At 39.2% G+C, this 71144-nt stretch overlaps 4 protein-coding genes and 2 long non-coding RNA genes across 10 annotated transcripts; all 6 read left to right on the top strand.

Annotated features, from left to right (window-relative positions):
- The first annotated feature begins 4717 nt into the window (after window positions 1-4717).
- LOC120440526 (B-cell receptor CD22-like) lies at window positions 4718-10340 on the top strand. Its single transcript, XM_039613200.1, has 9 exons — window positions 4718-4813; window positions 5880-6176; window positions 7530-7763; window positions 7852-7956; window positions 8144-8356; window positions 8457-8798; window positions 9490-9835; window positions 9922-9979; window positions 10101-10340. Exons 1-9 carry the CDS (start codon window positions 4759-4761, stop codon window positions 10338-10340), a joined length of 1890 nt encoding a protein of 629 aa, XP_039469134.1. The 5' UTR covers window positions 4718-4758.
- A 9770-nt stretch (window positions 10341-20110) lies between these two features.
- LOC120440592 lies at window positions 20111-24366 on the top strand. Its single transcript, XR_005613362.1, has 3 exons — window positions 20111-20529; window positions 22695-22789; window positions 24218-24366. It is a non-coding gene; the product is annotated as an uncharacterized LOC120440592 (long non-coding RNA).
- Window positions 24367-24460: 94 nt separating this feature from the next.
- LOC120440589 (sterile alpha motif domain-containing protein 3-like) lies at window positions 24461-27226 on the top strand. Its single transcript, XM_039613306.1, has 4 exons — window positions 24461-25279; window positions 25372-25527; window positions 26433-26521; window positions 26610-27226. Exons 1-3 carry the CDS (start codon window positions 24548-24550, stop codon window positions 26472-26474), a joined length of 930 nt encoding a protein of 309 aa, XP_039469240.1. The 5' UTR covers window positions 24461-24547; the 3' UTR covers window positions 26475-26521; window positions 26610-27226.
- An 8786-nt stretch (window positions 27227-36012) lies between these two features.
- Window positions 36013-45154, top strand: LOC120440586 (carcinoembryonic antigen-related cell adhesion molecule 1-like). The gene is made up of 11 exons (XM_039613297.1): window positions 36013-36149; window positions 36312-36617; window positions 36693-36926; window positions 37014-37118; window positions 37277-37510; window positions 37600-37941; window positions 40207-40552; window positions 40639-40693; window positions 40810-41200; window positions 41859-41931; window positions 45020-45154. The coding sequence occupies exons 1-9, from the start codon at window positions 36095-36097 to the stop codon at window positions 40912-40914; spliced, it is 1782 nt and encodes a 593-aa protein (XP_039469231.1). The 5' UTR covers window positions 36013-36094; the 3' UTR covers window positions 40915-41200; window positions 41859-41931; window positions 45020-45154.
- A 642-nt stretch (window positions 45155-45796) lies between these two features.
- On the top strand, window positions 45797-47942 carry LOC120440591. The gene is made up of 3 exons (XR_005613361.1): window positions 45797-45815; window positions 45898-46053; window positions 47913-47942. It is a non-coding gene; the product is annotated as an uncharacterized LOC120440591 (long non-coding RNA).
- A 2392-nt stretch (window positions 47943-50334) lies between these two features.
- LOC120440587 lies at window positions 50335-64400 on the top strand. Of its 5 annotated transcripts, none has more exons than XM_039613300.1 (12): window positions 50335-51982; window positions 53161-54326; window positions 54418-54475; window positions 55667-56232; window positions 56807-56887; window positions 56962-57195; window positions 57301-57405; window positions 57511-57729; window positions 58051-58380; window positions 59930-60275; window positions 60381-60438; window positions 60903-64400. In XM_039613300.1, the coding sequence occupies exons 4-12, from the start codon at window positions 55992-55994 to the stop codon at window positions 61020-61022; spliced, it is 1734 nt and encodes a 577-aa protein (XP_039469234.1). In that variant the 5' UTR covers window positions 50335-51982; window positions 53161-54326; window positions 54418-54475; window positions 55667-55991; the 3' UTR covers window positions 61023-64400. The 5 variants fall into 5 exon arrangements, with proteins under 5 accessions (XP_039469234.1, XP_039469236.1, XP_039469232.1 ...); XM_039613299.1 differs by lacking the exon at window positions 50335-51982 and adding an exon at window positions 52951-52971 and having other exon boundaries at window positions 53150-54326; XM_039613302.1 differs by lacking the exon at window positions 50335-51982 and having other exon boundaries at window positions 52297-54326; window positions 55667-55704.
- Window positions 64401-71144: the final 6744 nt, after the last annotated feature.

Here is a 71144-nt window from a genome sequence, read left to right as displayed (position 1 = left end):
ACGTACTGAGGACCTGAGGCCACACATACACCCAGCAGGAGGAGTAGGGAGGCACTACATGGAGCCACCATGGACAAAGAGCAAGAGCGCCAGAGAACAAGAGGCAACAGTCAGCCAACCAAAGGTCCCAGGGCCCAGACACCTGACAGACCCCATTGGACCACAACCCCCAAGGAACCAGTCCAACAAGCACACCAAGATATCTGACCATTGATCATGGAAGTAACAAGTACCCACATCCTAGGAAGGCAGCAATGACCGGTGGGGAATGTTAGGGAGGGATAATCCCTCGACCGTGCCCTACAGGGGCCAAGACTCTGTGAGGCCCACGCCCAGACCCAGCCACTCATTCACTCACACACACCCACAAATCAGCAAGACAAGCACTAAAAGACTCATACATCCATATCAAGCTGCCCTCTGAAGTCCAGGCGACCAGAGATCCCCTCAGCCGGCCTGATCCCCAATACAACAGTTTATTGGTGCCCCAGTTAGGTGCAGGAAACAGAGATAGGAGAAGACCATTCTTTGATATTACTAAGAATGGTGATAAAAAATATGCAGTGGAAAAATTCCTGAAGTTCATATATAGGATCATATATAAACAAACTTTCTGACTAGAAAACCTACAACAGTCATGATCTTGGCAGAAGCTGGATTTTTGTTTTTGGGTTTCATTCTGTGTCTCTCAGGTAGGAATGACTGTTTCTCCTAATGATGACTGACGACTGTAAAAATGGTACAAGTGTAATCCTGCAGTTTTTAAAGGATGTTAGAAACATGAGATTCACAGCTAAACAACAAGACTTTAAAGTTCTTGGCTTTGATGAGCTCTTCAAGTTTATTAAAGTGCAAGGTTATAATCTTTTCTGATACAGTATTATCATCATAGAACGATTAGCACAGAGTAGAAAGGTGTGTAAACATAAATCTGCACACTTCTGCAGACTTCGCATTTTCACCGTGGCCTTGGCTCACTTGCAGTGACTTCCTGTTTCTTCACAGATGTTATGAGTGGACACTGAGCAGAGGTGTGTACGTTTTATATATTGCTGAAATTGCACCTCATAGAACTCATAATTACTGATTTTCTGCAGACTTTAACATCTGTTCCTCTGAAAAAGTCTCTGAAGCACGATAAATTGAAATAATAGTTGGTATCCCATCACAGTGAAAGTGCAACTCTGTTGCTGTTCATATGTGCTTTGTTTCTATTGAGTTTTCTTCATTTCATAAACTGAAAGCAGAAGGATAATCTGCTATTGCTGGGCTGTGATGATGGTGGACCTCCAACTGACAGAGAGCAAAATAAGAAACTATAACCTGCTTTACATGCAAAATTTCTTCCAAGGATCCAGGTCACAGCTGGCTGTAGTCAGTAATTAGCCACCCTACAGCATGGTGAAGGACTGCTCACTTTTTCACTGTAAGCCAACTTTAGAGTGATGAGCTTTACTAGTTTTACTGGTTTCTGGAGAAACAATCATTGGTCAGTAGATGATTTCATTTCAGCTGATCACTAATGTCAGGCTTTACCTGTTCCAGAGCAAATAGTGCAGGCCTCAGATCAGTTCCTACTGAACTCCCTTCAACAGCTACAACATTAATATCAGTCTGAGCCCACAATCAAGGACTGCTGTTTGGCTTCAATTTCTCACAACCTGTTTATCACAGTATCTTATTTGATAGAGACTGTACATCAATGCTTACAACACATCAGATTCTTTTCAGTCTCATGTTAGCTTTATGACTGAATGGACTTAAACAGTCATGATGTTTACCACTGATAGAATTCTCTCTGAATTCAACTACAGAAAAAAACTGTAAAAATCTTCTATTTAAATTATTTATGTTGTTTAATGAACCAAAAAAATCAATCTAAAATTAGGGATAAAGGTCTAAATGGTTCAAAACTGTTTTAATAAACATTTGAACAACATTAAAAGAATCCCACAAACTGACATTATTTGAATGAGCCAAATATTTGAAGAAGTTCAAAATAAATGTATAAGAACTGTCTCATCTCCTCAGATGAACCCTGATCTCATGTATGAAATGATCTCAGCTCAGTGAGCAGAGCAGGATGTGCATCACTAAATAACTACATGTTTATTTAAAGGGACCTTTTCCTGTAAATGTTTTGTGTCTAAAATAACTTCAGTATCATAGCAGAGACACCACAGCTGTCTGTCAGTGTTTGTACTCTCTGTACTGGAACATAAAATACAGAAGAAATTAGCAGGAAAGCAGAAATACCTGAGCTTTTAAATGTAAAGATGTCTGATGATGGACTGTGACATCATTGTTGTGTAAAATAAAGAACATGCTTTGGGTTGAGTTACTTTCTGTGCGATTTGCAGCTTTGAATGTAAAACATTAGGACTGTTTAACTGAGAAGTTAAAGCTTTAAAGTCATCATGTCAGCAGGTTTAACATATATTAAGTTTTTTTTTTTTAAACCTTAAAATAATCCCTGACAGCTTCATGTGTCTCTGCTCTCTCTGTGAGCACTAACACATTTTTAATGATAATATAACATGTATTCATATCACATGTTTAATTGGGATACTGTGATAAACTAAAATAATAAAGCCCTTAATTGTGATGATAAATATAAAGTAATTCATTCAATGGTTCTATATTATATGAACTGCCTCATGCAGTACATTGATTCTACACTAGAGGGCTCTTCTTTGAAGGAAAATAGAAATGAGGAAGTGCTGGTGTTAAAGCTGGATGTAGTTTGTCTGCAGACACACTCACACACGTCAGTTCTCAGCCTTTCCTGTTAGACGGCTGTTGATTTTTTTAACATTTATTAATATTTTTGGTATTTTCTAATTTCTGATGAGAGCAGCAGCAGTAATCATGTCTTTAAATTCATCATACAATCTTCTTTCTGAGGAGGTTGAGGATTCTCTGCAGTATCTTCTATTGACGTATGACTGTGCTCTTCTGTACAGAGATCTCTGATGTTGTACCTGAAATCTGATGGAGACAATCTGTTTAGTCTACTGTACATCCGCTCCACTCTGCCCTTCACACACACAGTGACAGGCTTGAAGTGAAGTCTGCTGTCAGAGAAAATCTACCTGAAAAACTGATAAGTAGTGAGGAATGAAAGAGTGAATCCCAGTGAAGAAGAAACAAGCTTTATTAGTCACATACAGAGTACAACATGCAGTGAAATGTGTCATGTCCGAGCTGCGGACAGGCTGCAGACATAGGCGCGCCATTCCAGAGCTTGGTGTTTTTGCTTGGGGGGCCTAGTCAGGACCCTTACTGGATACCGGGAGGGAATCAAACTTGCGACTTCCACTCCAAAGATGTGAAGTCTTACCACTACACAATCCAGCTGCCCTGGATTTCAGGTTGTGAAAGGAGGTGTCGACCATATTCATTCACATTGGTCTGTGTTTTCTGTTTGTATTGCTGATTTTGACTTTGAGTGACCGTAAAGGAATGAACTTTGTTCACTGACAGTGTTTTTGGAAGTATTCCCAAACCCATGCAGTAATTTACATGACAGAATCTTGCATGTTTTCATTGCAGCCTTTTTATTGTACACTACAGGAACAAAAAGGCCAACCACCATGAAACCACAAAAAATTGGTAGTTAGCAATTAAATTTCCACTGAAATTTCATTTTGTGGGCACATTTGTGGGAGAGAACTAGGAAAGCAAGCACTGCCAGAGCCCTACAAAATGACCTCCAGCAGGCCTCTGATGTTAGTGTTATTAACCAAACAATCAGAAACAGACTTCATGAGGGTGGCCTGCAGGTCTGACATCCTATATTGGACCCTGTGTGACCCTATACTTTACACAGATGAGAGCCGGTTTACTCTGAACACATATGATGGATTTGAAAGGGTCTGAAGAAGTCATGGAGAAAGTTATTCTGCCTTTAACATTGTTCAGCGTGATCGTTTTTTAACTGGGTCAGTGATGGTCAAGGGAGGCATATCCATGGAGGGATGCACAGACCTCTCCTGGCTAGGCAACAAAACCCTGATTACCTACCTAAATCCAATAGAAAACCTCTGGGACATTATGTCTTGGTCCAACATTGCCAGATTGGACCTCAGACTGTCCAGGAGCTCAGATATGTTTCTATGCATGCCTGATGCTGCATAAAAGCAGAAAGGGAAAGTTACTGCAGTCAAATTTCATCAAAATGAATTAGTCTGCCACATCATTTTTTCACTCTGATTTTCAGGATGTCTTTTTAATTCAACCCTCTGAAGGTTGATGGTTCTCATTTCCATCCAACAATTTGGTATCCACCATGAATTTTTCCCCACTGAGATCAGATGAGGTGTTTTTTTTAAGCGTTACTTTCGTTGTTTGTTTGTTTTTTAATTGTGTATGTATGAAAACAATACTACTGATTACTGATGTCCTCAAAGCAAATAAAGCATCTGTTTCTTACCTTGCTTGACAGGAACTATTTATATAAAAGACAGAAACACACTAGGCTTTACACTTCTCCAGCCTCAGTCAGGCAAATGGAGAGAAATTTATGCTGTTAAAAAAAAATCCTCAAGTTAAATTTAAGCTTTTTCATTACTTAGTTCTTTACTAGAAGTCTGCTCTTTCTAAAAAAAACACCATGCAGGAGGAAGTTGGATGGTGTTAAAGCTGCAGTTTATATTTGGCTGAACTGACTTTAATACGTATCAGTTCGGGTTTTTAAGCTTTTCCTGTGTGAAGAACAAGTCGCTTAACTTTCTGACTAAAAGCTGAAATCTGACAGTCATGATCTTGGCAGAAGCTGGATTTTTGGTTTGGGGTTTCATTCAGTGTGTCTCAGGTAGGAATACATGTTTCTCCTCCCAATGATGACTGAATGTTTTAGACGTAGGAAAACTCTGAAAAGTTATTAAAGGATGTTAGAGAACATGAGATTCACTGTTAACCAGCAGGACTTAACGTTTCCACTTTAATGAGCTGTTGAAGTGAGCTAATGAATGTTAAAGCAGTTCTGAGAAAACTGAACAACAACTTACCAGAAAGCTGGAGTCTAAGATGAAGTCAATATACGAAGACATCAGAAACAGCCTCCTTTCAGCTCACTGTGTAAATATTTTGTTGGTATGACATCATTACTGGAATAGTCCACTCCGAGCCCTGATAGTTATTCTAGTAAAACAACCAGAAAACAGTTATGTCAACAAAAACTTTAAACTCTCTGACAGAGGTTTGACTGCTGAAACATGTCAGAGTTTTTTAGGTTAGATTAGTTTTAAGGTCACTCGATAGTTAATGTGATCCTTTACATTGATACAAAGAGCAGCTGCAGCTTGACAGCAGAGTAAGGTCTACATCATCACAGCTGTTCATGCTCACTAAGCATCAGTCTGGAGATTCTTTGTCACCACAGACGTGTTTCCATCATAAACCAGATACAGACAACAGTTTTAACACCGCTGCAGCTTTCTGCTCTTTGAACAATAACTTATGATTAAAGACAACCTATAATATATAAAGTACAGACAAAACATCATTATAGGAGAAATAATTGCACGAAATATTTCATGTAAAAAGACGCAACATGCACATACACAGAAAAGACAAAAGGAAAGAAGGAAGTTAAACTTTGCTACGATGTGTTAGACAGCTGAATGTGTCATTTTTGGCATCTTTTTCATCATTCACACTGAAAGAGAGAAGTTGACCCAGCAAGACAGCGCTAGAGCTGTTTGTATTGTTTGAGTGGTTTTACATTGATACTGCATGATTTAAGCAACACGTAAATTCATCTAAGTTTTTACAGTACAAATATATAACATTATTATTTAGTGATGAATAATAAAAAGAAAAAAAAACAGGCAATAACAGCAATAACAAATCTGTTACTAATAAACTTCCTATTAAAGGTGTTAATGGAGGAGAAACCAGGATCTGTGCTCTCAAAGGTTCATCAGTGGATCTGCACTGCTCACATCAACATCTGACTTCAAGCAGCAAATGGTTCACTATACACTTGAATGGATCAGTGAGTGAGCTTTCTGTGGATGGACAACGTGTAACGTACAACATGTCTGAAGAGAAAAACCCAACTTTAACCATCAATGATCTAAGAGAGAGTGATGCAAACACTTACTGCTGTATGAAGACTACAGACAGTCCAGGACTCTGCTCACTCAGTAATATTACTCTTCAAGTTGTTACAGGTACAGTGACCTTTATTTATTACTAGTGATGGGTCCAGCAACACTGACGCACCGGCGCATGTATCAAGCTCACAGAGCGAAGCTTGTATCGGTGCGTGCGTCGCTTTAAGAAAAAGTCACGTGATCGATACAGCTGCTGTATCGCTCATTGCCAACGCACCAAACTGTCTTTAAAAGGTACCGCGTCCGCATCTGTCAACGGAATGAGTCGCCACCAAAAAAAACACACAAAACTACTCTCGCAAAGACAAAAAAAAAGAAATATACATCTCTCCATAACAAAATGGAGCCCGAAAGAAAAAGAAATGTTTCTGCTGTGTAGGATCATTTTGATCTTTTAACTGCAAATAAGGTCACTGTTTGTCTGTCTTTGTTTCAGTGTAATTTATCAGAATAGGAAAAACAGCAATGTGACTTGCAGTGTAAATTATTTCATTTTATGCAGGTTAAAGGTCGCATCTGTTCTGCGGTGCTTTCTTACACAAACAAAAGCACCTCCTCAGTGTTTAGGCATTACAGAGCCAAACATGAAAATGAGGAGACAAACACACTGAGAATGAACACAGGTAGGCCTATATTGACACTGAACAGCTTTATCATCTTTTTTTTTTTTTTATTAATTTGTGTTTTATTATTTTGAAATCAAGAATCTAGGAAGACTGTTCTGGACCAGGCAGTCCTGAATTCTATTATAAAGGACTGCCAACCCCTTAGTATTGTGGAGAGTGTCGGAGAGAAACTTTCCAAGATCAGAGGATCCTTTAACGTACTGGGGGAATAGGAAGACATCTTATCAGAACCTTTTCCACCTGGCTTTACAGTTTTTGTGTACCCCAGCTTCATCTGTGCCTGTGAGTTTTCCAAAGCTGGGGAAATGGTGTCAAAAAAACGCAATAGACTGAATGCAAAAACATTGGATAAACTTATTTTTCTGAATAGAAATTTATAATAAACTCTGAGTCAATTACATTTAAATGGGTAATATTATATTCACAGTACTTTCATTTTAATTTTCACTTAATGTCATTGACAATGTATTTTAAAGATGTCTACAATATTTGCAATGTAAAAGATATAAAATGATTCCATGGAAAGTACAATACCTTACAGTGTATACAAGTATGACTAGGTCATTGAATCAGTGTCTGTTGTGAGTCTCAAGTAAGTTGCCTGAAATGATATTCAAGGTCCAGCAGGTGTCAGTACAGAGCAAAACAGCAACACTGTGTCGACACAGTATCGATACAGTTTGGGGAATGTGCTGAAACACTTCACGAGGCCTCATCTACCCATCACTACTTATTACATTACAAATGACATCATTGTATAAGTTGTTATCCATCATCCTCTCAGAGCTGCAGGTAAAGGTGATTCCTGCCACAGAGGGACAGACAGTAACACTGATGTGCAGCAGCAGCTGTCCTCTGACTGAAAAGCCTGCAGCCTACATCTGGTACAAGAACAGAGAGTTTCTCTATGAGGACTGGTCTCCCTGGTACCAAGAGCTGCTCAGCAGTGAGGAAGCAGTCACATACTCCTGTGCTGTCAAAGGCTACGAGCATCTCAGAGCCCCTGAAGTCTCTGTGGGTGAGTCATGATGTTTATTGTCCCTACAAAACAAACAAAATGGCTCATACAGTGAGTCATTTTAATCAATATTATTTCTTTATTTCAGGTTCCATCACAGAGACCTGCTTCAGTGTGACCTATGCTAAAGGGAGAATGTGTTCTTCTCAGCAGACATCAGTAGATGAGCCGTGCTCCATCACATATCCCAGAGGTGAAGTTTCAATAAGGAAACATCTTCCACCAAACCTCGAATATATTTGTTTAATGTCAATTTTCCTTTTATAAGATGACGCTAAATATGACCTTTGTTAATAAATATGTTAGTACACATCCTAAAAACAGAAATAAAATGTTATACATCATTGTGTGTTATGAAAACTTCATTTATCATCTTTCAGAGCTTTGTGTTCAAAGAACTTCCTACACATCAGATAATGTCACACTGACCTGTAACAACAGCTGTAATCTGACTGACCATCAAACTACATACACGTGGTACCAAAACCGAAGCAGAAACGACAAGAATGAAAATATTTCAATTCATATCTCTGCAAAAGACAAGTTCTCTTGTGCCGTAAAAGACCACGAGCATCTTCAGTCTGCAGAAGTCTGTGAGTAATTCATTTCATTTTTCTCTTTCAGTTAATTATGAATAAAATTGTCAGCACACAGATCATTCAAACAACTTGAAATCTTCCATCTATATTTCAGGTGTTCAGGATAAAAACTGCTGGAGAGTGAATTATGTCAGCAGGAGAATCTGTGCTCTGGAAGGATCTTCAGTCAACATCACAAGTGAATACTCACATCCTGATAACATGAAGCCAGAGTTTAAATGTTGGAGTAAAAAATGGAGAAAAGATAAAGTGGAAGTTGAAGAGCTGATTGAGGCTGCAGGTCGTGTGGAGTATCAGGACAACATGACGAACCAACACATCCTGACCATCAACAACCTGAAGAAGAATGACTCAGGAGGATACACATTCAGATTCCACAAAGATCATACAAGATGGACACAGTCTGATCTGCCTGGAGTCTTTTTGATTGTCACAGGTAAATCTAAACTCCTCACTCAGCAGACTTTACTCATTAATGTCTGAACAGAAGCAGAGGTGGAAGAAATATTCAGATCCTTTACTTCATCTAAAACACCACTATGTGAAAATACTCCACACAAATTCCTGCACTGAAAGATCGACTAAAAAAAGAAACAAAATATTATCTTTATTAAAAATGACAAAAAACTGTGGAAAAACTTGTAATTTGTAAAAGTACTTGTATTTGTTCAGGTCAGAAATAACTTGTAGACTAAAAAGTTTTCTGGCATATTACTTGTTACACCTTTTAAAAGTAATGCAGTATGCTACACTACTCGCTGCATTACTTTCTCGTTATTCTGTCAACACAAAGCTGAAAACACAAAGCAAAGATTAAAACCAGCACAAAGAAACTTTATAGCGATGCCCAAAGTGATCAAATTAATGTCTTTGTGTACAATCCTGAGAGGCTGTAGACTGCTCCACCTTCTTCCTAATCCTGCACACAAACTGAAATCAGCTGATTATGGCAGGAAGGAAAAGCTTGTTTGATATTTTTTTGATACAACAGGAGTAATGACATAATTGTATCTGTAATGTGATTAGTGAATTTAGTACAGTAACACATTACATTACTGAGTTACTGAAAAATGTTTTATGCTTACAACAATACGTTACACATAAGACTGTCAACGTTCCTCTTTCAGAGCTGAGAGTGAAGATGAGTCCTTCTGCAGTGATGACAGAGGGTCAGAGAGTCACACTGACCTGCAGTACCAGCTGTCCTCTGACTGACAACACAAACTACATTTGGTACTTGAACAGTCGACCTCTGACCCCGAGAGAGAACCAGAACAAACATCTGATCCTAGACCCAGTCAGCAGGGAGGATGCAGGAAGCTACTCCTGTGCTGTGAAAACCAACAAAGATATCAGCTCTGCTCCAAAGACTCTCACTGTCCAAAGTATCACAGGAACATGGACACCAGCAGCTGCAGGAGTTTCTGCTGCTCTGCTGCTTTTAATACTTCTCACTATCTGCTGGTGTGTTAGGTAAGCAACAACTGGTTCGGTTCAAAGCTATACATTCAGTCTTTGCGCTGAAATCACTTATTTTCCTGTTAATTGATTTTAACCAGGAAACAGAGAACTTCTGCTCAGTCTCCAACAACTGAAAGCTCTGACCAAATTGAACAGGTAAAGATTAGAGTTTGTGGATTATCTTATCTTTCCAGTGGTCATTTCATTTTTCCCAACATACAGTAAAAGGAGTCAAGTTTAAAGTGCAGAATAAATTAATGATGTTTGTTTCCATCAGCTCAGCCTTGGTCCTGTTAATGACATCTCAACACAACCAAAGGAGGAGGATGAAGTCCACTACAGCAGAGTCAACTTTAAAAATAAACATGTGGTTCCTCTTTGTTCCACCGTACAGTCAGATCAGCCCAGAGAACAGGAGTGTTCTCATTATGCTGCTGTCAGATTCAGCTCTGCCGGAGCATCTGGTGTCACTCCAGCAGACACAGACTCACAGACTTACTCTACTGTAAAGCTTTGAGAGAGATACTGTGTTCAACAGTCACATATCTAATACCCTGCTGTCATGGCAGAGTACAACCTGAAGAGCTCACCAGAAACTCAGCCAACCTAATCAGAGGAATAATGGTCAGTTTGTAGTGGTGCCTGATAATGAAAAAAGTCCTCAGCAAGGAACAAGTGCCTGTTAATGAATGCAGCACATAAACCTACATAACTGAATGCAGCAGGGTGTTACGTGTGTGTTTATCAGTTCGCCATCTTAACTATCTCTGGACGTCATTTTCCTTCTCTCTTTTTTGACACCACCCTCTACTGGTGCAGTTTGGTATCTAACATTACAGGACACAGCACAGTTGTTAACAGCTGTTACAATGAATGATGTGTGCATAGTGTGATATGGTTCATTGAGCATTACTGTGTCTCTCTTTGACATTCTAGTCCACATTTATTGTGCTTCAGCCTGCTGCGCTTTTATCTCCCTCTTCTGGCAGCGAGTGTAACTACAAAAACATCTGAAGGTTGATTATGAGTACAACTCCAACAAGCAGAGCCACACAAATTAGATTTAATCCTTCCTCCAAACTGAGTTTCATTTCTTTGAGTTCTTCTTCTGACTCTTACTCCAACCTGATATATGGTCTCCATCTTTGTCAGAGCTGCTTCTCTTCTCAGCTGTAACAGATTATTATTTGGGATAAAAAGCTTCACTTCAGGTGCTCTAGCACAAGAATGTTGCCACACACAACTGAGCTGTGGTTGGATTGTTTGAAGAAAATCCTCCTGTGTGTTTTCCAACACTTTCTTTATTGTGGGATGTCATTATTTTATAACTTTCTTTACCTTAAAAAAAATATAATTATCTCCTATGTATGAAATACATAAGAAACTAAAACGGTCGATCACTGTCTTACTCAGTTTGATCTGAGTTTGAGCAGTTCCAGTTCTTAATGTCTGCTGTACAAGTCTGAATGCACTGATCTTGTTCTCTGATTAAATATTTGTCTTAACAAGCAGCTGGACAGGCATACCTAATAAATTGGCCAGTGAGTGTTCCAGTGCTGTTGTGATGTATTATACAGTAGTTCGTGCTACGTTCTCATTAGGGCCCGAGCACAAAAGTGCGAAGGCCCTATTGTATCTGCTCTGTTTCTTATTATTATTATTATTATTATTATTATTATTATTATTATTATTATTATTATTATTATTATTATTTGGCAAATGAATCGGCCTTTTGAGGGCCTAAACATGCTCGAAAACTCATGAAATTTTGCAGACGCGTCAGGTCTGGTGAAAATTTACGTATTTTAATGTCCGTAGACATGTCCAGGGAAAATTGGCTCAGTAGCGCCACCTAGAAAATGAGAAACGCGAGCCCCCGAGATGGGTATGACCTACATGTATAAAACTCGGAACACATATCTAACTTTCGGAGACGCACATAAAAGTCTATTATGGCCATGTCCTAAACCCAACAGGAAGTCCGCCATTTGGAAGTGAAGGTGACATTTTGGCTCTAATTTTGCCATTTCCATGCCTCGAACTTTTGCGAACTCCTCATTGGAATTTCATCGTACAAGCTTCATATTTGGTCAGTGTCAACTACACACCTGGGCCATGTTAAATTGCGGAGCTTTTGAGTTTTCAGGTTACTGTGAGGCCGTGGCGCCACGGCGAATTTCGATGACTCGCCATGAAAATCTTATTGCCTCTCGTTCTGTCATACATTGTCCGACCTTGACCAAAGTGGACACATATGATAAGGCTCCACCCCTGAACATATTTCAACTGCCATATTTGACACCAGGGACAGCGCCACCTAGTGGGAACAGGAAATGTCATGTTTTACACTTTGGGGTACAGTATTGTAATGGGTGACATCTGCAGCCTCAAATTTCTCCAGGAAAGCCTTAAGGAGTTGGTCTTGGGTTACAGAGAAAACTGTGAGTTTTCGCTGAAGGGTGTGACCCCAGCAGCATGGCGAACATTGAGGTCTCGCCATGAAGAAACAAATTAGTGTAACTCAATGAAATCCAATGTGATCAGTACCAGATTTTACAGGGATGATGTCAGACCCGCCCTGAACAGATTGATATGCCCATTGTCAGGAATACGTAGAGCGCCACCTAGTGGCACCAGGAAATGTCATGTCTTTCATTTTGTTGTACTGATTTTCACAGGTTCATCGTGGCCACCTCAAAAGCGGTGAATATCACCATCAGTCCCTCTTGATGCTTCAGTGAGAAAATTGTGACTATAAACTGAACGGCGCACCCTGGTGGCAGCGCAGTTCACCATGAAAGATGAAGTGGCTTTTGAGGGGCTTGAAAAGTTTAAAAGTCTTGAAATTTGGCGCACACCTCTAATGTGATGAGGATTTCTTTTTATATGTTCATTTTCCTTGAACAGCGCAAAATGGCTCCACAGCGCCCCCTACAAAATTTCAAAACAACAGCCCCTGCTCTGTGTTTTATGTATGAGTTTGAAACCTGGCAAGCTTATTGGAGATATCAAGATGTACAAAAAGTCTCTTGGAGCAATATCCCAAATCCAACAGGAAGTCAGCCATTTTAAAATCAATGTGTAAATTTGGCGACATTTTCCCTCTTTTCAGGCCTCATACTTTGACGAACTCCTCCAAGGGATTTCATTAGATTTACGCGATCTCCTGTGTGTGGAATCTAAAGACCTTTGTGATGTTAAATTGCGAAGCTTTTACGTTCAGGGAAGCGGGGTGGTCATGGCGGCACGTGGAGTTTCAATCCTCGCCAAAAAGCAGTAACCTGCTGTCGCTCAAAAACACAATGTCCAATCTCTCCCAAAGGTCGCAGGCGTGATGAGACTCGAGCTCGGAAATGTTTGTTATGCCATTTGTCAGTAATGGTTAGAGCGCCACCTAGTGGGACGACTATAATAATGGTTGAATGAGATGAAATTTTAGCTGGTGGTTAAATGCATGAATTCCATCAATGTGACATCAGATCGGAAGCGCTGGTTTTAGGTGTTGGGCTTGGCTCGACGCGCCGGGGGTGCGAGGGCCCTCATATCGCTGCTTGCAGCTTTAATTTTGTTTGTTTTTGCATCGTCTGTTTTCTGATGAGTGTAGCTTCACATGTGTCACAGTCCTGGGTCAGTCACCCAGTGTTTTCACTTTTGTAATATTATTGATCTTTGTTTTCATTATGATTTCACTGCTAGTGTTTTGGTTTCTGTTTTGTACTTCTAGCTCTCCAGTTTTTCTTGTTTTACGATTTCTAGTTCTTGGGTCCTGTACTCCGTGTCCCCTCTGTGTAGCATCAAGTCCTTGCCCCTGTGCTGGTTGTGTTTCCTGTTTTATTTTGAAGGTCCGTGTCTCATGTCAATGTATTCTGTTTTGCTTCCTCCCTGTCTCGTCATGTTGACTTAGGTTCAGCTGTGTCTCCCTCCTGTGTGCCATTTCCTCGTTTCCTTCTGTATATATTTAGTCTGTGTCTTTTGCTCTTTGTTGGTCTGTCTGTGCATCATTCCACTGTGTTACTGCTGCTCTCAGTCTCCTCCCATTTCCAAGTTTGGCTAGTTCTGCTTTCAGGTTCTGGTAATTTTAATCTGAGATTTCCCAGTTTAGGGTTTTGTAAGTTTTTTATGTTTCCTCCTGTTCTGGCTTTGTTCAGCCCTCAATAAAGCCTCACTTTTAGTTATCATTCACCTGCGTCTCCGTTTGCCTCTGCACATTGTGACAACATATATTGTTTTGCTTTTCTCTATTTCAGAAGTTGCATTTTTGTAAAGTTTCACATAAATCCTTCACATTTAATTTTTATGTCTGAACTCCACATGAGGCACACTTTTTTACAAAGTGAGAAAGTTTTGATAAAAGTATTAAACCATTTGGTGTCGAAGTCTCAAAACAGCATTTCAAGGTCTTTACTCACCGGTCACAGAGTTGAACTCATTTACTTGCATGTTTCTTTTCTTATCTGTGTGGATATTACAGTGGAGGGGACAGGGGGTAAAGGTCAGATTGGCAAAGATAGAAGAAAAAAGCAGAGGAATACAAGAAGAAAAGGGACAGAAAGAGAGAAAAGAGGGGGTGGGGGAAAACGTTGATGGGTGAAGCAAACAGAAACATAAAGCATACTCAGACCATACACAGTACCTGAAAGACAAAACAGAGGGAGATACACAAACAAATATACATGTGTGTGTGTCAGTGAGAGAGAGTGAGAAAGCAGAGAGAGAATGTGAGTGTCTGTGTATGAGCGTTTGTCATGAAACGCAATTGAAAATGAAGGTAAGACAAAGCAACTGCACAGTTTCCAATGACAGCCATGCGTCTACCCCAGCCAAGGGAAGAGAGAGGCCCAGACATAGCTCTCACATCCAAGGGCAGAAGTAGTAATGGACCCGATGCCATGGGTAGCCGACCCTGTCAGAGGCCACCACCAGACCCCAAGCCCTGAGACCTGCCTGACACCCAGCAGAGCCCCCACCACATGGCGAAGAAGCTCATTCCACCTCGGACCACAACCTCCAAAGGAGCAGGTCAGCAACCATGCCTAACCAAAGGCACAAAAGCACAGCATCCATCACTCGCAGCGCAAAGTGTAGTCCAGCTGGTCCGCTCAAAGACCCAGCAGTTCACTCAAGCAACAATGAAGACAAAAAAGAACAAGACAGTTTGTATGGACAGTAAACATGGTTAGGCTTCTCTTGCAGACCCACAGGTGTCTGCACTGTGCTTTGATGCCAGAGAAAGTCCTGGACAGGAGGTTAAGAGTACCAGTGACTAACAGTCAGGACTGCTGTGTGCCAGCCGCTACTGGTACGAGTGATATCCATCATACACCATGGAGTGGAGTCTCCACTTGTCCCCACATTTTACGAAGGGGCTCACATAAATGTGCTGGAGCTCTGTGCAGCATTCTTAGCATTAGGGCATTATATGCCATATCTCTGGGGGCAGATTGTTTTAGTGAAAACAGACAGCTCTAAAGTAGTTGCACAGATCATTGTGTGGAGAAGCACGCCACACCTGGTAGAAACTCACTTGTTTTTTATTTTCCACAAAAAAGGTCTATTTGGCCTAAACAAACCTGCCAGTCACCACCCTCTTGTATGATGCTTTATGGGGGGGCTGCATCATAACGTCCCAGTCTCTGGACCACTAATTCCATTATCTCTAAACCACAATCTGTTCAATCCCCCTGAAAGAGGTTTGATTGTTGAATCCTGAATAACTTTTTTAGGTTAAACATGAGCAAGTCGTGTTTCTGTTAGCTGGCTTACATATACATCCATCACAAAGACATAAATGAAGGAAGGAAGTTAAGTTTTACTGTCCAGTGTGTTAAACAACTGAATATAAAACTTTTATTTCTGTCATCATTTGTATCCCATCACTCTCAACAAGAGAAGTTGACCCAGTTAGATGATGCTGTTAGATTGTCTTCCTAATGTTTTACAGTCAAGTTTACATATAAAAGCTTGGATATAGCAATAACGTTGTTATCATTGTTAACATTTTCAGAAGCAATGTCCCGGCTCCGTCTACTTGCGGCTCGAACCTTGTGTATGTTTGGTAGCACATATCTGTGTGGGAAGCTGTTTTCAGTGATGAAGATTAACAAAACAGCACAAAGGACTCGTCTCACTGATGAACACCTGCAGTCCATCCTGAGAATCTCTACAACGCAAGACCTCACACCAAACTTAAACAAACTTGTTGCCAAAAAAGATGCCAAGCAAAATGGCATAAGAGCAAAGAAAACTGAATGTTGTGATTTGTTGTTTTTTTAACTTTTACTGAAAAGCAGAAATTTTATTTATATTTCCAGTTTTTTTTGGCATCATGTTCATATTTTGAATTCACATCATTTTGACAGGAGATATTTTTATGAAAAGCATCATTTTTTAAGTTTATTTTTTATAAAATGGCATAATAGCAACAAAATCACATTGTTTTAATTTGTTGTTATTTTAGCATTTACTTAAAAACACAATTTTCATTTATTTTTTCTGAGGTTTTTGGCAGCATGTTCATATTTCTAACTTGCATAATTTTGACAGGATATATTTTTATGGAGAGCAAAATATTTAAAGTTAAAGTGTATTTTTTCTAAGTTTATTAATTCTGGAATAATATTCCGTCTGTTTTTATTCATATTTATGTTTTAAAAACATTGTTTTAGTGTGTTCAATAAATGTTTATCTTGTTTGGCCAGCGACCTAAAGAGTGCCTTGAGTTTGACACCCCTGCTATATGTCTACAGAAAGACATATAGGAACCAGATTGCAACTGGTTCCTATATGTTATAACACAGCGGGTGTGATTGTCCGCACCACAATTACTCTTTCAGGCCCAGTGTCCTTACAGTTTACATCTGTCCATTTTCCCAAGTCACAGGTAGAAAAGTAAATGGATTGAACACATTCCACCATTTTACATGTACTTAATGTGATCCCTCAGTGCAAGCACAACAAAAGTACACATTCGCTTTTGCTTAAGCAATTAAAAGCCACTGTAAGTCTACAGTGTATTTGAATAGCACTTATTCAACTGTATTTCAAGCAGAATAGCAATAGCAATTTTGTCATTTTATTTCAACAGTATTCAATAACTTTTACCCCAATACTACTTGGTCACTTAAATACTACATGTTGTCTTCATATTACATAATGTTCAACGAAGTCTAGATCCTGGTTACCATGAAAATTGAATGGGTCTGCAACAATTACCATCCTCCTATCTTTATCCTGGTCGCAGGGGGGCTGGGAAATAACCCTGAAGTGATAGGTTACGAGGCAGGGTACACCCTGGACAGCTCACCAGTCTATCGCATAGAAACAAACAACCATTTACACTTACATTCACGGGTAATTTAGAATCACCAGTTAACCCTAACTCTAATAACTGCATGACTTCTAACTGTGGGAGGAAACCAGAATACCCAGAGAGAAACCAATGTAAACTAGTCAGAATGTGGATTTGAACCCAGGACCTTCTTACTGTGAAGCAACAGCACTAACCACCATGCCAACAATCTAAAAAATACAGGAAAGCTATGATATTCTGTATTTAATGCAAAAAAATTTTGTTTTTGTCCTTGACAGGTTAATCCACAATAAAGAGCAATAGCATGCACGTGGTGTGTGTGTAGCTGTCTGCCTCTTATAACTCCAGTGATTTTTTTCATGATTTAATTACGTTCATAGAAACATGAAATTATTGTGTTCAAATTACAAGTTAGACTTTTTTAATGTAACAACCACCCAATTTACTTTTTTCAGTATACCAAAAAAAGTAGAGGTGGCTGCTCGACTTGACTGAGATGGATGCCTTCCTGAAACCCCGATCCAAAGAGCGCGAGACTGAAACCCGTGCAGTGTCACAGGATTTAACATTGCTATATTATTGACTTACTTCACTTGAACATTATGTGAACAATTTAATCTAGCCTCTCTGCATATCATGTAGTTTCTACACTATATAGTTACACTTAACTTTAAAGCATGAGGCAATTGTGTTAAAAACATGCAAGATGCTTACGTAAATCCAATAGCTGGCCAATCCCTTTTTTCAGTGTAAATGCAGAAAACAGTTTTATCACCAACACCTCCACAATTTAACACAACTGCACGCAGCTGAAAGAGCCACAACGCAGAGCAGATGAAATAAAAATAAAACAGTACACAGATTAAAGTGAGAAATGAGAGAACAGCTACAGGTTGTATTTCCATGTAAACATGTTACACACCGAATGAACAAAAAATACATCTAGGTCCTTTAACTAATATAACATAAACACACATCATGATTGTGTATCGCTCTTCCCTCAAACACAACTAAACAGGCTTGTGTTATTCTCTGCTTCTCTTGCTGTTACCCAGCTGTCATGACTTCAGGCTGACTGATTTTCGTACCGCTCAGGTAAGAATTCAAGCCGCTGCTGCCATCTACTGGCGACACTGAATTTTTAAGCTGTGTCCAGTTCAGTGAGAACTCTTGATTTTTCTTTTCTTTTGTGAACTGCAGTGGCCATGTTGTCTCAGTGTGTGAGTGATCATACTATAGAAATATAGTGCTAACTTAAATACTTTGATAATATGTAAGGACAGAAAGGTCAAAAAGATAATAGTAATATAATAATAAACATGTTTGAAAGCTTCTGTTAAAGGTGTCTTTGGAGAAGAAACCAGTAGTAAGTAGCTGCTTCTTTCTGTCAGTTTTTCTTCGGGCTGATTGTTTCGTTGACACCTTCTTGTTGGTAGATAGAGCCATTTCTTTAACTTAAACCCTCTTAGTAAAGGAAGTAATTCTGAAAACTGTTTTTGTTTGTTTTTTCTTACACTTACACTTTATTATTACTCGCCTCATGCACTCGCCCTTTTCTGGGATTTTTTTAAAGCATTACAAATATATCCAGGTAGAAAAATGGAGGGAAGATATATCTCCTTTCCACTAGTGGGCGACGACATGTTCTCTGCATCTTCTTGGGTTTTAGCAGGCAGTAGCTAAAGGAGGGTACAAAAACTAAAGGCCTGGACAGGAAATGGGAAATCTCCGTTTTGTTTTCTGCTTTTTCTGTGAGAAGATTCAGCTGTAAAAGAATCATCCAACCAACTTTATGACTAGAAGCTGAAATCCACAGCAGTCATAATCTTAGCAGCAGCTGGGTTTTAGGTGAGCATCACTGTGTTCTCTTTCAATCACATTTAAAATGTGATTTGAAACCTCTTCTTCACTCACTTTTGAATTTATTTTTATGAATCAGAAGAAACAGGACTTCCAGTCAGTCTCCAAGAAGGGAAACATCAGACAACAAACAGCAGATACAAACACAAACATCTCCTCATCTGTCCTGTTTCCCTTAATCTGAACGATCATTTATTTGCCATCAGGAATCAATCTTAAGCTTTTGTTTTTCAGCTTTTTTCTGTCTCACCTACACCTACCTGTAACCTTCTTTTAAAGCCTCCACCTGAGCCCTGTATTAACTGAGTTCTTTATTCTGTTACCTGGATTCACTTATTTTAACTTCAGTACTCAGGATAAAGTGTCACAGTTGAAGGCACAGGAAAAGGATAAAGTGTGCAAAGAAGATGATGATCTCCAAAGTTAAAGTTAAAACAGCTTGAGGTAAAAGCATTGAGGATATCCTCAGGGTAGAAAGGGCATTCAACTGAACAAACCCAAAATCTCACCCAAAAATGCAGTAAAAACATTGCAGTAATGCCTGCCTGCCTTAGTTGTCTGAGGTACATTTGTACTTCAGCACTTTTGAAAAGATAACTATCGTTCCATTTGAAGTGCTTAAAGAGATAATTTTGCATACTTATGAATTTGTACATGAGGCCTACAGGCAGAAATTTAGAAGTGAATCATTCAGTATCCAATGAATGATTAGGGGTGGGCGGTATAAACGGTATACGGTAGAAACTATATAAATTTGGCCAACGGTAGAGATTTTGACTATACTGCGCTACCCCGATAGCGCATGTTGATGGTGTCATGAAGCTGCGCCTGTTTTGGTCGAAAGCATTGCAGCGGCTAAAAACAACATCATCTGCAAATTATGCTGGGCGACAGTAATAGCAAAGAGACGAAGCACTTTTGGAACTTGGGGAAAGCCAAAAACGGCGCTTCCTCCACTTCCGTACCATTGATTCATTAATGCTGAATTCTCTGGTGGTGGTCAGAGGGCCCGGTGGCGCCAGTGTTCGGCAGCCTCGCCTCTGTCAGTGCGCCCCAGGGTGGCTGTGGCTACAATGTAGCTTGCCATCACCAGTGTGTGAATGGGTGGATGACTGGATGTGTAAAGCGCTTTGGGGTCCTTACACTCTAAAAAATATTCGTTGTGTTTGTCGGTAGAACTTAACAAAAAACCACTTTTCTGCTAAAAAAAGTAAGTTGTCTACATGTACACGTTTCAGTGAGTTGACTAATCAATGTTAAAAGTCAGTGCAACACAAAAATTAAAAAACAGCTCCTTAACTTAAATGTTTGAGTATATTGAATAAAATACTTTTGTCATCAATCAACAACAGAAAATATTAAGTTTGTGTAACATGTAAAAATGAGTTTCAACATCCTTCCTGTTTGAATTGAGACCGTTCAGACCGCAGAGGGCAACCCCGTAGCATATGTTCGTATCGTGCACAACAGTTTCTGGATTCTTGTGGCCTCGTGGGAGAAGAGGTGTGTTTGCCCTTGACTGTGTTCGGTGAATTAAGTAAGTACTGAATTTTAAATGGATGAATTAAAAGTTATATTTGTACACTTTAAAATGTCATCTTTAAAAAACTGAAATTTGATGGTTTTAATCGTAATTTAGCAGAGTAGAGTTGTTGTTGTTTTAAGTTTAGCTAGCCGTTTCTTTTAGCTAGCAAACGTTCCTCACAAATAAAAGAGTACAGATACAATTAAAATATGTGACTTGTCAGGGTACATTTGGTTAGCTGATAGACCATGCCGACAGCAGAGCATGTTCAATTTGAACCCGTATATGTTCAAATTAACCAGTCAGCAGCTGTCTGCATTTTTATCATGGTGTCAGAGTAAATTCGTGTTTCCACAAGATGGTCTCGGTGAGGTAACTAATTACTGACAGAGTAAAATGTGGTGAATTTATCCTTGACTAAAAGTATTTATATCAATTGTGCTGATGTTCTAAGCTCGACTGGGAACTCTGCCTGAGGTTAAAGTTGGTTGACCTAGCAAAAAACCCCCCAAAATAATATTTTGTGTTTGTGTGCATACGACTTGCATTTGCTTTCTGTAATTGTAAGCATAATGTAAAGTGTGGGATTGTGGCATGTCCACAGTGGTATTTAAATAGTTTAAAAGAAATTTCTCTTACACATTTGGATTTGACACCTTATTACAAGTTTAAACTGAAGTCTGTAGATGTACATTTTAAAATTCAATTTTGTTCAGTCTTTATGATTAATTTTTTTTCAGTGTTGCATTGTAGTGTTTTAGAGAAGGTTTATACTTAAAATAGCTTGTTAACTCAAAAGCTTCAATAATTCTTTGCATTACAAAAGCTTGCAGTAAATTTCAAAATGCATTGGACTTGCAAAAATTGCAAATTTGAAACATCAAGAAGGAGTGAGCTCTTAAAGCATTACAGGCTTAGACATAGCCATGGTGGACTGTTTATGCCTTGCCTATACTGGGATTGTTACTGCTCATTTAAAACATGGAGTAGCCTCCGAAGCCATTTATCAAGAAGCCATTCATCCTCTGATATAGTGACATTTTCAGAGGTCTTATCTTTCAAATGTCCATGTTGCTCTTTAAGGACATTTTCGACTGAAAGGGAATATTTTAAGCATATTGGGCACCATTTAAAAAAACTGGAAACTGTTGCTTGTGTTTTTGAAAACTGTAACTTCAGAACAAATGTTCATGGAACATATGCTTCTCATAGGAACCGAAAACACACTCCTCACTCATTGGATGACTTCAAGCCTGAGCTGATACAGGAGATGATCCTCTTGAGGAACATATTGAAAATCCATTGAGTGAAGATGAAGCAAATGCAGAGGATGAAGAAATTGGTGAATTGCCTAATTTAATTGAGAAACATTTAGCCCACCTACTACTAAAATTGGAAAGTATATACAATGTACCTCGCAGGTGTATTGATGAATTAGTTGAACAGTTACAATTCATTTCTTCCTCTGCTTCAGGTCCTATTCTAAAACAGATTTTACAGTTAAGCCTAAAAAAGCATAATTGTGCTGTTGATGATTTAGTGATTTCAGATATGGTGGCAGACCTCTGTCAGTGCAACCCAATCACATTGGCTTTTGGAAATAAAGGTCCTCTTTCTACCTCTTACAAAAGAAGCAAATATTTCAAGGAGCATTTTTGTTTGGTGGAACCCACTGAGTATTTGCTTAGTGTTGGGGACCGGAGAAGTTTCCAGTATGTACCTGTTTTAAAGTCCCTGAATGAAGTCTTGAAAAAAAAGGAGATCCAAGATTTCCTCACACAGGCCTCTGAAACAGATACTAGCTCTGAAACACAATACACCTCATTTCGTCATGGCACTAATTTTAAAAACAATAAATTGTTATCAGAAGAGAGTCCAGCCATTTCCCTCATTTTGTATGTGGATGAGTTTGAAGTGTGTAATCCACTTGGCACCTCAAGAAAAAGCACAAAATTACAGCAGTATATTGGTTTTAGCTAATGTACCACCATTGCTCAGGTCCTCACTGACATCAATCTACCTAGCCATTCTATGCAAATCTGATGATATAAAACAATTTGGTTACAGTGCTGTCTTTGAGCCACTGTTGAAAGATCTTGCATGCCTAGAAGAAGAAGGACTTTACATTCCCTCATTAGGCATATGTGTCAAAGGAACTGTGTTTTGTGTTGTTGCAGACAACCTTGGTGCACACTCTCTTGGAGGATTTGTGGAGAGTTTCTCAAGTGCGTATGTCTGCAGGTTTTGTCTTGGAGAACGGTCCCAAATCCAAGTAAGTGATGTTCGAAGTGGAGCATTTAGTCAAAGAACAGTACAAGAACACAGGGTACATGTTGACACTGTAAAAGGAGATAAAAATGAGTCTCACTGTTATGGAGTAAAAAAACTGTGCCCACTGACCGAAAACCTAAAACATTTTGATGTTTTATCTGGCTATCCACCGGATTTGCTACATGATCTCTTTGAAGGTATTGTACCTTTGGAATTAGCACTTTGCCTTAGTACCTTAATCAAGGGAAAGTGTTTTACTCTAGACGAACTCAACAAATCAATTAAACAGTTTCCATACAGATGGGCTGATAAAACTGCACCACAACCAGTTCCATTGAATTTTGCAACAAAAAAAACAGTTGGAGGGAATGCGCATGAAAACTGGGCTTTGCTTCGCCTCCTTCCCCTTATAGTTGGGGAAAGAATACCAGAGAGTGAGCCAGCATGGGTGCTGCTTCTCAACCTTAAGGATATAGTTGAACTTGTCCTTTCATCTGTTCATACAGATTCAACAATTTGTTTTCTTGACAGCAAGAGTTTTGAGCATCGGCAAAGATTTCAGGAAGTTTTCCCACAGGAAAGACTGATACCAAAACATCATTTCCTAGAGCACTATCCACAACTCATAAAAGCTTTTGGTCCACTTGTTTTTCTGTGGACTATGCGTTTTGAAGCCAAGCACAGCTTTTTTAAGCGTGTGGTGAGACATACCCACTGTTTTCGAAACATTCTGTTGTCTTTATCAGTGAAGCATCAATTAATGATTGCCTACCATCTACATGGAAATCAAACAGCCCAGCCCTCTTTACAGGCAACAAAACTATTAACTGTGAATTTGACTGTGCTAAGAGAAGACATTAGGAAAGCAGTGGAAAATAAGTTCCTGGGGAGTCAAATGTCCAGATGGCAAATACTGTGTCTTACAGTGGCACCAGTTACACCACTGGAATGATCCTGGCACATGGATCAACAGGTGGTCTGCCAGAATTTGTGGAACTGACTCAGATGGTTGTAGTTAATGGAAATGTTGGCTTCATTGTGAAATGCTTAAATGCATGGTATTCTGAACATTTCAGGAGCTTTGAGCTTGAAAACACAAGAAGTGTTAAAGTTATTGAGCCCAGTGATCTGTCTGATATCATCCCACTGGCAGCATACACTGTAGCAGGGAAGCGTATGGTGACCCTAAAGCACCACATCTATGTGCCGTAGAAGGCACAGTAGCCATTTCAATACAGTATTGTCAAAGCTGCTTTGTCTTCCTTATTTTAGTTTTTCACTATAGCTCAAATGGTATAATTTTGTGGATAGTAATGTTCAATCAATAATTAGACATTTAGTAGTACAACTACCTTGCTCTGCCTCAAGTCTGTTGCTCTGCCTGAAGTCTCAAATTCTGTTTCGTTTTTTTGTTTTCCTTTTTATGTAGGTATCTCAATGTCTCATCCTGCTAAACTTCGGATCATACTCAAAGACCATAACATTCGAAAATTGGACTTACCACATGGAATCCCTGGAACAGTGGAGGAACTTGAATCTATTGTGAAAGACACTTTTGAGGTTGATGGAAAGTTTACTTTGCACTATAAGGATGCTGACTTTGAGAAGAATATTTTCTCTGACATCAACAGGTGATATCAAGGACAAGGACACACTCAAGGTGGTTCAGATTATTGAACCCCCCACAGTTACTCTGACATTTAGTGATGTAGACAGTTCCTTTATATCTGCATCAGAGACCTTGGTCAATGCTTCAGCAATGTCAGAGACTTCCAGTGTGTCCTGTGGCACCAGTTGCTCATCTGGATCTCAGGATACAGTAATTCTTTCCTCACCTGAACATCTGAGTCAGCGTTTACAGCGCTGGCCTACCAGTTTTTCTGTTCCTCGCTTTGCTTATGACACTGAGCTTTTACTTGCTTCAGGAAATGAAGCTTTCAAAAAGGATGGAACTAAACTCAACTTTATTCCAGTTCTTCCAGATATCCTTGAGAAATTGGCTGAAACGATCTTTCAGTATGTTGCCTACCCAACATCTGCACAGTTAGCAGATGTAGCTGAAGCACTTGTTCGACAGCATCCATGCCTTAAAGAACCAGGATCCTATAATGGATGCTATGGATGGCAACAAAGACTAAAATATAAAATGGGCAATTACAGAAGTAAACTCAGAGGGCTTGGGTGCCCTGAGCTGGATGTGAACTCTCTCAAAAGAAAGCAAGCACATGAGAAGACACCTTCAAAGAATCTTAAAAAGCCAAGAAAGGCTGAGGTGAACTATTTGCCACCTAACCCACAAGGAGAAACAGAGGAAAGTTTGGAAAAGGAAAGATTGCAACTTCTTGATGAAGTGAAGAAGAGGAACAACTATCGGATCATCAGTGAAAAAATGGCCAAAACATTCTCGAGTCGCAGACAGGAAGTTGTTAATCTGGCACCACCTGTCAGTGACTTCAAAAGTAGATGGCCTGCACTTTTTGATGCAACACAGGTGATTTTATTAAATAATTTAGAGTATAACTTGTAATTGGGAAATTGTGTATTACATTATCATGTTGTACTGATTGTCTTTTTTTTTTTTAGATAAATGACGAGTTCCAAAGGATCACCACTGTTAACTTGGAAACAACATTCATGGCAAAACTGGACCAGTATTCCGCAAGAATAATGTCCCTGGCCTCTTCAAAAGCAGGTGCTGCAAAAATTAAGATCGAGCGCATCAGGAACATGCTGCAAGAGGTAAGAATCAAAAAAGTGAATATAACTGATAATCTTACACAACAAAAGTTAATTATCTAATTCATTATCTTAGGAGCATTGTTGGCTATCTTTTATTGAAGAGTGAATAAGTGAAAATCGGAGGTGGACAGAGTAAAAATTTGCTAAAATGCACATCACTCAAAACATGCTTTTTATTTTTTATTTTTGTTGTTTTTTGGGTTGTCCAAGTCAAGATTATAGTGATGTACTTGTAACTTAATGGTTAACTGAGCTTTGAGAGAAAAAATAAAACTTGCACCTCATAAGTGTGTTAAAAGGCCTTTAATATAACTTTTGGTCACATTATTGCAAACTGAGGTTGGTAAATTTAAATAGGTACTTTTCATGTAAGGTGACTTGGTAACTTGAGAATACATTAATGTAAGTATTGGTCATGTTGCAGATAACCTGAGGAGACTAACCTGAGTTAATAATTTGGAGTGTTACAAGTATCTTCATCAACTGCACAATGAATGTTTATGAGGAAGACAAGTTACACAAACACATTAAAGAGGGTGGATAGGAGCTTTTATTGCTTTATCACATCATTGCAAGACTCGTCCACAGGTACTTTTGCACATATTTTACATCTAACAATTATAGTTTAATCCTTAGAACACAACTCAACAAAAACAGTTTAAAATAGTCTCTACATTTAGGTTACATTTACTTTACTCACCTTATCCTACTGCTAGCAAAGGGTGCATTTAAAGCAGCATTTAAAACAGTTTAAATTGTAGTTACAAAGATGAAATCTTTAATTCTTTTAAAAACATATTTAAAATCAATATTTGGCACAATGCAAGTCACATAAATGTAACAGTTTTGACTTTTCACCTAATAAACTGTAAGTTTAAGTTTTGTTTTGCTTTTTTATTCTCCAGAGTTCGGTGGAAATAAAAGAGAGGTCGCAATCCGTTGCCTGATGGTGTATCTGAAAGAGAAAGAAGAGGATCTCTTCAGAGAACAGCTGGTAGGTGAATCTCGCATTCTTTTGTGTTTTATTTTTAAATGGCACATAAAATACTGACATGTTTCCATTTAACCTACTTACTTGCCAGGATGGTGAAGAACAGTTCCCAGAAGAAGTGGTAAAGATTGTAGTCACCAGACGTGCAGCAGTGTCTCTCCCAGCCATCGCTAAAATTGTGATTGAAGGAACAGCAGTCCTGGAAGACCTTGATGTGCCCAGAGCGTGTGCCTTAATGATGGGGCTTATATACGCTCTCAATCTGAGCTACCCAAAACAAGTAAAGAACACTCTAGAGGTATTCCAGAAGGTATTTCTGGAACTTGATGGGCTTAAAGCCAGTCCACGGGTAATGTCTCTTAAGTGCAAACTTCTGTTGTGAAACGAATGTGAATTGGAGTGTAGCATTCCGATGTGCCTCTTACGTTTTTGTATCCAGTCCTACATGAATGTAGTTTTGAGAGAAGTTCGTATTACATATAACCTTAGCTTTGGATTGTTCCATTGTTGAACATTAAAATCTTTTTTCATTTCCTTGATTCTGTGACAAGTTGACTAAGTTGATACCAATTTAAGTTAATGTTAATGTACATGAAGAACTTTTTTTTGCTTAGTCATTTATAATTAAAGGGCTGCGTAATGTTTCATTTATGTTGTATTGACACAGAAGTGTATTACTTTGAAAAAGTTTTGTAATAAAATAATAAATTGGAATAAGTGAAATGGCTTTGTGTGATTTTAGAAAAGTTACTATAGAAACCTAAACTAATTGGCATGGATAATTGTGAGTATGATATTTGTAAAAAAGTTAGTTGGTGTAACTCAACTAATGTAATTTCTCAACTTAATATTACCAGAAATTTTAAGGTTGTATAAACTTAAAATATTAGGTTGTATAAACGTAAAATATTAGGTTGTATAAACGTAAAATATTAGGTTGTATAAACTTAATTATGCTTTTGGAGGTCAAAGTAAATCATGTTGGTTTGTTAAACAAATTGAGTTAGCCAAACCTAAAAATTACTTGCTGGATTTACTTAATAATATGCAAAATTTGTAACTTAAAAAGCTGAGTGGAAATTGCTGCCTCAATTTTTTAAGTTGAGGCAACAAAATATTTTTTAGAGTGTAGGGACTAGTAAAAGCGCTATACAAATACAGGCCATTTATCATTTACCATCTCGCAGCTGCTCTATTCCCATGTTGTTGCAGTATATTAATGACTAGCCTCATATGGTGGATGAATTATCTCAGTTGTTTTCCTAACTGAAGTTTGGTCCGTTTACAGCATCCTGCCATGCAATTGCATTTGTCCCTAACCACCAGAAACCCTCACGTTAACTTTTATCGAGTGGGAAAAAGTTAGCGTTCATCCTTCAGCTTCACTGTGCTAATGTTATGCTAACGTAGCTGTTTTGCTAGCGATCACGTAGCACATCATTATATACCAGGGGTCGGCAACCCGCGGCTCCGGAGCCGCATGCGGCTCTTTAGTCCTTATTTTGCGGCTCCGGGTGGTTTGGGAAAATAGAAGAAGTATTTAGCTGAAGTGCATTTTATTTGTGTTTAGTTCTTTTTTTTTAACTTGTAGTTCTAAATTGGAAGATTATTGTGATTTTGAAATATAAAAATAAAATGATATCTTATTATTTTTTTCATCGCTCAAAATAAGCGTCACACTCGCGGAAGCCGGTCTACCCGCCGAAACGCCGTGCATGTATCGAGACTTTCAACCCCAGATAGGCCGATTATGGATCTTCGGATCCACATTATGTCGGCAGCTGTTCTCCACCATGAACTATGTTAAAAAACAAACACCGCTCCCGCCTCACAGATGACAGCTTACAGTCCTGCGTAAAGATGAAAGCCCCGATTTGCAGACGCTGTGAGCAGAGGTTTGGGACCAGAAGTCTCATTGTAAACATATCACTGCAGACCCGACGATGTTTGCATGGACATGCTTTTCAGCATCTCTTTATTGACCACTTTTCACACGCGGTTGCTGTACGCATACAGCCGGCTGTAGCTTTTCAGCTCACAGCCCGACAACACAACAGCAGAGAGAGCACAGACTTTAAGGCGGCGAGGCGCGATTGCGGGTTCCGCTCAGGTGCGTCCGACTCCCCTGCAGCGGCACTGCAGACCACGCCCCGCCACACACATTAACAAGGTAAAACAGATATTTAGGCAGAATTTTGCAAATATCCTTTTTTTTTTAACGGCATAGTGCTTTTTTTCCAATTACTTTTTAAAAGTCAGGTCAAGGCTCCAACAGCCCAAAGGCGATATAAGGGTGGCGGCTCACAACAGTTTTTGTTTGCTACACGGATCATTTTAGTTCAGCTGGGTGTCTTTCCTTTTGTTATATTTCTTTAAGAGTTTAAAATGTGTTAATTACATAAATAAAATGTAATTTTCTCTGTAGCACTTCATGGATTACATAAGCAACACACCTTAGTTGCTCTGTGGATTCTTTTAAAAAGCAGTTAAAAACTTTTCCGTTCAAACAAGCCTTTTGTTGATCTACGTATTTGATATTCTTTACATTATTTACATTTGATCTTTTACATTGTGTATAATGTCTATTGATTGTATTGTTTATTTTAATATTTGTGTACAGCGCTTTGTGACTGCCTGTCTGTGAAAAGTGCTTAATAAATAAACTTTACTTACTTACTTTAGTTGTTCACACAAAGCACAAAGGTAAAAAACAATATATACAGTGTTATCTTCATTTTAGATTTCAAAAAGTATTTGCGGCTCCCAGTGTTTTCTTTTGCGTGGAAACCGGGTCCAATTGGCTCTTTGGGTGTTAAAGGTTGCTGACCCCTGTTATATACGAACCAATGTTCCCTCTAAGTTGCGCACGTGCGCACTGCTGGCACGGTCTCTGCGCACAGAAAATCTGCGTTGCGCACAAAAAAAAAATCTAACCTGAATTGAAATTAGAATTAAAACTTTAACAATTCTGTTTTGCAGTGTTAGTCAGTAAGTGACTGGCTGCTCCCGTATGGGATTAGAACGATGCCACCTTATCCTATAGTCCAGCCAATAATGCGATTCACATTCGTATATACGCAGCCAATCAACGTTGTTGACAGGCTATGACAGCGTCCTTATGTGCCGACACCGGTATTTTAGCTAGCAAAGCGGCGTGGCTGATGTGGAGTGAAGCCAGGTTAATGACAACGTGTACCAACGTGTAATGGTTGCAACCACTGGAGATGTGAGCAGGACAGACGGAACAATTGACGGAAAAAGTGTGGACTTTATACCAGTTTTCAAATTGCGTTGATAGGCCACGTAAAACCAGAGTTATGATAAAAAATATATGCAATGTTTGGTTTTCTTCCTGAATACTGTCGTAGTTTATATTTACTGCAGTACGAAATGGTAAAAACTCCGTTTTATAAGAAAAAAGTCTGAAAGCACTCTCCGCCTGTGAGCAAAAGCAACCCCCCCCCTTCCGCCCGGCCACCCGCTCCCCCTTTCCTATTCGTCCAAAAAAGTACCGTGTCGACCAATCAAAAACTTATATGGCAACGTGGCATCTAGTTGTTAAGAAACGGGGGGAATTTTTAGGAGTGACGGCGGTGTTCTGAGATGTGAGAGATTTGAGACGTTTAGCGCAAATCTTGTGTAGTTAGTGTGTAGTGTAGTCAATAGTTTTGTAGTGTGTGTCAGAACAATGAGGCGACTGCTGAATGTTACAGGTGTTACAGGAGGATACATCTCCTGTTGTCAGGCCTGCAGGTATCAGGCTGTTGTTCTCCTTTATCTCATAGTGGACAGAAATTATTTTTTAGAGTGGCACAAATAATTTGTGTGGCATCAGATTTGATGCAGAACAGCTGATTGTTCTGTAAATAGTTCGAAATTTTTATTTAAAAATGCATTGGCTGCATTACAAAAAAAGTTGCAAAAAACTTTGTTGTTTGCCAAACTGAGTTACTTTTTTGAAGAAGTAACTATATAATTAATTGCCCAGCATTGGTCATTATATACTATATTTTGCAGACAGAGAGTTACAGGACTCTCTCCTAGACCACAGACTCATACTCATAATACAAGTCCAAGCTTTATAAAAAAAGAAAGAAAAAAAAAAGAAAGAAAGTTGTGTTTTCGAAATTGGAGTTCAAGTTATTTTTACTTCCAATAGTGTTCAGAATCAGAATCAGAAAGGGTTTTATTGCCAAATGTTGAGTAGGTTTACAACATTAGGAAATTGCTGCAGTACTTAGTGCAAACATACTGTTATACAACTCTTAAATAGACATAAAAATAAGAATTAAAAATGCTAAGAGGATAGATATGTACATGAGTGCAGGTGGTGATCAGTGCCAAACATGGAATGATGCAGTGAACACAGTGTAGGATCATGTGTTAGTGGTGGGAACAGTCATATGGTTATTGTTCATGAGTCCAACAGCAGAGGGGAAGAAACTGTTCTTGTGGCGAGAGGTTCTGGTGTGAATGGACCGGAGCCTCCTGCCTGAGGGGAGCAGGTCAAACAGACTGTGTCCAGGGTGAGAAGGGTCACCACTGATCCGAGCTGCACGCCCCAGTGTCCTGGAGGTGTACAGGTCCTGCAGAGATGGGAGTTTGCAGCCAATCACCTTCTCAGCAGAGCGCACAACACGCTGCAGTCTCAGTTTGTCCCTGATAGTGGCTCCAGCGTACCACACGGTGATGGAGGAGGTGAGGATGGACTCGATGATTGCGGTGTAGAATTGCATCATCGTCCGTGCTGGCAGGTTGAATTTCTTCAGCTGCCTCAGGAAGTACATCCTCTGCTGGGCTTTCTTTATGACGGAGGTGATGGTGGGCTCCCACTTCAGGTCCTGGGTGATGGTGGTACCCAGGAAGCGGAATGAGTCCACAGAGGTGATGAGGGTGTCAGTCAGGATGATGGGGGGGAGTGGGGCTGTGTGCTTCCTGAAGTCCACAATAATCTCCACTGTCTTCTGGGCATTCAGCACCAGGTTGTTGTGGCTGCACCAGGACACCAGACGTTCAACCTCCCTTCTGTAGGCAGACTCATCCCCGTCCGAGATGAGTCCAATAACGGTGGTGTCATCTGCAAACTTGATTAGCTTGACAGACTGGTGGGTGGAGGTGCAGCAGTTGGTGTACAGGGAGAAGAGCAGAGGAGAAAGAACACAGCCCTGAGGGGAGCCAGTGCTGATGGTCCGGGAGTCCGAGACATTCTTTCCCAGCCTCACATGCTGCTTCCTGTCCGTCAGGAAGTCAGTGATCCACCGGCAGATGGGATCACTGTAGTTAACATACTACACAGGCCTATGGCTAGATTTTTTTTACACTTTCATTGTAAATGGGCTAAAACAGTTAATTAAAAGTAGTCTAACATAAATGTAAATGCTGTAATTTGATTTGATTTTAATAAACCATGTAACGTGGATGGATTAGATGCTGGCGTGACTACAGTGCACACGTCTGATGTCGCTCACAGTGGTCCAAGGGATCGTTCAGGGAGTTTGTGTGTTCGCTCAGACACATGAAAAATTAGAGGGAACATTGATACGAACTAGTCCAACTTCAGTAACCCTACAAACGTCACTGCTGTTTAGTTTTCTGTCTTCATTTATGTTGGAAGTGATAGCAGAGCTGTATGTTTTATTTTTTTCAGAAATCTCTCAGTCAGAACATGCTATGCCATGTTTAGGTAGAAGCTAGCGAGCTAACTTCCTGCTAACTTCTAACGCCATTAAATTTAATAGATTCTGTTTTCATGGATGCCTGGATGTTAAACTTAATTGTTACACCTGGTAAAGCAGCAACGCTGATCATTTTATTACAGATGAAAGAATTTAGACAGTTTTTAACTCTCAGTGATCCCGCAGTGTTCGTTTGACTTTGAGACCTGCAGGAGACGGAGTTTGGACCCAGTTTTGGATTACTCCTCAAGGCTCCTGACTACGGCAGCCGTAATGCTCCGCCAATCCATCAAACTGTGCGCCTTCATAGCTTACCAAAGTCGTACTATAACATTTTTGACAGATTTCTGTGTGCCGTGCACTACATAAAATCGATTCAAGGTCAGTAAGCACAACCAGAATTCATATATAAGGCACACTGTCGATTTTTGAGAAAATTAAAGGATTTTAAGTGCGCCTTATAGTGTGTAAAATACGTTATACAGAAGAAAAGAATATATCGCGATATATATTATTACCGCACATGCTTCAAATTATACCTAGATATGGATTTTAGGCCTATCGCCCAGCCCTATTCTGAAGTCTATCACCATCTCCTTGGTAATGAAGCATCTACCATTCCTGTTTATGTTAAAAATACCTGTAAATAAAATCAGTTCAGTGAAAATTACTATTTGTTGTAATCAATTTATTAATAACATACAACATTTAAACTAGTGCAACGCATATATGTCCATCCTTTCCTTGTTCTCCTCTCCTCAGCCTCTTTTTGCTGCCTCATGTCCTCTCTGATGAGGTCTAGCTGCTCATCATTCCTGTCTCTTTTTCTCCCTGTTGTAGGTGGCCTAATGAAAGACATCTGTCCTATCACCTCATCCATGAGAGCAAACCAGGGCCAAGCAGCAGTGGGCTTCCCACTGACTCCCTCTCTTGACCCTGGATACTTGCAATCCTAAAGGCAGAGGAAATCAAAAATGACAGTAGACAAATAAAACAACACAACAACTCTTAGTAATTGCACATTTATTAACCTGTGTTCTGAATTGAATTATCTTCTTGATAACACACATACATTGTATTTTTTTTAAGTTTTCCCATTTCTTCTGGCCTGCAAAGGGGTGACTTTCCCCTGCAGGCCCATCTTCTCCAGAATTACCCTGATCACACACAAAAAATAAGAGAAGAGAGAAAGCCATGGCAACTATGTTAATCCCTAAATCCAAAAGTTTTTTACAGCAGAACACAAGAGGAATACCATCTGGACATCACATGTTCTGTACAGCATGAGGGTTAATAAAACTGTACTCATATGAATATGATGTGTACATTGATTTATTCTTATACCTCCATGCCACAGTGGCCAAATTCTTCAGCACAGGGAGGTGATCGTTTTCTCCTCATTTTAATAAATTGAGCCGTTTGGTCCTTGTTCTCTACAACATATCACAAAAAGGTTAATTCTCAAAAATCAAAATTAACTGTAATGAAGTAGCAATACATAGAAAACCCCAGGACCCATCATAGAAGCTAGTTTACAATTATTTTAATAAAAAAAAAAAGAAACATGTCTATGCAGATGCCCAAAGCTTAACAACACAACCGCTATAAAAATTAAACTTTTGTACCACCGGATTTTTATATACTTACATTTGAAAGTGTTTTCCTCTCCTGGTTCAACCACCATCGTTATCAGTAAAAAAAAATCTCCTGTATGGCCTGCAGTGAATCCTGGGATATTGTAGGACACGAAAGATACACCCGACCCATCGTTCAAATTCGGGGAAATGAAGGATGCATTTGTCGCCACATTTGGAGGAGTCTTCGAATTTGGACAGCCTTCGTCGTGTCGCTGTGACATCATTACCTCCAAATACAGCATTTGAAGCATCCTTCCCCTGAATTTGGACACAGCCATCAATTCCAGGCCAGAAACATAAAAGTAATAATAAAGTGCCTTAGACCTGCATTTTGTCTGAAGGCCACCAGATGGCGATATCTGGTTTCTGGTATCAGACAGTGGGTCATTTTGGGTCTTACTCAATACCAAAGGAAGTCTAACAGTGAAAATACTCATCTTAAGGCTTCTGAACTTCAGAGAGCAGTTACATTTTTTATTTTATTTTGTCTCTGGTAATTGAACTAACAGTCCTGTAAGAAGTTGTTTAATTTTAGATTTTGTTCATGGTAAAAATAACATTAAAGATGCTAAAAAAAAGAAAGAAAATGCTAATATCTTGTTATTATGTTTTTTCAAATAATTTCTGTCACCAGTATCTCTGAGCCTTTAAAAGATAAATGTGGTTCAGAGAGTCTTTGAAAAATCACCATGTAGCATAACATGATATTATATATATAGTCTCTCTCGCTCTCTCTCTCTTAATATATATATATATATATATATATATATATATAAGGTGATCGTGTATATATATATAAGGTCCCTTTTAACCATAGTGGTTAAAAGGGACGTTTTTCTGATCGGTTTGGTGGTTGGAAAATCTTCGTTTTTATAGCAGAGACACCACAGCTGGAGTGTTTGTCAGTGGTTTTCACACTCTTTAAAACCTCAAACGGGTCTTAGCTGGTTTCTTTTTTCATGTTTAACAGAATACCCATAAACCACCTCACGTCTCTGCTCTCACTCTTCAAACTCTTTTAACTTTCAAATGAAAATGGAACGACAGCCTTCTGCTTTTATTTCTATTCTTGTTAAGATACAAAAATTGATAACAAACCTTTAATGTTGTGAAATATGGGTTTACGGAATTATCAAATGACTGCATTTTGTTTTTATTTACATAACAAACAGAGTTCAGGGATTGTTTAATCTTGAAGCTTACATGTTATATTCTAGCTTTAGAGTTTCTAATCATATAATGGATCTTCAGATTATTTGTTGCTGAGGTTATCTGGATGTTTCATGCTGGGAAAAGTTTTTGACACTAAATTATCAGTGTATTATTAAAGACTATTAATAATTGTAATTATCTATTACAGAAAACAAGTTCCAGAAAAACTGAGTCTTTACATTTTGAATCCTGAAACCAGTGAATAGTTACGTGATTCACATTAATGAGATCCCTCGTTGTTTATTTGATCATCACTGGTGTGTGAAATGTAGAAAACTTGCATTATGTTCCAGTGAAAACCTGCAATATAACTACACAGAATACAGGGTGACATATGGATCGCTCCACTTCTGCTGTACAAGCTACACACACACACACACACACACACACACAATCACACACACACACACACACACACACACACACACACACACCTGTGGTCATTTGTTGAATTTTCACCATTTGTTTGATCGTGTTCCAACTTTTAAACTTTGGTCTTCACACGTGAAAGACAGGTAGTCAGGAAACCAGGTGAACAGATGCATCCAAAACAAACCAAAAAACACAACACATAGAAACAGTTATATGTTTTTATACATGTATTGCTTTTTTTAATCAAATTACTTTGGACCTGCAGCACACTTAATGATCACCGAGGCAGAGCCTGGAGATTCTTCATGACTGAAGTGTTTCCATCATAAACTAAATACAGACAACAGTTTTATCAACTCTCCACAGCTTAACACAACTGCACAACTCACTGACAGCTGACAACATAACGTCAGTAAAATAAAATACTGTTGGTCAAATCAGAGTGACAACAGTAAAATAATCAACTTAACGTGTTGACTCCTCCAAACAGAAAAAAAAAAGCCCGCGCTCTCAGAGAAAAAAAGAGGAAGGAAGGTTGGTAACCACCTTAATGTAACACAGCAGTCCGATTTCAGTCCACACTATCCTTCACTCTGTGCTGGATTGTAATTGAACATAGCAGGGTTTTTATTTATTATTAATATTTATTATTTTTGCTTGAAAGTTGGACGACAGCCATCATGTTGTTGACAGACTTTCAACTGATGTTTCTGGGACTTATTTTGTGCATCACAGGTATGAGTGATAAATTACGTACCCCTACATACTGACAGAGAAAAGTATAAAATTAATAAAATTAAATTAATTTCAGTTAATTTCTTACAGTACAGAATAAAATAAATGCTCTTGTTAGTAAAACAAAAAATATCTGTTCGCTAATGAAAGTTTGTGTTAAAGGTGTTAATGGAGGAGAAACCAGGATCTGTGCTTTCAAAGGTTCATCAGTGGATCTGCACTGCTCACATCAACATCTGACTTCAAGCAGAAAATGGTTCACTATAGACTGGGATGGTTACAAGTATGTTCAGAGTGAGCTCTCTGTGGATGGACAACGTGTAACGTACAACATGTCTGAAGAGAAAAACACAACTTTAACCATCAATGATCTAAGAGAGAGTGATGCAAACACTTACTGCTGTATGAAGACTACAGACAGTCCAGGACACTGCTGGCTCAACAGAATTAGTCTTCAAGTTGTTGCAGGTACAGTGACTTTTACTCATTTATTACTTTTCCAAATGACATCATTGTATAAGTTGTTATCCATCATCCTCTCAGAGCTGCAGGTAAAGGTGATTCCTGCCACAGAGGGACAGACAGTAACACTGATGTGCAGCAGCAGCTGTCCTCTGACTGAAAAGCCTGCAGCCTACATCTGGTACAAGAACAGAGAGTTTCTCTATGAGGACTGGTCTCCCTGGTACCAAGAGCTGCTCAGCAGTGAGGACGCAGTCACATACTCCTGTGCTGTCAAAGGCTACGAGGATCTCAGAGCCCCTGAAGTCTCTGTGGGTGAGTCATGATGTTCATTGTGCTACAAAACAAACACAATGGATCATACAGTGAATCATTTCAATCAATATCTTTCCTTTGTTTCAGGTTCCATCACAGAGACCTGCTTCAGTGTGACCTATGCTAAAGGGAGAATGTGTTCTTACAGGCAGACATCAGTAGATGAGCCGTGCTCCATCACATATCCCAGAGGTGAAGTTTCCAGAAAAACTGTCTGTTGTGAAATAAACCTCTTAAATTTTTTTAATTACTGTCTCCATTGATTTCTAACAAAATAAATAAAAACATAATAAGGAGATTGTTATATGTCATCGCGACTTATAGAAAATATATTTATTATCTCTTTAAAGAGGTTCACATATTGAGGACTCCAGGGGAAAAAGCGGAGCCTGTCACACTGACCTGTAACACCAGCTGTAATCTGACTGATCCTCAAACTGCCTACATGTGGTACAGAAATGGACAAAGTTATAGTGAGAAAAAACATTTAATTGTTGAATATTCGCTTAATTTTTGGAACTCTTGGGGAGCAAACATCTTTTGTGCAGTTAAAAGCAACAAGTATCTTCAGTCTGCAGAAGTCTGTGAGTAATACTGAACTATGTTTATTTTGTCAGTTATTATAATCATAAAGGTCATTCAAACAACTTTAAATCTTCCATCTATATTTCAGGTGTTCAGGATAAAAACTGCTGGAGAGTGAATTATGTCAGCAGGAGAATCTGTGCTCTGGAAGGATCTTCAGTGAACATCACAAGTGAATACTCACATCCTGATAACATGAAGCCAGAGTTTAAATGTTGGAGTAAAAAATGGAGAAAAGATAAAGTGGAAGTTGAAGAGCTGATTGAGGCTGCAGGTCGTGTGGAGTATCAGGACAGCATGAAGAACCAACACATCCTGACCATCAACAACCTGAAGAAGAATGACTCAGGAGGATACACATTCAGATTCAACAAAGATCATACAAGATGGACACAGTCTGATCTGCCTGGAGTCTTTTTGATTGTTACAGGTAAATCTAAACTCCTCACTCAGCAGACTTTACTCATTAATGTCTGAACAGGAGCAGAGGTGGAAGAAATATTCAGATCCTTTACTTCATTTTAAACAGCATTACCACTATGTGAAAATACTCCACACAAATTCCTGCATTTCAGGCTTTGAAGGTTTTGGGGGGAGTCCTTAGAAATTGTTTAAATCTAAATGGAAATTAATTCTAATTAATTAATTAATTAATTCTAACTCAAAGATACACAAAAAGAGAAACAAAAATGATTATCTTCACAGTATTTTATTCACATAAAATGCATAAATATTTTTATATCTGTGACGTTTTTTATATTTAGGTCATTCTAACTATTGTATACTGTTGGGTATTTTGGCCTGCACTGCAATATAACTTGAATATTTCAAATTATCAAAAAGAAACAATTCAAAATGACAAAAACTGCAGAAAACTTCTTATCTGTAAAGTACTTATAGTGTTAGACATAAGTTGTGGACTTAAAACGTTTTTTTTTTAAGATAATTTAGATTGAAGTTACACAAAACTGAAAGTACAAATATGTTGAATTTGTAGTGAAATACACTTCTTTAATAAATACATTTCTTCACTGAACAGGAGGACTAAAGCACCCGTTTGTAGTAAAGCTTTAGTCAAAGTCCATGTTCAGTGTGTGAGTCACAGAGGAGATTTACTCTGAGATTAAATGTTTTTGATCAGTGCTGGTATCGTTACTCAAAAAAAGAATATATGGCACATTACTTCTTTAATGTAATGCAGTATATCACGCAATTACTCACCAAAGAAAGGAATTTGTTACACTGCATTGCTTTCTCGTTACTCTGTAAATTAAAACTGAAAAACATTGTCAATTATCTGTCTTGATGCATGCTCAATCATCCAGGTGAGTAAATCCCAAAAGGTTGATTCTGTTCATCTGGATGTAGCGTTTTCATGGGAGAAATGTTGGTCTTTGATCAGTAGTTGTTGATCAATGGTCATGAGAATTTGCATATTAATGATCAAGGAACTGACCTAGTTTCAGTCATTATGCAAATTTGCTGTTTATAATGTTGGGGAAACCTGCAGTCAGCTGAGACTGAAGAAGTCACTTGGAGTGATGAAACGTTTCTCCCACTGAAAACGCTACGTCCAGATGAACAGAATCAACTTTTTGGCTTTGTCCATTATTTATTGGTTAACAGTATAAACCCCGGGTAAAAGTCCCACACGCCAACACAAATCCCTATTCTAATGAAGACACATATGATCTTTCTCATTACTATTTAGGTTTAAGGTTCAAGGTTCTTTATTTGTCACATGCATAGTTATACAAGTATAACACACAGTGAAATGTATCCTGACACGCTCCCCAACTTGTGCAAAAAGGGGTGGGGGCGAGGTGTGTGTAGAGGAAGAACATTATATATATAATATATACATTAGGTGAATGTGCAGTAGTAGCATGTATGCAGCAAGCAGGTGAATTCTGTACATAAAGTGAATTAAATAAGAATAGACAGTCTGACTATTTTACAGAATAGACAATATAAACATATTTAAAATTAAAGGAATTTGAAATGTACATTGTGCTGATGGGTTTAGAGTGTCTGGAAGAGAGTCCTGTCTCAGTCAATTATAGATGATTTAGTAATGAACACAAAGCTGAAAACACAAAGCAAAGGTGAAAACCAGCACAAAGAAACTTTAAAGTGATCCCGAGTAGAAACAGAGGCTGCAGCCTGTCTGCTAATCACTGCCTTTGTTACCTGTTGAAGTTCAGGCTGCTGGGCTGGGGTCAGCATTCACTCAGCTTTATCATCAATCTGGGTTGTTTACTAGCTTTGCATTAGCATGCTCTCTGTTCAGATGTTTGCAGACCCAAAGTTGTGTTAGCAACATAACGCAGTTGTTTTTTTGTTCTGGATGAAGTTTCCACTTTATCATCGTGCTCTTGTCTTTACGTACAATAAAGATAAAAGTAATGTGTTTGCTGAAATCCGGAGAAGCTGTAGACCGCTTTACCTTTTTCCTAATCCTGCACACAAACTAGAATCAGCTGACTGTAGCAGGAAGGAAAAGGTTGTTTGTTTGAAATTTTTCGTCTTTCCCTCCACCCGGTGTGCAGATGACAGGAAAAGTAATGACATAATTGTAACTGTAATGTGATTAGTGAATTTAGTACGGTGGCACATTACACTACTGAGTTACTCAAAGATGTTTTGTGCTTACAACAATACATTAAACACAACACTGCCAATGTTCCTCTTTCAGAGCTGAGAGTGAAGATGAGTCGTTCTGCAGTGGTGACAGAGGGTCAGAGAGTTACACTGACCTGCAGTACCAGCTGTCCTCTGACTGACAACACAAACTACATTTGGTACTTGAACAGTCGACCTCTGACCCCGAGAGAGAACCAGAACAAACATCTGATCCTAGACCCAGTCAGGGGGGAGGATGCAGGAAGCTACTCCTGTGCTGTGAAAACCAACAAAGATATCAGCTCTGCTCCAAAGACTCTCACTGTCCAAAGTATCACAGGAACATGGACACCAGCAGCTGCAGGAGTTTCTGCAGCTCTGCTGCTTTTAATACTTCTCACTGTCTGCTGGTGTGTTAGGTAAGCAACAACTGGTTCGGTTCAAAGCTATACATTCAGTCTTTGCGCTGAAATCACTTATTTTCCTGTTAATTGATTTTAACCAGGAAACAGAGAACTTCTGCTCAGTCAACAACTGAAAGGTCTGACCAAATTGAACAGGTAAAGATTAGAGTTTGTGGATTATCTTTCCAGTGGTCATTTCATTTTTCCCAACATACAGTAAAAGGAGTCAAGTTTAAAGTGCAGAATAAATTAATGCTGTTTGTCTCCATCAGCTCAGCCTTGGTCCTGTTAATGACATCTCAACACAACCAAAGGAGGAGGATGAAGTCCACTACACACTCAAAAAAATGAACTCAGCCTATCTCTGCTTTTACTAAAGTAGATTTTGTTGTTTGTTCTTAATAAACTCGATTTTGCAAAAATTCTTAAAGTGTTTGTGCAAATTTAATGAAATGTTGTTACTTTTTGTTGTTACACAAAGTCATTGAACTGTGTCAACGTAACATTGTTGAGTAAATTCACAGGTTTGTCCCTCTGCACATACTGCTGCGTGCAGAGCCCGCCTAAATAAGGGCCAATGCGCATGCGCACCACCCTCTTTCTCAAGCTTGCTTTTTCTTCGCCATGTGGACTGGTTCAGCCGCATTTTTTTCCAAAAATCAGGTAAGAAGTCATTTTTCTTGTAAAGCCCGTCTACATATATATGTTCACACGTCAGTTAATGTCGCAAGTGCTACTAAGAAAAGAGTACAGGCAGGGTTTTGCCCGGTAAAGGTTTGCTAACGTGGACTTGCTGCACGTGAGTTTCAAATGATTTTGGAGGGACTCCATTGCAATAGCAAAGCTCTGTTTTCAGCCCAAATGTAGTGTAGCGCTAGCATCGGTATGCGTCGGTACAGGCAGCGCATTCGGTCCGGCACGCACTTTCGCGCCGAGTTTATACTCGGACGCCTGACTGCGTTGCACTTTAGCCAACAACAGTGGAGAAGCGCCTCGCTAGCAGACAGGTTAGGGTGTATTTTCTGTCTAATATTTCAGCTTACGTTTTGATGTAGCTTGCAGAAAGCATTTAGTAAGCTGGTGTAAGATGAACTGCATTAATGTTGTACAATGTCCATGGGATTTCTCACTCGACTTTTAATGTCAGATTACACACACATTTACACAATATGCAGTGGTGATGATGTAGATCAATAAATTCATTGTTGTAGCATACAATATTAAAAATAAAACTGATTAATATGAAACATTAACAATGTGCAAATTATTTAGTTTTTTCAGGGACAGTGTAATGAAAATGTCTTTTGTGCTTCTCCCCCAGATACGTTGATGTGGCAGTGCAAATTGTGCAAAAAAGTGGTGTCATCACGAGCTCTGTTATTAAAACACTACAGGTTAGTTCATAGTAGACAGCAGTATCCATGTGCCTATTCTGATTGTGTCTGTGTTTTCAAAACATGGAATGCTCTACATAGCCACTTAAGCAGATCACATACCCAAAGAACTCTAGACAAGTCTGTGAGTTTGGCAACATTTAACTGCCATTTGTGTTCCTGCTGCAACATAGCTTCAGAGCAGGAGTATTTTCTCACATTAACAACCATCTAAAATGTAACGAGACTGTGCATTGCATGTTTGAGGGTTGTTCTTTCAAAACAAATATCTATGGTACATTCAAGTCTCATCGAAATAGGAAACACAATCCTTATACCTTAAAAGACTTTAAAATCGGTATTGCTAACACTATTGTAGGCCAAACATCAGCTGATGACAGTACAGACACTATTGTAGAAGAGGACATAAGTGCAAATATTGATCACGATACAACTACAAGTGAGACTGAAGATTTGGCAAATGTAATAGAACTTAATTTTGCATCTCTTTTACTTAAGTTGGAAAACTATTTTCATGTTCCCAGCATAGCAATTGACGAGTTGCTTTCAGAATTGCACTACCTGATAAGCTGTGCATCAGTGCCTTTGACAAATCAAGTAATTGTAGACATACTCAAGAATCATAACCTTTGTCTAGACCAGCCTGTTATTGAAGAACTGACAAAGGCAGTTTCTTTTAACCCTTTGTTAAAAGCCATAGAAAAGGACGGCACACTTGCCACTGCCTTCAAACGCAGACAGTATTACAGAAAACATTTTGAAGTAATTGATCCAATTGAATACATTCTCGACTCCCAAAGCAAGAGGACCTTTCAGTATATTCCTATTCTAAAATCATTACAGCAGATATTTAAACAAGAAAACATACTGAACAAATTTGTCACTAGCCACAATCAGAATCCTTTTGTAAATAAGGAAAAGTATACATCATATAAAGATGGTCTACATTTTCAAAATAATGAGTTTTTCTCAGGCGGTGAACTAAGAATCTCTATTTGTCTTTATGTTGATGATTTCGAAATTTGCAATCCATTGGGGACATCACGGAAAAAGCATAAACTTTGCTCAGTTTACTGGATTTTAGGTAACTTGCCACCAGGTAGTCATTCATCCCTCTCTTCTATTTATTTGGCTCTCTTGTGCAAAAGTGAGGACCTTAGGACCTTTGGCTATCCAAAAATATTTGAGCCACTTTTGCAAGACCTTGTCATTTTAGAGCAGCAGGGAGTGTTCATTGACAATTTAGGGGTCAACTTTAAAGGCACTGTCCAATATGTAGTGGCAGACAGCCTCGGAGCTCATGGATTGGCCGGTTTTGTGGAAAGTTTTTCTGGAGATTACTTTTGCAGGTTTTGTACTGCTACACGCTCAGAGATTGAATCAAAAGCTACAAATAGTGACTTTTCTCTGAGAACTGAGGAGCTCCATCGTGTACACATAGCAACTGCACGTGAGACAGGGGTAGCTTGTTGTGGTGTGAAAAGCTCGTGTGTCTTGGCAGACAGTCTGTCTTTCTTCAAGGTCACTGCAGGATTCCCCCCTGATCTTGCACATGACCTTTTTGAAGGTATTGTGCCTTTTGAGATAGCTGAGTGCCTTCGAATACTAATAGGCAAGAAGTACATCACTTTTGAAAATCTAAATAGACTTGTTCAGTCATTTCCTACAAAGGAGGGATCAGACTAATCGCCCTCAGAAATTGCCTCACAATTTTCTTAGTAAAAACTGTTGGTGGCAATGCACATGAAAATTGGTGTTTACTAAGACTTCTGCCACTTATTATTGGACAACACATACCTGAAAACGAACCAGCTTGGGAACTTCTACTAGATTTGAAGGATATTGTTGAGCTTGTTGTGTGTCCTGTTCATAACAGTGACTCAGTTGCATACCTGGAGAGTAAGATTTTAGACCACCATCAAAGGTACAAAGAAGTATGCCCAGATAGAAGACCATTGCCAAAACATCACTTTCTGGCTCATTATCCTCAATAATTCGCCATTTTGGTCCACTTGCCTTATTATGGACAATCAGATTCGAGGCAAAGCACACATTTTTAAAAAGTTGCTAGACACACAAACTGCTTCAAAAACATAACCCTGTCTTTGTCAACCAAACACCAGCTCATGATTGGCCATTACATGCATTCATCAGGCTGTAGCAAAGCCACTTTTGAGGTTTCACGAGTCTCGGCAGTCCCAGTAGAACTTCTCAAACGTGAAATTGCACATTGTCTTGCTGAAAAGTACCCTGACACAGCTGTAGTTAGCCTTGCCCAGAGTGTGTCTGTTGCGGGCATCTACTACAGGAAGGGCATGTTAATAGTACATGGATCACTGGGGGTCTGCCAGAGTTTGCTGAAATCCTGCAGATGTGTATTTTGGCAGATTCGTTGGTGTTTATAGTAAAAAACTGAGCTCGTGGTACACTGAACACTATAGATCCTTCAAAATTGACCCATCTCCAAAGGAAATTTCTCTTGTTGCACATGAGGATCTGGTGGATTGTTATCCACTTTGTGACTACCAAGTCGGAGCTTCTCGCATGGTTACATTAAAGAGATACATACACTGTTCAGGTAATTTTAATGTCCATGTTGCCGATTTAATTTTTGTGCTGTATAGCAGTTCTTCTCAAAGTTTGGTTCTTAAAAATAGTTGGACCAGAACTTAAATCTACTCGGATATGTTTCAAGCCTTGTAAAAATACTAGAAAAAAAATTGTGCTGCAAAATTCTGAATACCACTAAAAAATACCTGCTTCACCATTGTAACATGTACTGAAGTTTGGGAACCACCTGCTCATGTTCTTGCACTTATTTTTAGAGTAACAGTTGGAGATTGGGACATCAGAAATGACAGCCCCAACAAAGCTTCTGATAATCCTGGGGAGAACAACGCACTCAAGTTAACCCTTCCTTTGGGGATACCAAAGAATGTTAACGAGCTCAAAGCGGAGATTGAAAATCAGTGCGGAGTTTCTGAACAGTTCAGATTGCAGTACATGGACACAGATTTTAATCAGTTCCTTAACCTGACATCCACATTTGATCTAAAAGACATGGACAAAATAAAAGTGATTAAAACAGGTGTACCAGAAACATCCACTGGTAGTAATGAAAGCAGTGTGTCCTCATTTAACTTGGGTAGCCCCTGCTCTGGCCACAACCCTGATTATGACACAGATATACTGTCATCGCCAGAATCCAGGTCATCAAGCTCCTCGAGCTCAGCAAACTCCACGCTGCGATCAGAAGCCTGGCCACTGGACTTTCGCATACCTGAGTTTAGCTTCGATGTAGAGCTGCAATTGACAAAAGGCAACCAGGAATTCCAAGCCAATGGAACACTTTTAACCCTAAAACCAAAGCTCAAGTCTGACATTTTAGAGAGCTTGTCTTCAGAAATTATGAAGTACAAAGCTTACCCTTCAGACAGCAATCTTAGTGATGTTTGCCAAGCTTTGGTTGTAAAGCATCCATGCTTGAAAGAGAAGGGTTCAGAAACTGGATTTTCTGCATGGAAGATCAGTTTGAAGTATAAAATGTCAAACTATCGTGGAAAACTGAAGAACTTAGGGTGTAGTGAGTTGGTCATCAATTCTCTCAAAAGAAGAGGGAACAGTAATGTGCATCCCAACCAAGTCAAGAAACCCAGGAGAGCGGAGGTGAATTTCTGCCCTGATTATCCAGCTGGAGAAACCCGAGAGAGTCAGGAAGAAGAAAGGTTGGTGCTGCTTTCAGAGTTCAAGAAGAAGAACAACGATGAAACCATCAAAGCAAAAATGGCCCAAACCTTTCCTCACCGGAGGCAAGAAATTCTTCAGGACATGCCCTTCGTAGCTGACTTTAAAAGCCGATGGCCAGCTCTTTTTCTCCACGTGAGGTAACTGAATCAGTTGATCTGCAAATGCACTCCACATGCAATATTTTAAACCCATCATGCTAAACATTTGTTTATTTTACAGATAAATGCTGAATTCCAGCGCATCACTACGGTCCCGCTAACATCCACATTTATGGCACAGCTGGACAACAACACAACCAAACTGACCAAAGTCTTCAGAAACAAGGGAGGAACATCTGGACGCAAGATCACAGAAATCATGGCTGCAATTGATGAGGTTTGGAATTAATTTTTTTGAATGCTTCATTCCCTCTTTTAATACATATGATTTTGTTGTCTCCTTCTATTGTAAGGTAAAGTTTAATGTTGGTATTATGGGATTGTTTATTCTTTGTCCTTTTCATGATAGTGTTGTCACAGTAATAAAGTTTTAAGTTGATTTGGATACTTCATATAAAAAATTGCCAGAATTAAAAGCTGTTTTTACAGGACCGTAGCGTTTCCAAAACGGGATTTGCCGCGGCTCCCTGGGGAGAATTTTGGCATTTGCAGTAGAAAAGCTGAAGCTAGAATAAACTGCCATCAGGCACCTTTCAAACCAAGACGGGATAAAGGGAGGTCTCTGAGCGCCCGCCCCCCGCATGTGACGTACAGGGTCACGCATTCAGCGTCAATTGCAGCGACCATGGTAAACAGACAGTAGTTTTAGCTTGGAGCTCACCTGTTGTCTCTCCGCTCCACGCTCCGCTCTGCAGTGTGTTTACCACTCAATTGAACCGCTGGCTGTCTCTCACTGTCCCTAAACAGACCAGCGATCTGTCTTCTTAACGGCCAAAAGAACGTAGTATCATTGCGTCCGTCCAGTTGATCATAAACAAGCTGAGCAGCCCATGGTCTGCCTGTGTTATTTACTTCTGCTGTCAACCAAGGCAGCGCTGCTCTGGCTCCACCACGGGGACTTCCCTCTGTGACAAGAATGCTTGATGTGCGTTCAGCGAACAAAGGTGAGGGACTCAAGCGGCAATATTACTACGAGGCAAAACGTATCAGAATCGAGGTTATATCACTTTTCACCTTTGCGCCTTGCCGTATTTACGCGGCTCACAGATTCGGATTTATCACTCTAATGATGCGATGGTCTGTCTTATAAAATCAGCTCAAAAGTAAAGCTATTTCACCAACATGCTTTACCTTACAAACAGTTTTGAATCTGGTACTTGTTGGTGTTGTCTGTAATATTCAGATTGTGGTCCTGGATGTCCTCTGCTGTTGGTTGTTTTGTGCCGGGATCACACCGTGCGTTTTTTCGGCCGTCGCACACGGCTGCCCATGCCACACTCTTAGGACTCTAGAGACGTGACACACTGTGCAACACACGAGTTCAGTGACCCAAACTCAAGCAGAGACATGGAAAACATGCAGAACAGTGGGCCCTGAGGACCAGGGTTATGGGAAACCCTGGCTTAGTACTACAACTGTTTTTTCATTTGTCCTTGCAAAACCTCCTGTTCAAGTCCTCCAAACACACCCACGTCACCCCGCTTCTCTTCCAGCGTCACTGGCTGCTGGTTAACTTCAAGGTTCATTTCAAGATCCTGGTTCTGGTCCTTAGGGCCTTACATGGACAAGCACCATCATACAATGGAGATCTTCTCAGTCCCAACACCCCCAACAGATCCCTGAGGTCCAGTGATCAAAGCCTGGTAGTGCACAACAGTCTAAAGACCAAAAGTGACAGATCATTGCTGCTGTGGCCCCCAAACTCTGGAACTCTCCTCCTAAGCCTTAGATCAGTGGACTCAGTGGTTTACTTTAAAAAAAAAAAATCCTCTGTGCAGGCTGGCTTTGGTGTGACCTCTTGTTCATCCTCTTCCTCACTGGATTCTTCATGCTGCTGTTTTTGGTCGGGTTTCTGTTTTTTTTGGGATCCTGTGGTTACCTTTTTTTGCTCGTCACATTTTTTCAAATGATAATGTTCCTTCTTTCCTTAATTTTTTTTTATTTTAAATTTTGTTGTTCTTCTGTAGTGTGTCATGGACTTTTTTTCTCAAAGCATTATATACATTTATTTTGCTGAAGTTAACTGAAAATGTCTTTAAAGTTTAGCTAAGTCAAATTTGCTTTTATGTTTTACAGAACGACACAGTTGCAATGAGAAGAGTGTGTGCGCTGAAAGGACTTGCAGTCTACCTCAATGAAGATCCGAACAGCTTGATCAAAGAATATCAGGCAAGTAATCAAATAGAAACAATTTCCAGTAATAAAATTTAACTGACGGTAATTTTTCCTCACACACATTCACTAGATTATAACAAAAAGTTAAAATTAGAACATTATTGGAGATATAAAAGCACAAGCTTATGCGGAGTGACCCTTGCCATTACAGTTGGGGTGTAATGTGGGCTGAGTGTACTGTCTTTCTGCTTTGTTGTTCTGCCGTGTAATCTAGATGATAGACCAACACCTCTCATCTCGCTCTGAGCTGTCTACTGTTTTGCAGCTTAAAGGGATATTCCACCCCAAAGTGAAAATTGGTCTATTACCATATTACCCAGAGTAAGATAAGTGAGAAAAAATAATTTTGTAACCAGTGCAATAATTCTCCTGATCCCGCAGCAGTCTATTTGCTTTTGCCTAGCATTTAAAAAATGGAGTGAATGGGAACTATAAGCATTTTGGTTGCAAATGACTCTTTAATGGTACGAATTATTCCTGGTGAGCTCAATAATCATGTCGACTTTAAATGAAAAGTAATAAGTAACTTGAAGGATTTGGAGGAGTAGATTTAGACTTGGGAATACATTATGGTTACCACATACAACACTGTAAGCCGCCGGTGCATGGATATTCGAATATGTGTTTATTTATGGAAACCAGAGGCTTTTCAACCACTGTTGTTGTTGTATCCAAGTGCTATGCCATGGCGGGTTACAGGGTGCTTTGGCGTAACCGTAATGTAGGCCCAAGTCTAAATCGCCTCCTCCTGCAAATCCGTCGTGTTACTTTTTACTTTTCATTTGCAGTCGATTATGATTATTGAGCTCACCAGGAACAATGGGCATAAGATCAGAAATGTACTGTGCTGGTTACAAAATGCTTTTTTCTCACTTATCTAACTCTTGGCAATATGGTAATAGACAAATTTCCACTTTTTGTGGAATATCCCTTTAATTGATAAGAAACCCTGCAACTTGTATTATTATGTTTATTTATTTATTTATTTATTTTTTAGGATGTGGACTTCCATGAGGCCGAAAGTGAAATGGAGAAGACGCTCATTGGCATCTCGTCATCAAACCAGAAGGAGAGCATGACCTTGACCCGGCAGAAGACATTGGTATCATAATTGAGGGTGTCGCTGTGCTCAGAGATCTTCCTGATGTTGCCACTGCTGTTGTGTTGTTGTTCGCCTGATCTACACTTTAAACATGAGCTACCCATCCAACCTCAGGTACACTTTTGAGTTTTTTTCAGAAAGTACTGATGGGACTTGATGCTAAGAAGCTATCAAACAAAGTTCAAGTGCTCAGAAACAAACTCCTTGAATAAAGAGGAGGAAGCGGGAGGCCCTTATTGCTTAACTTAGTTTGAATGCTTTACGTTCAGGTATAGTTAAGTTGTTCATAAACACTTTTTTTCATTGTCAGTACTGTTTCTTGGGAACATTCACCAGTTTTAGAGAACAATAATGTTCATTTGCATTTTAGCAAAATACTGTTACTTAAAAAATTGGTGTTGCACTTCTTCTACTGCTACTTGACAACATACAGAAAATGACAGACATTTTAAAAAGTTTTAGCGGTTAGGCCGCTGTGATTTGATATTTCAAAGAATGTGACATTTGGCAGCTGTCTGCAACTTGGGATGTAACCATAACTTGAAAAACTGAGTAGCACTGTTTTACAGTACAGTTTTTGAACAAAACAGCCAATTTTCACTGTTTTAAATGAGTTTAGTTTGCTCTTTCATGCTTATCAGTGTTTGAAAATAATTCCTGAAACGTCTTGTAAAATGTAGGATTTTTTTTGATAATTTGGATGCTTTCTGGACCAGTTGAAAGACAAGTTGGTTAGCACTTCACTGATCTTTGAAGTAAAATATTGTTTTATGCACAAAGTATTTAGTTAAAGTTGTAACAAGTTGTCTGCATTGAGCTACGGCTCTACAGTCTTTTCGGTCTGTCAACAAGTATTTAATATGCACTGAATGTGCTTAGTAAAGACAGGACTTTGTTGGATCATTTTTTTAATCATTTTAGTTTGACGACAAGTTGGTTAGCACTTTATACTGATCTACATTTTCTGCACAAAATATTCACTTGGAAGTTGTAACAAGTTGCATTGATTGCACTTTGTGTTAAGCTGTTGTGCTTGGAAAAAAGTATTTTATATGCACTGAATGTGCTTATTAAAGGCAGGATTGTGTTTGATAATTTGGGTGCTGTCTTCATTTCTTCCTAAAAGATCTCCCTAAGATTTACTTAAAAATGTTATGTCAAGTGGTTCCACATAACTGCTTTTAAGTAACTTTTAAGAAACTTTGCTATTTTGTATGGAAGTAACCAGTGTAAATGATTTATATGTAATTGTATTGAATAGAAATTACTTAACATTTTTATGTAATTCAAAAGCAGCAAAGTTATGTAGCAGCTACATAACAGTTTTACAAAGATACTACCTAACCAGGTTATGTCCTTCTAAAGCAGAAAAGTTATGTACCAGCTAAGTAACAGTATTACAAAGATATTGCCTAAACAAGTTATGTAGGCTTAAAGCAACAAAGATAAGTATCAGCTAAGCATTGCAATTAAGTTACATTTAGCCAATACACTTACGTAAATCTAACTTAACAGTATTGAGTTCAAACTAAGTAACAACATTTCTTAAAAGTTACTTAAAGCAGTTGTGTGGAACCACTTGACATAACTTTTTTAAGTAAATCTAATGTTTTATTTTTTTGAGTGCAGCAGAGTCAACTTTAAAAATAAACATGTGGTTCCTCTTTGTTCCACCGTACAGTCAGATCAGCCCAGAGAACAGGAATGTTCTCATTATGCTGCTGTCAGATTCAGCTCTGCCGGAGCATCTGGTGTCACTCCAGCAGACACAGACTTACAGACTTACTCTTCTGTGAAACTTTGAGAGAGATACTGTGTATTGGATATGTGTGCCACATATCCAGTGGTGGCTGATGATGAAACAAGTCCTCAGCAAGGAACAAGTGCCTGTTAATGAATGCAGCACATAAACCTACATAACTGAATGCAGCAGGGTGTTACGTGTGTGTTTATCAGTTCGCCATCTTAACTATCTCTAGACGTCATTTTCCTTCTCTCTTTTTTGACACCACCCTCTACTGGTGCAGTTTGGTATCTAACATTACAGGACACAGCACAGTTGTTGACAGCTGTTACAATGAATGATTTATTGTGGGATGCCCTTATTTTATAACCCTAAAAAAATATTTCCTATGTATGAAATACAAAGGGAATACAGTGACTCAGTATCTTGAACTGAGTTTGAGCAGTTTCATCATAACAATGACTGCTGTAGATGTCTGAATGCACTGATCTGATTGTCTGATTAAATATTAAATACCTAATAAATTGGCTGGTGAGTGTTCCAGTGCTGTTGTGATGTATTATACAGTAGTTCGTGCTACGTTCTCATTTTGTATGTTTTTGGATCGTCTGTTTTCTGATGAGTGTAGCTTCACATGTGTCACAGTCCTGGGTCAGTCACCCAGTGTTTTGACTTTTGTAATATTATTGATCTTTGTTTTCATCATGGTTTTGACTGCTAGTGTTTTGGTTTCTGTTTTGTACTTTGAGCTCTCCAGTTTTTCTTGCTTTACGATTCCTAGTTCTTGGGTTTTGGTTCCTGTGCTCCTCATGTCACCCTCGGTCCTGTACTCCGTGTCCCCTCTGTGTAGCATCAAGTCCTTGCCCCTGTGCTGGTTGTATTTCCTGTTTTATTTTGAAGGTCCATGTGTCATGTGAATGTATTTTGTTTTGCTTCCCCCCTCTCTCGTCATGTTGAATTAGGTTCAGCTGTGTCTCACTCCTGTGTGCCATTTCCTTATTTCCTTATTTAGTGTGTGTTATCTGTTGCTCTTCGTTGGTCTGTCTGCCTACCATTTAACTGTGTTACTGCTGCTCTCAGTCCCCCCACGGTTCCAGGTTTGGCTAGTTCTGGTTTCAGATTCAGGTAATTTCAGTCTTAGATTTCCCAGTTTAGGGTTTTGTTAGTTTTCTCTCTTTCCTCATGTTGTGGCTTTGTTCAGCCCTCAATAAAGCCTCGTTTTGGTTATCATTCACCTGCGTCTCTACACATTGTGACAACATGTATCATTTTACTTTTCTCTATTTACAAAAAGTTGCATTTTTGTAAAGTTTCACATAAATCGTTCACATTTAATTTTTTGTCTGAACTCTACATGAGGCACACTTTTTTACAAAGTGAGAAAGTTTTGATAGAAGTATTAAACCATTTGGTGTCGAAGTCTCAAAACAGCATTTAAAGGTTTTTATTCACAGGTCACAGAGTTGATCTGATTTACTTGTCTGTTTTAATACACATGAAAAAGGCTTTGATTTTACTGTTTGTTGAGACTCATAATAAACAGTCATGAGATAACGAGCAGAGAGGAAACAGGTGGGAATGCAGCTGAGAATAACTAACATAATGATCTAAGGGGAAGTAAAACTGAAGACAAGAAAGCACAACAATCATTAAAATACACCAGGAAGAGAGACACGACTAAAGGAGGCAAGATCAACTTGACACAACTAAACGGGAAATAAGAAAGACGACCATGAACACAGGACACAAAGTAAAGACCAGAAAGGGATGAAAACAGGGAACTAACAAACCAGTCAAGGAAAGCTGAGCAAGGGACTAAAGTCATAAAATGTAAACCTTTCTATCTTCCACTTTACCTTTTCTCCATCGTTTTACTCCAACATAAGACTGAAAATTCTTCCAGAGCATCCTGCTGATTTAATTCACTCTCCAGCAGTTATTATTGTGAAGACTGGAAATTTAAATGGGAGATTTTAAAGTTGATTCAGTGCCCTGTATGAAAAACTTGACCAAAATAAACAGATCTCTGTCTTACTCAGAGACGTCTGCTGTGATGGAGCAGGACTCATTCACTGATCTCTGCTCACCTTCTTCTTGGTTTCCCCAAAACACAGGTCTCAGCATCACAGCAGACTTTACATCATTACAGTTGATCAAACTGCACAACTTCATCTCACTGATCTGAGCAAAAATCCGTTACTTAAAAAAAAAAACACTGCACACCAAAAATAGAAACAGTCACATGTATTTATACAATATTCATGTTCTATGTTTCCTGATCATTTCCCACAGTGTGTTTACAGACCACTACGGCTGAAGCTGGAGAGTCTTCTTCATCACAGAAGTTTGTTTCCATCATAAATGCAGAAAACAGTTTTATCACCAACGCCTCCACAATTTAACACAACTGCACGCAGCTCAAAGAGCCACAACACAGAGCAGATGAAATGAAAATAAAATGTTGCACACATTAAAGTGAGAAATGAGAGAACAGCTACAGGTTGTATTTCCATGTAAACATGTTACACACTGAATGAACAAAAAAATGCATCTAGGTCCTTTAGCTAATATAACATAAACACACATCATGATTGTGTATCGCTCTCACCTCAAACACAACTAAACAGGCTTGTGTTATTCTCTGCTTCTCTTGCTGTTATCCAGCTGTCATGACTTTAGGCTGACTGATTTTCGTACCGCTCGGGTAAGAATTCAAGCCGCTGCTGCCATCTACTGGCGACACGCAATATTGCATCACCAGTTTTTAAGCTGTGTCCAGTTCAGTGAGAACTCTTGATTTTTCTTTTCTTTTGTGAACTGCAGTCGCCATGTTGTCTCAGTGTGTGAGTGATCATACTATAGAAATATAGTGCTAACTTCTATACTTTGATAATATGTAAGGACAGAAAGGTCAAAAAGATAATAGTAATATAATAATAAACCTGTTTGAAAGCTTCTGTTAAAGGTGTCATTGGAGAAGAAACCAGTAGTAAGTAGCTGCTTCCTTCTGTCAGTTTTTCTTCGGGCTGATTGTTTCGTTGACATCTTGTTGGTAGATAGAGCCATTTCTTTAACTTAAACCCTCTTAGTAAAGGAAGTAATTCTGAAAACTGTTTTTGTTTGTTTTTTCTTACACTTACACTTTATTATTACTCGCCTCATGCACTCGCCCTTTTCTGGGATTTTTTTTAAAGCATTACAAATATGTCCAGGTAGAAAAATGGAGGGAAGATATATCTCCTTTCCACTAGTGGGCGACGACATGTTCTCTGCACCTTCTTGGGTTTTAGCAGGCAGTAGCTAAAGGAGGGTACAAAAACTAAAGGCCTGGACAGGAAATGGGAAATCTCCGTTTTGTTTTCTGCTTTTTCTGTGAGAAGATTCAGCTGTAAAAGAATCATCCAACCAACTTTCTGACTAGAAGCTGAAATCCACAGCAGTCATGATCTTAGCAGAAGCTGGGTTTTAGGTGAGCATCACTCTGTTCTCTTTCAATCACATTTAAAATGTGATTTGAAACCTCTTCTTCACTCACTTTTGAATTTATTTTTATGAATCAGAAGAAACAGGACTTCCAGTCAGTCTCCAAGAAGGGAAACATCAGACAACAAACAGCAGGTACAAACACAAACATCTCCTCATCTGTCCTGTTTCCCTTAATCTGAACGATCATTTATTTGCCATCAGGAATCAATCTTAAACTTATGTGTTTTATCCTCCTTTCTGTCTCACCTAAACCTACCTGTAACCTTCTTTTAAGGCCTCCACCTGAGCCCTGTATTAACTGAGTTCTTTATTCTCTTACCTGGATTCACTTACTTTGTACTCAGGATAGGATGTCACAGTTGGAGCCACAGGAAAAGGATAAAGTGTGTAAAGAAGATGATGATCTCCAAAGTTAAAGTTAAAACAGCTCAAAGTAAAAGCATTGAGGATATCCTCAGGGTAGAAAGGGCATTCAACTGAACAAACCCCAAATCTCACCCCCAAAAATGCAGTAAAAACGTTGCAGTAATGCCTGCCTGCCTTAGTTCTCTGAGGTACATTTGTACTTCAGCACTTTTGAAAAGATAACTATCGTTCCATTTGAAGTGCTTAAAGAGATAATTTTGCATACTTGTGAATTTGTACATGAGGCCTACAGGCAGAAATTTAGAAGTGAATCATTCAGTATCCAATGAATGATGCTCATCGAGGAAACTTTAGAAGATTTTGGAAAAACTTTAGACCATTCCATTATCCTCGCAGAGAAAGTCAGGAGTTTATTTGTTTTACAAAGCAGCTTTAATGACTAAAACATTTGTATAATTAATATTCAATGGTCATGTAACCCATGCAAAATACAGGGCTACAAAATCCCTTTTCATTGGCCTCTTCTTGGCCTCACTATTGTGTATATTACCTTGTACATTACAGTTTGCACTACTCTGGTCACTCTGTCGTAGTACTCTGTTTATATCACTCTGGGCACTTGTTTACCCCACCTGCACTGCTCTGTCAATATATTGCGGTGCTAATATGGCACAAGACACTTTAACATTCCACTCACACAATGTACATTTTCAGACTTAATTAAACATTTCAGATAGTTTTATTAAATCAACTTAATGTATATATTTCACTTACTTGGTGTATATAATGTCCTCTTTAGTCGGGGAGTGTTTACAGGACACATTTCATTTCACTGCGTGTTGAACTCGTACAACTATGCATGTGACAAATAAAGAATCTTGAATCTGCAAAGTGAATCATCCAAAGGTTTGATGTAATTTAATTTATGAATTTATTATAACTGTCTTGTCTCTGCAGATTAATCCTGATGTCAAGCATGAAAACATCTCAGTTCAGTAAGTAGAGCAGGATGACCATCATGACAACAGACTGCACTTCACTGAGTTTTTTTCTTGGCAACTTTTTTTAAAAACACAAAATAACCACTGACAGGATCAACACTAGCGGGTATTTAAAAACAATATAATAAAATGTGTAAAGTGGAGTCCTTAAAGTGAAACAATAATAAAGCCATCAATGGTGATAAGGAGCAAATGCAAAGGTATATTTGTAGATTTGCTCTTGCAATACCTCGATTCTTCACTAGAGGGCTCTTTGTGGGAGGGGGGTTAATAAGGAAGTGATGATGTTAAAGCTAAATACAGTTTGTCTGCTGACACACTCACACAAGTCAGTCATTCCTGTTAGACAGATGTTGATTTTTAACATTTATGTATCTGATATTTCCCAAACACTGAGAGCAGCAGCAGTGATCGGCTCTTTAAAACATTCATACATCAACTTTCTGATTAGAAGTGAAAAAACAGCCATGTTGTTGGCAGAAGCTGGATGTTTGTTCATGGGTTTCATTCTGTGTCTCTCAGGTAGGAATAATTTGTTTGTCCTCCTCATGATGACTGTGATGATGTTTGTGGAAGGCAGAAGTTTTAGTGTCAAACCTGCAGAAAGTTACAAAATGATTTTAGAAAACAGGAGATTCACAGTTAACAGGATTTTTACTTGTTCTGAATTAAAGCACCAGATTGTGATCCTTCACAGTAACATGTTGTCATCACAGATTAGCACAGAAAAGAAAGTTAGCATAAATGTTCACAATGTTTATTATTCAGATGTTGTGTTAAAGCTGTAAATTTTACATGTAAAAGCTGAACATGTAAGAGCTAATGTTGTTAGCAGATGCTAGACTTTTGTTTAAGGCTTTATGTTTTACATCTGTCTAACTATGTTTATGTTTTTGTGTGTCAATGTAGTCTATAGTGATACTTTTATAAGCTCCTTAGAAGAATAGAATTAAAACTTACATTGTATGATATATATTTACTTTATGATTTCAAATTCTTACAATATACATCATTATTCAGTGTTTAATGATAGAAAGATCAAACAGACAGTAACAGCGATAATAAATCTTTTCACCAATAAAAGTTTCTGTTAAAGGTGTAAATGGAGGAGAAACCAGGATCTGTGCTCTCAAATGTTCATCAGTGGATCTGCACTGCTCACATCAAGCTGTTGCAGGTACACTTGCTCTCAGTACTTTATTATTTTCCAGATGACATCATTGTATAAGTTGTTATCCATCATCCTCTCAGAGCTGCAGGTAAAGGTGATTCCTGCCACAGAGGGACAGACAGTAACACTGATGTGCAGCAGCAGCTGTCCTCTGACTGAAAAGCCTGCAGCCTACATCTGGTACAAGAACAGAGAGTTTCTCTATGAGGACTGGTCTCCCTGGTACCAAGAGCTGCTCAGCAGTGAGGAAGCAGTCACATACTCCTGTGCTGTCAAAGGCTACGAGGATCACAGAGCCCCTGAAGTCTCTGTGGGTGAGTCATGATGGACACCTCCTCATCATGTTATGAGATGTTAAACACAAACACTTTACTGTTCAGACTCTAATGAATTTACTGAAAGTTGTTGGTTTTTCTCAGATTCCATCACAGAGACCTGCTTCAGTGTGACCTATGCTAAAGGGAGAATGTGTTCTTCTCAGCAGACATCAGTGGACGAGTCCTGCTCCATCACATATCCCAGAGGTGAAGCTCTGGACAAACTGCATTTTGAAATCTCATTTTTATTCGTTATTTATTCGACATGACAGAGATTAACTGGTGGAAAATGTGTTTATCATCTCCCAACAGAAATTCATGTCCAGAGGACTCCTGCTGAACACAGAGGTAACATCAGACTGACCTGTAACAGCAGCTGTTTTCTGACTGACCCTCTGATTTCCTTTGTGTGGTATGAGACCAGAAAGCCTACAGTGAAGGAGGGAAAACAGATTCTAGTTTCCAGCTCTAATCCAGACAGTTTGTCTTGTGGTGTAAAAGGTCTTGAGGATGTGCGCTCTGCTGACGTCTGTGAGTAAACTTATTGTCTCTCCACTTACAAAGTATTACCACCACTTCTTGCAATTATGACTAATCATCACACTGGTTTCCTGTAAAGTTCAGGATCAGTTTTAAATGTTGGTGATCACATCACAATTCTTATTATTTTTATAAAGTATTTAGTTGTTTTTTATTATTAGTATTAGTAATTATTGGTATAGTTTAAAGCGCTTTTTACTTGTTGTGCAGTACCTTGGTCAAGATCTGTTGGGTTTAAATGTGTGATACAAATAAACTGATTGAACTAATTAAGTTAAAATATCTCTCTTCTCTGTTTCATCTATATTTCAGGTGTTAGTGATGATTCCTGCTGGATGTTGAATTATGTCCACAGCAGAATCTGTGCTCTGGAAGGATCTTCAGTCAACATGTCCAGTAAATACTCACATCCTGACTACGTGCAGATACAGTCTAAATGTTGGTATAAAGTCAAGAGAGAAGCTGAACAGCTGACTGAGGATGCAGGTCATGTGGAGTATGATGACAGCATGAAGAACCAACACATCCTCAGATTAAAGAAGCTGAAGAGAGATGACTCAGCAGAATACAGGTTCACCTTCACAACAGAAAATGAAGAAGTGAATCAGTCTGATTTTCCTGGAGTTACACTGATTGTCACAGGTAATTACAGCTTGTTTCACTCAGTGTTTATGTACCTAAAATGTCCTCAAATTATGTAACAGCTGTCACATGTACAGTAACATTTTACATTTCTGGCCCTTGGACCACTTGCTGCCACAGGTAGGTGCATTTTGGGTTACTGAATCAGAACCATCCACAACAGCATCCATGATGGAGTCACCAAACGTCTCCAGATCTTTATACCAAGTTACGCAAATTAATTTCTGACACTGTCAGATTTAGACACTCTATATTTACTCTGTAGATTCTTTATGTGTTTCACACTTTGCATGTTCTGGTGCGTGATATTATAATATTAATATGATGAGACAAACCAAATCCTACAAATAGTTAACCTGCGTTCTATTACCCATTTAAAATCTTAATTAGTTTTCTTTAAACAAGTTTCTCATGCTTTGAAAAGGAAAAAGATTACCTGAGCAACTTTGTAATGTTCACATGGTTGTTTTGGGAAACTAACCTTATGTTTGTAAATAGTACCTCCAAATTGCAGTCATGTAGGTAGGAGAGTACACCCTTTTTAAATGTCTAATGTTTTGTGTATCAGGGTATAATGTAAGAAACCTTTAGCAGGCTCTAAAATGTGATAAACATAACCTGAGAAGAGGTTTTATTTCGTTAATCCTTCCAAAGAAGCCATACTTGTTCAGTTTTTTTCTGCATATGGCTCCATAAACATTAACCTTTGACATGCTAACTGAGGCTGGTAGAGTCTGAGATGTGACTCTGTGGTTTTTTGCAGTTTCTCTGAGCATTGCGCGGTCTCACCTTTTGCTGTGAAGATTGGCAGCTGTTTTGAAGGTTTTCCACATCTGAACAAGCAGTCTCATTGTAGAATGAGTGCAAACTGTCTGTCAAGTCACCTTTATTTGTATGCACATTTAAAAAATATCAAGTGTCAGCCAACGTGCTGAACAGAGGGACAATGTCATCAAAATAAAAGAAATAATTAAAATAAATGATATAAAAACATTACAAAAAATCATATATAATATATATATATATATATATATATATATATATATATATATATATATATATATATATATATATATATATATATATATATATATATATATATATATATATATATATATATATATATATATATATATATATATATATATATATATATATTTGTTACTTCTTTAGGATCACTGCTGATATCTTTTCCTCCTCGTCACTGTGTTAAGTCACAAACTGAAGGCTCCAGGCCTACAAACTGCCAAAACCTCTGTTTTTATAGAAGTGATCACAATTGATGATGTTAAAGTGGTTGGTTCTTAGTGCTTAAATCCTCTTCAGCAGCACAGGTGTCTTTAGTTAATGTCTCCTCAATATTTGTTACATAAATAATTGCATAGTGTAATATGTCATGTTGGATTGTTCGTCTGGGGTTGTATTTACCTTATTTCAAGACCTGCTGATGACAAGATCTATTTTTTCCTAATAAAATCTTAGAATTGAAAGAGTTTCTTTTTCACATGATTGTGTGTCTTATATTTACTGACCAGTCTGAGTGTTTCAGAGCTGAGAGTGAAGATGAGTCCTTCTGCAGTGGTGACAGAGGGTCAGAGAGTCACACTGACCTGCAGTACCAGCTGTCCTCTGACTGACAACACAAACTACATTTGGTACTTGAACAGTCGACCTCTGACCCCGAGAGAGAACCAGAACAAACATCTGATCCTAGACCCAGTCAGCAGGGAGGATGCAGGAAGCTACTCCTGTGCTGTGAAAACCAACAAAGATATCAGCTCTGCTCCAAAGACTCTCACTGTCCAAAGTATCACAGGAACATGGACACCAGCAGCTGCAGGAGTTTCTGCAGCTCTGCTGGGTTTAATACTTCTCACTGTCTGCTGGTGGAGGAGGTGAGGATGAGCCCTGTTTCCTCTCTCAGTTCAATCAGGTTCAGTCTCAAATTCTCAGACTAACCACGTGTTCATCTTTGTATTTGTATCTTTTTTACAAACCAGAAAAAAGAGTAATTCTCACAAACCTTCAAGACATGAAACTCTGGATGACTCACACCTGGTAAAGAAAAACATATATGTATACTTATATATAAAACTGTACTATAACATAAAACCTCAGCATCATCTATCATGCTTCTTTCACATCAACTAGGAGAGCAGCTTCATTTTAAAATAGATGTCCAAATCATTAAAATCAGAGAATTGTTGATTTCTGGTTTTCTTCTCTGGTTTTAGTCGGCAGTGATTTTGTTCTGGTGACAGTAATATTTTGTACCAAATACTCCACGTCCTGTACTTCACGGTGGAGGTCATGAATCTGTAAAAATTTCCATGTAAATGATTTTAAACATTTTATTAACATACCACCTCATACAGCTGAGCTATTATATAAGAGCTATGAGTGAGTCTACTTTGTGTTAATCCTCCCCTCCAGCTGAGCTCTGCACTGAAAGATCAGCAATAAGTTCAACAATAATAACGTCTCAAATTGTTATTTCTCTCTTTCTTTTTTTGGGTTCCAAGTATGATGAAATCTCACCCCAACCAGCAGAGCAGGATCGTCACTACCCCAGCCTTAATTCTTCAGAGGATGAAATGGATCATCTCTATTCCACCATTCCTCCATTTGAGCCCACTGTATAAGACCATGTCCGCTATGGTTCTGTGGACAACTTTTGACCCAGTATAACCCCTGAGTGAGTCTTTTCTGTGAGTCCAATTTCACTAACCACACTCAGGCCTGAATACTGTCAAATCTCTTAAATAGAGCCTGTCTTACAAAGTGAAGCAGGCTAAAAAGTCCCAAAAAGCAGCATCATGTGATGGTTCAACGAAACTCAAGAACAACTGGGAAAATATGTCATTGACATCTATCAGTCAGTCTAGAAAGGGTTACATAAGATATTTCAAAGGCTTCGGACTCCAGCGAACCACAGTAAGAGCCGTTATATCCACTAATGAAGAAAATTTTTTGTGGCTGTCCCCATCTAGACACCTTATCTCCACCCACTCTGCCTCCAGCAGTGACCCTGATCAAACCAGGATTTGTGGCATCTTTGTAGAGCGCGACTCCACCATAGCTTGCCCAAAACTTCCCTGTGATTCTTGCAGCAGGCTGAGCCTCGCCGTCTGTAACTCTCCCAATAACATGAGCAGTAGCCATATGATCCATTCAGTCATAGGCCACCAGCACACCTCGACCATGGCTTAAAAAGACTAAAAAAGACTGGAGGTCACCCCCCTCTCTCATCCAGCAGCGGCGGTGCAGGCCAAGACCCAGGCCAAGCAAGGAGGTTTTCCAAGACCTGCCTCTGGCACTCAGTCTCCTCCTGCAGTGTCTCTGCTGATGCACCACCACCTGCTAACACTGCATCATCACCAGGTCTGCCACCATCTGCACTAGCACCTCGACCGTCTGTATGTGTTGTGGATTCTGCATGATGTACTGTGATGGACGTTTTTAAATCCTATTTATTCTTTTGATTTTGTGCAACCTGTGTCTGTGCCTACACAAAAATGTGGGCACACGTTGGATCTTGATTTGACTCACGGTTTACCTCTAACTTAGAGGTTTTGTGATGCTGTATGGTTGGATCATAAGCCTGTCTTGTTTGAGGTTTCTCTTCCTTCCTTGCTGCCAGAAGAAAGTTTAGGAGAGCTGAACTTAAATGGAAGAAGGATAAACTTAAGGTGTCATATGAAATATTACAGTATTACTGGAATTCATATCAAAAAACTGTTAAAGATGCTAAGAGAAACCATTTTGCTGCTGTTATTCAGGCAAACTCCTGTAAGCCTTATGCCTTATTTAAAACCACTGACATGATCCTTTATGCTCCACAGACTGTTGGTGTCGAGTCCTCTCAGGACATTTGTGAAAACTTCTACACTTCTTTATTGATAAAGTATCATCGGTGAAAGCGCAGATTTCCCATTCCGTTCTCGACCCTTCTGTCCCTGTCCTTAGCTCTGTTGTCTTTGACAGGTTTGAGCCAGTTTCTTTGTTCTGCCTGCAGGAGTTGGTCTCTCACCTGAAGCCCTCAGGTTCCCCTTATGAGGCTCTCCCTCCTCGATTTTTCAAAGAGGTTTTTCTCACTATAGCACCATTTGTGCAATCCATTGTAAATAGTAGTTTTTCCTCTGGTGTTGTACCCGTGAACCTTAAACATGCAGTGATTCAGCCTCTACTCAAGAAACCTGCTCTTGATCCTGATATTATTGCAAATTACAGGCTTATCTCCAAACGGCCTTTTATCTCAAAAATTCTTGAAAAGCCAGATTACAAGCAATTAATGTCCTTTTTAGAAGAACACAGTATTTTAGAAGTTTTTCAATCTGGTTTTAAAGCTTTGCATAGTACAGAATCTGATGTGTTTTTAGTAACTGACTCAGGTGACTGTTATTATCGTGCTTTTAGATTTAATGGCTGCCTTTGATAGAGTGGATCATAAGAGTTTAATTTCCCATTTACAGCAGTTGGCGGGTGTTAGGAGTACCGCACTGCAGTGGTTCAGATTGTTACGCCCCTCTGCAGCCCCTAATCTCCTCAGTCTGTTCAGCTGTTGCTAATTGGCCACACCTAGTCAGGTGTGGATAAAAGCATACCTGAGGCAGGCTTCCCAGGAGCTCACTAGTCTTTGCCTTGGTGGAACCAGCCATTTTTGCCAACCTGCTATGCCATTTTAAAATAAAACCTCTTCTCACTAACACTCTGGTATTCGTCTCCTTTTTTATGTTGCGGCTTTTGAGCAGGGTCGTAACAAGATCCTATTTGGCACAGCGAACTTTCTCTGTGAAACTTGGTGAGTTTGTATCCTCTGCTTCTCTTCAATGTGGGAGACCTGAGACCACTACTATGGATCTTGGTTCCCTGGCACAGTATGTTAAACCAATCATCACTAATCTGGGAGTTAAAATGGAGGCAGATCTTAAACTTGAAAGCCAGCTCAGAGCTGTTGTAAGAGCTAGCTTTTTTCATTTGAGGCAATGTGCCAAAATAAAGCCCATCTTATCAAAGCAGCTTTTTGAGAGACTAATCCACGCCTGTGTTACATATAGGCTGGATTATTATAACGTACTTTATTGTGGGGTTAGCGACGCATCCATTAGGCGTCTGCAGGTTGTGCAAAATGCTGCAGCGTGTCTTTTAACTGAAACAAAAAAGTCTGAGCGCATTACTCCCATTTTAATTTCACTCCACTGGCTACCTGTACATTTAAGGATCGTTTTTAATATTCTTGTTTTTGTTTTTAAATCTCTGAATGGCATACCCCCCGACAAACACACCTCTCAGAGCTACTACATCTACATACACCTGCCCGCTCCCCTAGGTCTCCCAATCAGCAACTCCGTAAGGCACCAAAAACTAAGTATGAATTTAGAGGTGACCGTGCTTTTGCTGTAGCTGTTCCAAAGTTGTGGAATGATCTGCCCTTGTATGTTTGGCAGGCCTCTTCTCTCTGAGTTTAAAACTCTTCTTATAACATGTTTATTTGCCGAAGCCTTTGGCACTCTTTGAGGGGCTGACTCAACTTGTTTTAACATGTTTTATTTTATTTTTTTAATTCATTTATTTATTTATTTTATCTTATTTTGTGTTATTTTGTTTTATTGTGTTTATGCTATTTGTGTATGTACAGAACTTTGTGAACCCTGGTTTTATGTTAAAGTGCTTCATAAATAAAGCTGGTAAGGTATATTTGGCACCACTGTAGTAAGTCTCCAGCTACTGATGGGACCCACCACAACACGTCAACACACAGGATGTGGATGAGTGCACAGTTCACTGCATTTAATTTGGTTGAGGCTACAGAAGCCACGCAAGCCTCTATCTTTAGACTCTAGCTCTGTTCTGTTTTTAGGCTACTAAAATAGGGGAGGCAAGATTAGGTTCTGATAGCTTTCTTCTTTTAATAACTAAAATCATCAGTTAAAAATTTATTTTGCATTTACTTATCTTTGTCTAACAATAAAATGTATTTGATGATCTGATCATTTTAAGTGTAAGATATAAAAAAAAAATCAAGAAAGGGGGTCAATAGTTTTTCAAGGCACTTTGATGGTCTGTAGAAGAATCAGTCAAAGGTTTGAAGCAGTTCAATGTAAAATTAGAATAACTGTCTTGCCTCCTCAGATGAACCTTGACTCTATGGATGAAAACATCCCAGCTCATCACTATACAAGACTGCACTTCAGTGATAACCACACAGCTGACTTTGACTCCACCATCAAGTCACTGCCTGCTCACTAAGAAAAGAGTTTGTAACCAGTGATGGTTTTATTGTCTGAAATCACTTCAGCATCATAACAGAGACACCACAGCTGGTATATCAGTCAGTGTTCATTCTCTGTGTTCGGGGATATTATACAGAAGAAATTAGAAGAAAAGTAGCAGTGCTTGAATTGTTCAGTTGAAAAATGTGTAATAATGAAATTCATGTTTCACAAACGTCCTGCAAAATGCAAGAAAACTTGCTAGTACTTCAAAAAGGGCAGTTTTCATTCATGCTGTCAGAAATTAAAACTTCAACGTCGTCATGTTTATTTTTTTTACACCACAAAAGAAAAATCCAGTAACTGTCAGGGTCTGTGGGGTGAGCAGACCGAGTGTAGAGGTCGAGGACCCAAATGCAGACAATGACAGACAATAATACTATAATAAAAGGCACCATTTATTAGGTTGGTAATCCAGACCAAAAAAAATTACAATAAAAATAAAACTTTAAAATTAAAGAACTACACTAAGCAAAACATTAGGAGTCACAAGGAACTAGAAAACACTGAGGGAAAATGAGCTGATGATCCATAAAGGACAAAGGGAGACTGATGCAATAGGAGCATAGGGGAGCTTAGGGGACACTGATTGATTCACTGATCCACACCATTAAGATATGCAGCAACAACGTTGGAATGCCATTCGTGCTGGAGAAGTGTAGTCAGATGGTAATGAAGAGAGGAAAAGTGGTCAGAACTGAGGGGATCGAACTACCAGAAGGCAACATTCCAGACGGTGAGGACAGCTACAAGTATCTGGGAATTCCACAGGCAAATGGGATCCACGAAGAAGCCGGTAGGAAAGCTGCAACCACTGAGTACCCACAGAGGGTCAGACAAGTCCTGAAGAGTCAGAACTAGATCCGGACTATCAACACCAACGCCCTGCTGGAATAATAAACTGGCCAACTGAGAAGATGGAAGCCACTGACATCAAGACAAGGACGCTCCGAACCATGTATGGAGGGTTTCACCCCAAGTCCAGCACCCTGGACGGGCCGGGGACTAGTGAGTGTCAGTACCACAGTCCAGGACGACACAAGGAACATCACAAATACATCAGGAAGGTGGCCCCAACCGACCACATGCTCAGTGAATACGTCAGGCAGCAGAAACTCAAGAAAGAGGAGGAACCATCATGGAAGGTTAGTCCCCTGTGCAGTATGTACCACCATCAGATAGAGGAAGTGGTTGACATCCAGGAATCCTACCAGTAGCTGGGCAAAGCTGGACTGAGAGACATCACAGAGACACTAATCATGGCAGCACAGGAACAAGCTCTAAGTACAAGATTCATAGAGGCTGCGGTCTATCACACCAGGCAAGACCCCAGGTGCAGGCTGTGTAAAGATGCCCCAGAGACAATCCACAACATAACAGCAGGGTGTAAGATGCTAGCAGGCAGGACATACATGTAACCCCATAACCAAGTGACTGGCATAGTATACAGGAACATGTGTGTCCTGAAATATGGCCTGGAAGTCCCGAGGTCAAAATGGAACACCCTCTAAAGGGGTGGTCGAGAATGACAAAGACTGACCGAGCTAAGATCCTGTGGAACTTTGAGATACAGATGGACAAACTGGTGAATGGACATAGTAGTGGCAGACAAGGAGAGGAAGATGGCCATAGTGATAGACGTAGAGATACCGAATGACAGCAACATGGGTAAAAAGGAACATGAGAAGCTGGAATTCTTATATATAATTAGAAATTTTACGGTAGTGAACTTTTATGTCATTTAATTGTTTACTTAATTACTTAGTGTAGTATGGTGTAGTGTAATTTGGTGAAACTTACAGATGAGATTTTCAATATCATAATGTCATCACTAATTAGTCTAAAGAAGAATTCTGTAGAGAAACAGTATACATCCAGATGTTTGATAATAAATTGTTCTGTCAAAGGTGTTGCTCTGCATGCATCATAGTGAACTACAGTATCATAGACATCATCTGCCTGTTTCTCTCGGTTTCTTTTTCTCTCACGCCACAAAATAACCACAGACAACTGTGTTACAAGTCTCTGCTCTCATTCTGGTAAAACTCTCAGAACTTAATCAAATTTGCTGTTGCTGCAAGTTTCATAAGCATACCTTGTGATTTTTTTTTTACAGGAAAGAAAGAAAATATAAATCATGGTAAAGTACAGAGCAGCAATCAATACTTCAAGTTGACTTGAATGATGGCAGAAAGCTGCTGCACTACACTGACTGTTCATCATGTCACTTTCAGGTCGTCATGTCTGCAGGTTTCTCATCACTCAAATTTTTTTCTGAACCACCAAATAACCACACGAGATTCATGTCGCTGCTTTCACTCTGCTAACTCTGACAACTTGTGAAAATGTAATGAAATGCATTAATTTTTCATGTTTAATGAGCATAATTTGCAAAATGTGAATAACAATAAAGCGAAAGCTAATACAGTGCTTAGAAAGAACATAGCTAAAGGTAAATTCAACACAGTGTCAAATATAGTAGATTGTACACATCTATTCTCAGTCAGAGGTTTGTTCTTTCTTAGGCACACAGAGGAAGTGGGGGGCTTTGTCACTCAAAATTCACTTTCAACTTATGTTAAAGAAAATATTGAAAGGAAAATGAGTCAGAATTAACTGCTTTTGAATTCTTACAGCACATTATATTAAATTCCAGTTTTATGTCTTTTTCAGGGAAAACTGAATGCTTGAAAATAGCTTTGAGCAAACATTAGCGTAAGTTAGAAAGAAAGGTTACATTAGCTAACATGAAGCTAACAGTTATTATTTTGTTTTGTTTTTTTAATGACCAGCAATACTTTAGTGATATAACTGTATATTTCTTTCTGTTGAGAAAACTTTGCTATATGAACTGTGTTAGCATCTTTTTTTTTCAGCTTATGGCTTTATTATTTTTGTAAGTAGCACGTTTCTGCTTCTAAAAGAAGAGTGTGGTGGAGAGAGTCTAAAAACAACATCCATGCAGCACAACCGGACTGCTCCTAGTCATACACTTCTTCTAAATGTAAGGATGACAGCATCTTATATCCATCTATCTTTTTCAGGGCAGCTGGAGCCTATCCCAGCAGTCTTAGGGCAATGGGCAGGGTACACCCTGGACAGATTGCTAGTCTAATACAACCAATCACACTCTCATTCACACCTGTGGGCAATTTCAGTGTTTCCAATTAACCTAACCCCACTAGCTGCATGTCTTTGGACTGTGGGAGGAAGCCAGAGTACCCAGGGAGAACCCACGCAAACACAGGAAGAACATGCAAACTCCACACAGAAAGACCCCGGCCTGATAGTGGAATTGAACTCAGTTCTTTCTTGCTGTGAGGCAACAGGGCTAATCACAGTGCCGCCATGTTGCCCGGTATATTATAGCTGGGGGCCATAATTTTAACAGAATGTACTCCTTTTTATTTTTCAAAGAAGACAACTGCATCAATGATGGTATTTAAAAAAATTGACAATACTCTCCAGATGCTTGAAGCTTGGTATGAGACACACATATTTGGATAATTAGCTTAGACTTTCACTTGTAAAGACTAATCACTGATTTTTATTTGTGTATTTCAGAAAATCTGCTACAACATGTTTCTTTTACATTACTGCCATCTTGTGGCTGCAGTTTGATATTTTCACTGAAAATTAGGCTTATTTCAATTTCACTAGAGACTGTAGCGTTCTCTACTCAAGACTTTTAATTGCTTATTTTTCAGCTGATTGTTACTATTGTGTATGAATGTGAGCGTGAATGAATAATGGCATTGTAAAGCGCTTTGGGTGCCTTGAAAAGCGCTATATAAATCCAATCCATTATTGTTTAATATATTTTTTATTTTAAATCAAGATTTAGGCCCATTTGTGTGTGTATTTGATTTTGGTTGTCATTTGCTTGCCTTTCTATAAAATCACTGCATGCCACTGCTGTGTGTGTCAGAAAAATGTTCTTATAAAGGGAGACAGAGCAGTGAGCTTAACACGTTTATTTTCTATCTGCAAAAGTTGAATCTGTTCATCTGGACGTAGCGTTTTGTGGGAGAAACGTTTCGTCGCTCATCCAAGTGACTTCTTCAGTCTCAGCTGACTGCAGGTTTCCCCAATCTTATAAACAGTACATTTGCATAATGACTGAAACCAGCCCACTGAAGAGATCTTTCACCATCTTACAATGCTGTCATTGCAGCAACTCTCTGTGAATGGTACTCATGGCCATTGATCAGCAGTCTTTGATCTGTGGTTGTTGATCAATGCAGAAATAAAAAGGTTACATCCTTGTTGAAAACATTGTTCTGTGACTGATATCCACTGTATCTGAGCTGTTGATGCCTTTGGAAAGCATTCCTAATAGCATCTATTAAGTCATATGCCTTGCTCAATGGTTCATGGAAGTAACAGTTTTGGTAACTGTCTTTGTAAATTGAAATTCTACAGATAGAGTCAGCTCAGTATCCAGCCATTATTATGAAAGTTTTCTCTTTGGCATCCACAGATGCAACAGCTCATAACAAATTGGTGCAAACAGAGGTGAATCCACGTAATTATACTTTTCATATCTGAAAGTCCTGAAGACCACAGTGGTTATGACGGCGTCCTTATATGCCGACACCGGTGTTTTAGCTAGCAAAGCAGTGTGGCCGATGTGGAGTGAAGACACGCTAATGACAACAAGATGTGAGCAGGGCAGACTGAAAAATTAAGGTGAAGTTTAAGTTCTCAGTCAGATTTGTGCTTATCTAGTGTCAGTTATTTCCAATTTTCACTGGTGGATATTGATCATTAAATACTGACACTTGTTTATGAGTAGTGGAAATGCAAATAATCGTGTCATTATCAGTGATGGGAATAACGGCCGTTACTTTTTTCAGTAACTAGAAATCTGAATAATTACTGTTTCTATTGTTACATTACTAAGAAGAAAATGCGGTGTGGACTCGTTACTGTTTTTCAACACACAGATGGTTGAAGCTGTCTTCAGCTTACCGGGAGCTGTGGGGGCAGTCGCACAAGTGCTGCTGAGCTGAGGAATAATAAAGTAGTCGTGGTAAATCAATCACTTGATCAATTTAAGATGACATAGGAACAAGATGTTATGTCAACCCAAAACTCAGGGTGGTCAAAAACCAAAAGAGAAAATCTTCGCCCTTTCCTACTGGTGGAAAAATGTATCCTGTCGACCAATCAAAAAATGAGGAGGAAGGAAAATAAGAATAATCCTTTAATTGTCCCACAAGGGGAAATTTGGTTGTAACAGCAGCCAAAAAGACACATATACAAACAAACAGTACACAGGACACAGAACAGAAACACACACAATTTTTCTTACATATTTACATTAAGGACAATGGTTACTATATACAGAGTACTGTACAGTTATTAAATTAAATAAAAATAACTACAGATAAGAGGCAAACCAGGTTGTAGTGCGAATCGGTTGATTAACTTATTGCAGTTACAGTGCTGATGTAAACATCTATGTTTGTTGGGAGCAGCTCTGATTGTACAGTCTGACAGCTGCAGGGAGGAAGGACCTGCGGAAACGCTCCTTCATGCATCTAGGATGCAGCAGTCTGTCACTGAAGCAGCTCTGCAGTTCAGCAACATTTACATGCATGGGATGGGAGACTCTGTCCATCAGAGATGTTATTTTGGCCAGAGTCCTTCTGTCTCCCACCACCTGCACTGGGTCCAGGGTGCGTCCCAGAACAGAGCTGGCCTTCCTGATGAGTTTATCCAACCTCTTCCTCTCAGCTGCCGATAAACTGCTGCTCCAACATACAACACTGTAAAAAATGACGGATGCCACCACAGAGTCATAGAAGGTCTTTAAAAGCGCTCCCTGTACTCCAAATGACCTCAGCCGCCTCAGCAGGTAGAGTCTGCTCTGACCCTTCCTGTAAAGAGCATCAGTGTTGTGGCTCCAGTCCAGTTTATTATTCAGGTGAACACCCAGGTACCTATAAGAGTCCACTATCTCAATCTCCACTCCCTGGATGTTCACGGTGTCAGTGTGGTGGGTCTCTGTCTCGAAGTCCACCACCAACTCCTTGGTTTTCCGGCGTTGATCAGCAGGTGGTTCTGCTGACACCAGTCCACAAAGTCCAGAGTCCACTGTCTGTACTCTGAGTGGTCCTCACCTGTGATGAGGCCGACTATGGCAGAGTCATCAGAGAACTTCTGTAGGTGGCAGCGTGGGGAGTTGATGGAAAAGTCTGCCGTGTAGAGGGTGAAGAGGAACGGTGCCAGCACAGTTCCCTGTGGGGCCCCTGTACTGCAGACCAGCGTATCAGAGACACAGCCCTGTGACCTCACATACTGTGGACGTTCTGTGAGGTAGTCCAGTATCCACTGGGACATGTGGTGGTCCACTCCCGATTGCTCCAGCTTGTCTCTCAGAAGTCGTGGCTGGATGGTGTTGAAAGCACTGGAGAAATCAAAGAACATGATCCTCACAGTGCTTCCAGGCTTCTCCAGGTGAGTCAGAGCTCGGTGCAGGAGGTAGAT

Source organism: Oreochromis aureus, linkage group 6 (assembly GCF_013358895.1).
Source record: "Oreochromis aureus strain Israel breed Guangdong linkage group 6, ZZ_aureus, whole genome shotgun sequence".
Classification (NCBI taxonomy): domain Eukaryota; kingdom Metazoa; phylum Chordata; class Actinopteri; order Cichliformes; family Cichlidae; genus Oreochromis; species Oreochromis aureus.
Note: the sequence above shows the minus strand (reverse complement) of the source record. Positions and strands in the feature narration are given on the sequence as shown.

What these genes read in the sequence shown, in the direction of transcription:
- LOC120440526 (XM_039613200.1), top strand. Translation starts at nt 4,759, where the DNA reads ATGATCTTGGCAGAAGCTGGATTTTTGGTTTGGGGTTTCATTCAGTGT. An exon ending in TCTTCAGTCTGCAGAAGTCT is followed by an intron (nt 8,357 to 8,456) that starts GTGAGTAATTCA and finishes TCTATATTTCAG; the next exon opens with GTGTTCAGGATAAAAACTGC. An exon ending in GCTCTGACCAAATTGAACAG is followed by an intron (nt 9,980 to 10,100) that starts GTAAAGATTAGA and finishes TGTTTCCATCAG; the next exon opens with CTCAGCCTTGGTCCTGTTAA.
- LOC120440589 (XM_039613306.1), top strand. Translation starts at nt 24,548, where the DNA reads ATGTCAGAGACTTCCAGTGTGTCCTGTGGCACCAGTTGCTCATCTGGA. An exon ending in CACTTTTTGATGCAACACAG is followed by an intron (nt 25,280 to 25,371) that starts GTGATTTTATTA and finishes TTTTTTTTTTAG; the next exon opens with ATAAATGACGAGTTCCAAAG. An exon ending in TCAGGAACATGCTGCAAGAG is followed by an intron (nt 25,528 to 26,432) that starts GTAAGAATCAAA and finishes TTTATTCTCCAG; the next exon opens with AGTTCGGTGGAAATAAAAGA.
- LOC120440586 (XM_039613297.1), top strand. Translation starts at nt 36,095, where the DNA reads ATGTTGTTGACAGACTTTCAACTGATGTTTCTGGGACTTATTTTGTGC. An exon ending in ACTTATTTTGTGCATCACAG is followed by an intron (nt 36,150 to 36,311) that starts GTATGAGTGATA and finishes TTTGTGTTAAAG; the next exon opens with GTGTTAATGGAGGAGAAACC. An exon ending in ACTGTCTGCTGGTGTGTTAG is followed by an intron (nt 40,553 to 40,638) that starts GTAAGCAACAAC and finishes GATTTTAACCAG; the next exon opens with GAAACAGAGAACTTCTGCTC.
- LOC120440587 (XM_039613300.1), top strand. Translation starts at nt 55,992, where the DNA reads ATGATGTTAAAGCTAAATACAGTTTGTCTGCTGACACACTCACACAAG. An exon ending in TTTCATTCTGTGTCTCTCAG is followed by an intron (nt 56,233 to 56,806) that starts GTAGGAATAATT and finishes TTTCTGTTAAAG; the next exon opens with GTGTAAATGGAGGAGAAACC. An exon ending in CTCACATCAAGCTGTTGCAG is followed by an intron (nt 56,888 to 56,961) that starts GTACACTTGCTC and finishes TCATCCTCTCAG; the next exon opens with AGCTGCAGGTAAAGGTGATT.